The following is a 72,089-nucleotide window of genomic DNA, read 5'->3' as shown; positions in this document are numbered from 1 at the left end:
TACTGGGTCTCCCCCTAGTCTGGAAAGAGAGTCCGCTTTCTTGTTTTCAGATCCAGGCCGAAAGGTGACAATGAAATTATATTCCGCGAAAAACAGCATCCACCTCATTTGTCGTTGAGATAAATGACGAGCGGTTTTCATAAACAACAAGTTCCTATGATCGGAGTACACCGTTATGGTGTGTTGTGACCCCCACAGGTAATGTCTCCACTCCTGGAAGGCTCTCTTTATGGCCAACAGCTCCTTTTCCGATATAGAGTAATTGCTTTCAGCAGAGTTTAGTTTCCTGGACAGAAAGGCAACTGGATGTAACTGGCCTGTCACTCTGTCTCTTTGCGATAGGACTGCTCCCACTGCCACATCAGAGGCATCTGCCTCCACGATGAAGGGTAGGTCCAGTTGTGGATGTTTCAGGATTGGGGCAGAGACAAACGCTTGCTTCAGCAACTCAAACGCCCTCATGGCTTCGGTATTCCACAGGAAGGGAACTCCTTTCCGTAACAGTTTAGTGATGGGGGAAGCCAACAAGGAAAACTGGGAAATGAAACGTCTGTAATAATTGGCAAAGCCAAGAAAACATTGTACTTCTTTCACGCTTTTTGGCACTGGCCATGCACTCACCGCATCAACCTTCCTTTCTGCCATGTGAAACCCTCTAGGTGTAAGTATAACGCCCAAAAACTCCACCTCCTCTACGTCAAACTCGCATTTACTGAGTTTACAGTAGAGTCAGTGTTCCAGTAGCTTCTGCAACACTAGGAGTACATGATTGGTGTGTTCGTTGCGTGAGTCAGAATAGACAAGGATGTCATCAATATATACGATGACGAACTGGTCCAGGTAATCCTTTAGTACATCATTAAGAAAGTACTGGAATGCCGCCGGGGCATTACAAAGCCCGAACGGCATTACCAGATACTCAAAAAGACCATATCTGGTCTTGAAGGCAGTCTTCCACTCATCACCACTACGGATTCTGACCAGATGATAGGCACCACGGAGGTCCAACCGTGTCTAAATCACTGCCTCCCTCACCTGGTCCAGAAGCACAGGGATGAGTGGAAGGGGGTACCGATTTCTAATAGTCTGTTTATTCAACTGGCGATAGTCAATGAGGGTACGTAACTCTCCATTGGCCTTCGTCGTGAAAAACAAAGGGGACGCTGCAGGTGATCGGGAAGGTCTAATGAAACCGATAGTACTGAAGTGTGTCAGGTATTCTTGTAGGTGTTTGGATTCAGGCTCTGACAAGGCATACACCCTGCAAGATGGAACAACAGCACCTTCAACCAGATCTATTCTGCAGTCGTACTCCCGATGGGGAGGGAGTACTTCAGCCTGGGCTTCGCTGAACACTTCACTATAATCACGGTATGCCATAGGTAAGACAGTTAACTTTTCCACAGCGGTGGCTATGTGTTGTATCTGAGCCAAGGCTATAGTATGTGATGATGGTGTACTCATACAAGCTTGCTGACACTCCTCTGACTGAAAGCTTACAGTTTTTTCCCTCCAATCGATGGAAGGATTGTGTTTTTCCAGCCATGGAATACCCAATATTAGCTCATATTGTGGAGCCTCAATGATGTTCAGCACAATACTCTCAACGTGTTTGACAATACTATTCTCCAAAACCAACACCACTTCTTCGGTACGTTCAATGATAGGACCGGATTTCAGGGGAGTACCATCCACTGCCAACACCGTTTCTGGGTTGTCCGTAGTCACTCTTCCCAACCCCAAACGACGCACCAGGCCTTCATCTACGAAATTCCCAGTGGCTCCTGAGTCTATCATGCTCCACACAACATGTTCTTTGCCCTGACTCTGTAACAGGGAAGATCGGGCAACGTGCGTCACAGGGGCTTTGCCCTCAACCGAAGCCAACGAAGTCAGTCTCCATTCTTTTGTCTCCGACCTGTCACTCAAGGAAGTGTTCTCAACACTGGTCTCGGGATCAACAGTGGTAAGAGCCACTTTCTTAGCAGAGTAAAAGGTTTTGGACCTTTTGGGTTTAGAGGGACACTCCTTAACGTAGTGCCCCTTCTTCCCACAATACATGCACAGCCCCTGCGAGCGACGACTCTCTCTTTCGGCCTTAGTAAGAGGGGACCGGATGGCCCCTACATCCATTGGTTCCGTAGTACTGTCTCCAGTCCGTGGAACCGGCGGAAGCACATGCCCCACCAAGTCAGAGGGCCTATCGTGTTTCCTTCGGTCTCCTCCCCGCTCTCCTAACCGATGGTCCAGGCGCAGTGTAAGATTAATTAAATCGATACATGTTGTGGGTTGGGGGTCAATCTGTACTATAATATCTTTTAGTTCATCGGACAGGCCCTGATAATACAAAGCCATTCTTTTATCTTCTGGCCAGCCTGTCTCAGCCACAAGACGATTAAAGGTAGTCATGTAGGACACTAGATCCTTCTTCCCTTGTCGGAGCCCCAACAATTCCCTGTCTGCACTAAGTGTTGTCGCTCTCCGATCAAACACGCGTTCGAACTCTCTGCGGAACGCTGTCCAATCGTTTAATATGGGGTCATCATTCCTAACAAAGGGAACCGCCCAATTCGCTGCATCCCCAGACAAATAAGAAATGGCGAATGCCACTCGGGACATATTATTGGGGAATGATGCCGGTCTACACGAGAAATGAAGGGTGATTTGGGTTAGAAATGCTTGTATTTTCTGAGGGTCACCTGAGTATCTCTCGGGACTGGCTAAAGGTATTGGCGGAGGTACCGTTACTTGAATATTGCGGCCTCCTGCGGCCGCATCAAAAGGATTGGTTTGTTGACGGTCTAACCTTTCTTTTAGGGCAGTGGTCTCTGCCTTAGATGCTGCCAGTTCCTGCTGTACTAACAGCAAGGCCTGAAGCACATCGTCCATGGATGCCATATTTGAACTTCCTTCTGACCAGGAGGAGAAGTAACGTGGGCTCGTGATTCTGTCACGGCTGCTGATCCTCAGGGTCAGAATGATGCTCAAATGGGGTCCACCTCCAGACGTCCCCGCACTCTAGCTAAAACCTTCAGAGTGCAAGGCAGTCAGGCGAGGGAAAAAATAGGTATAAAACAGGAACATCCAGGACAGGGACCTGAAATGATAAAAAAGAACACGTTAACCTACGGTTCCCTAATCTCCTATGTCGAATCTCTCGAGTACTAGTATGGCCCCTCACCTGATAATGCTCAGGATATGACCCATCCCTTGATTGTATACCTTCTCGGGCTAAAGATAAGAGAACAGAACAACAGTCAGGGCCCCCCTGTAACCCCCTATGTTTTATGTGTATGTCCCTTATTATATCACACACATACACTCACCAGATGCCATAAGAAGGGGAGAATTGTGGAGTGCACAAGCAGACAAAGGAAAGATCAGTCTCTTCCCCCGCTCTTAACCGATGGATGATAATTTCCAATGTTCCTGATAGAAATGAAAAATAAAGCCAAACTCAAATGTAGCCTACCGGCTTTCCGAACTTGATAATAAATGTTCCAAATGGAAACCATACATGAACCACAGGAGGGTGCAATCCCCGCGTCTCCTGTTTCAATTATCGCTACAAACACAGTCTCCACAGGAGGGTGCAATCCCCGCGTCTCCTGTTTCGTTACTCAATGCAAAACACAGTCTCGATGTGTATTGAAGGGGGAAATCCGAGCGTCTTCAATACACATCCCAAAAGTCACAAAAGAACAACATGAAAGCGCGGAGGGGGCAATCCTGCGTCTCGCGCGCTAAAGAAACAAACACCAGCCGGTGTTCGAAATGCGGTTGTTTGTTTGTGTTAGAGTGAGTAATTCGAAGGGGGCAATCCAGCGTCTTCGACCTCACTCACCACTCTAAACGCAGTGAAACCGCAAGAACGCTGAGGGAGCTTTCCGACGTCTCACGCGCCTCGCGTGTAATCACCGCTAGTACAGCACAGAAGGTTTTGGTCTTCACTCGGCTTCTCCAACTTGCTCCACAGCCGCAGAGCAAGGACGAACCACGCCTCCCCAGCAGAACCACGGGGACGAGGCGGTCGCCAACAACAGCAAACTATTGGACAAAATCACAAGCACCAGTTACAGGCTGCCACAGGTCTTTATGCTCTTCTGGAAGCAACCCAATATGCAAGGCATGCTGGTAATTGTAGTCTAACGTTTAGGCAGGCACACTTGTCAGACCCTGACAGTTCATGGGGACAGGCCATGTGGGTGGGGGCCATTTTGAGTGCTGCTACAGGCAGGCCCTGGCCATGTGCTGGGAGGCAGGGGGGCATTTTGAATGCAGGCAGTGTTCTTAGGTCTGCAACCATTTTGCCTAGCTTTCAACCTTTATGTCCCGGGGTAGTGAGTGGTGCATGGGCCTAGTCTTTCTGTGGGGTGTCTTGAATTTAAACATCATGGAGGGCTTGGGATTGTGCTGATTTTTCTGTGATTTTCGATTTTTTGGGGTGTATAACTGAACTGATGTTCCTCTGTCTTCCATTGCTTTTAGGTGCACAAGACTCAAGAGAACCACCAGTGCCAGGAAGAAGTCCTGCAGCGGTGTGTGTGTGCAGCATAACATCACGCGACGTCACATCTGGCCACAGACAACTCTGCAACTCGTGCAACTGCAGCCTGCTGTTCTGACCTGCTCTGAAGAAGATGGCCCCAAAAAAAGTTCCCTGTAGCTCCTCTAGCAAGAAAGTTGCCAGTAAGGATCAGAAGAAGCAAGTTACCAAGGAGACTGGTGTGCCGCCCGCCACAGATTTTGGGAGTAAAAAAAAAAGTACGCCTGCAGCAGCAGCAGGATCTGCTGGGGACCAAGCTGGGAGCAGCACCCCCGCTCCATTGGGCTCAGTGCCACCACCACCACCATGCCAACTTAAGTCCAAGCCCTTGAGTGCTGCAGAGGCACTTAGTCTAGTTGTTCAATCACCATCAACCAGTGATGTTGGCTCATCACAAGAAAGTAGCAGCAATGTCCCTCAATCAACACAGGTTGTTGTAACTCATCTGACGAGTGTTGAACAACCACAGCCGCAACAACAACCACATGTGCAAGTACAAGCCCAAGTACAAGTGGAAGGAGAGGCTGCGCAAGGAGAAGTGCAAGCAGAGGTGCATGGAGGGTCACAAGTGCCCACAATAGTTGTTCCTTTCCGAAGTAGGGGCACATCAGGAAATCGACAATCAAGGCGAGGTATCATTTGAGGAAGCCACTCCTCCTGACGATCATTCATTGTCTTCCACACCCCTAGCAAGGAAGAGATCAAGGGTGGTGTCTACATCTTCTTCAAGCACACCTCCTTCTGATGATATGGATCAAAATTGGGAACCAGCACCACTGCCGTCTGAGAGTGAGGCACACCATGATTTGACAAAGGTAGTTAAGTGTAAAAAGAAGCTCGTCCAAAGTCTCATACTTATGGAGTGTGATGAGGCTCAACAAGAAGTGGCGGATACTGCTGCTGATGAAGACTCTCAAGACGACGACCCAGTCATCATAAAGGTCACTGCAGCCCCAGCGGGCATGCAGCAAACAGACATTTTGACCCTAGCCCGAGAAGCTGCTGAGCGTGATGATGATGTTGTCGACGAGGAGGCAGTGGAAACACCACAATCATTGGAGTTAACTAGTACACCAACACGTACCGCTTCCATATTTCTTCCTCGCCAGAAGGGACCTCCATCCACCTCAACCTCAATTAGTGGTGGTGAAAGTGCACAACGTACTAAGGTTCGGCAATCCACATCCTCCACTTCATCTGGCATTAGCAGCATGACCACCACCACCAGTATCGCCGCCTCCTCCGGCCCCCACAGACAATTCAAGCCCTCAGTTTGGGACTTCTTTAGTGTTTGCCCAAAAAGGGAAAACTTCGCCATTTGTAGCATTTGTAAGCATGCAGTTAGTCGTGGTAAGTTTGGTACCAACTATGGTACCGGAGGCCAGAGAGGTCATCTTAGTAGACAGCACGCTGCCCAATGGTTTGCGCACCTAAAGGAGATCGAGGAAGCCCGAATTGCAAGTCAAGAAAACGTTGATGTTTCATCTGATGATGACGAGGAGGAAGAAGACGTGTCAAACACTTCACTTACACCCAGTACCCCTGTCAGCAGCACACCCCATGTGAGCCACACTAAGAGTGTGGGAGAGAGTGGGACACCAATGCGCAAAAAAGTTCATCAGTGAGCGTAACTGGGTCAAAGAAATCATCATCATCATCCCGTAAATGCTTGGTCCAGGGCAACATTAGAAACATGCTTTTTTCAGACTCGCCATATGAACGCGACCACCCACTGACGCGTCTGTATAACACTAAGCTGGCTAAAATGCTAGCTCTGGACCTTCTCCCTTTTTCTTTTGTAGAAGGGGTTGGTTTTCTAGAATTACTGGCAGCACTCTGCCCTAAATGGAAGGTTCCTAGCCGGTTCTATTTTGCCAGAGTTGCGGTTCCAGCACTACATGAAGATGTGCTGGAGGTGATTGGGGCAGCTTTGCAGAAGAGTGCTGTTCACACTATACATCTGACAACAGACATGTGGACCAGTGGCGCAGGTGCTGATTACATGTGCATCACTGCACACTGGGTCTCTTTTTCAGGGGTTAAAGCAAAGCTAAACGCAGGTGTTGACCCAGACCAAGTTTTTAAAGCTGCTCGGAAACATGCAACACTAGCCATGTTTGGCTTGGAGAAACGTTACACAGCAGAAAACCTTTTGAATGAGTTTAACAGAAAGGTCTTTCACTGGCTGTCCCCAAAAACACGCCAGATTGGGTATGTTTCCACGGATAATGGCGCCAATGTAGTTAAGGCCATGGAGCTGGGTCAGTATTTCAGAGTGCCGTGTTTGGCGCACTGTATAAACCTGGTTGTTAAAAAATTCTTGAGTGATGAAGACAGTCCAGCGTGCGAGTTAGTGGCCACCTGCCGAAGAATGTGCAACCATTTCAGCTATTCTTTTAAGGCCCGGAAGCATCTGAGGAGCCTGCTACATGAACGTCGAATGGCAGTGAAAGGACTCATCCAGGAGGTGGCAACACGTTGGAACTCAACCTTCTACATGCTTGAGCGTCTGTATGAGCAGTATACGGTACTCGATCACTATTTCTCAACAGTGGGTACAGCTCAGAAGGACCTGAGGCTAGATGCGGCGCAATGGAACCTAGTTAAAAGCCTGACAGACATGCTTCGTCCTTTTGAGGTCTTCACGCGTGCAGTCAGCAAGGAGGAATGTAATTTGGGAAAAGCTATCCCATTGTTGCGCATGCTGGAGCACCAACTGAAGGCGGTGTCTTCTATGTTTCAAAAAGATGAAGAAAAGAAAGACGCTTTTCTTTTGGCGGAGAAATTAAAAGAGCGCCTACATGGTGATGAACGTCTTAAAATGATCCACTCAGAACAGCATTACATTTGTGCTACTATTCTGGATCCACGCTACAAAAAGGCGCTGGCAGGCCAAGCATTCTTTCCTTTTGGTGATCAAGATGTTACAAAGTACAAACGATGGCTAGCCTTCTCAGCCAAGAGGTTTGAAAGAGAAAGGCAGCAAATTGAAGGAAAAGGCAGTACATCAGCATCAGCAGGCCATCCCAAGTCAAAAGAATCCACTTCTGCACCTGTGGCTGTGGCACAAGTGACCTCTCAGCCGTTAAAGACACCGGCAACCGGATCATCTGCACCAGACACAACAGTAACATTGGATGCAGAAGAGGATTGGCTAACTCGGCTTGGGTTTGGTTCTCAAAAGGTCACAGCAAAAAGTAAGCAAAGTGGAGGAACCTTGGAGGACCTTGAGTCGATGGTGCAGGACTATCTGAATGACTCAACAGAGGTCTATGTTAATGCTGACCCATTGGCGTATTGGCATGGGAAGAAAGAATTGTGGGCACAGCTCTCCAACCTGGCTATAAACTACTTGTCTTACCCACTCGCAAGTGTCTCTTCTGAACGTGTTTTCAGTGCTGCTGGTGGCATTGTAACTTCCAAACGGAGCCGCCTCTCGCCCAAAAATGTGGAGAGGTTAACAATGATCAAGATGAATCAGCACCTCATACCACCAGATTACAAAGTACGAGAAAGCATGCCGGATGAAGACGAGGTAGACAGCAACGTAGATGAGGGAATTTCTTCTCTGTTAAGTGACACTGACCTCACCCTGCCTGAATTCGCAGAGTATGATGACGAAGCCTTATTCTTATTCACTGACACCGAGCCCTGAAAATGAGACAGTGAATCAATAACTTTCTTTTTCGTCCTTATTCACTTTTATTCCTGTGTGTCTGTCTTTCTTTGTTGTGCACAGTTAATATAATTCAAACTTTAATCACCTAATCACAAAAACAAGCCCATCAGCAGAACTGTCTTCACTTGTTTGCCTATTGATATGAAGGTGCCGCAGTCTGCATTCCTCAGGTTCACAAGTTCACAAGAACATGCTCCTCTATCCTCCTCCTCCAGACTCCTATTTCCCTCAAAGCAGAGGGCTGGATTACGCCCAATGAAGAAAGACTCTGCACTTGTGGGGGTGTTCTACTTCTTTGCGGGTGAGTTGACGGCTCTGGGGCCATTGCTGGGAAGCTCTAATACCAGATAAAAGTGGTTTGGACCAAATCGGAGGCGAAATTGTTTTTGCGTTTTTGCTGACTTGCTTGCCTTTCAGGTGCTCTTTAGGGGGGTTCCGGGTGTTTGTGGGTGAGTTTTGGGGTCTGGGAGCACTGCTGGGACACTCTAATTTTGATTGCATTTGCTTTTCAGGAAATCCGTGGTGGAAAACGGGAGTTATGACCTAGCTGCACAGCGCGTTTGGACCGAAGGCCGAGAAATATTGTAAGTATGAGATTTTCCTTTTTGGCTGTTTGGGGTGTTGTGCTTTTTTGCGGGTGGGTTGGCGGGTCTTGGGGCATTGCTGGGAAGGTCTAATACCGGATAGAAGTGGTTTGGACAAAATCCATGCAGAATTTTTTTTGCTATTTCTGACATTTTGCTCAATGTAGCGTTTTCGGGGGCCTGTTTGGGGGGCTTCCTGGTGTTTGTGGGTGGGCTTCGGGGTCTGGGAGCACTGCTGGCTATGGATACTTTAGATTGCAAGAGGTTTGAAGCAAATCAATGATGGCAGAGGGGAGTTAGGGCCTAGCTGCAGAGCGCGCGCGGAGTGATTTTGGAAATTGCCAAGAAAATGACTAAGTCCCCATTTTTGTACTTTTGCTTTTTGGCTGTTTGGGGGTCTTCTACTAGTTTTCACCTGGGTTGACGGCTCTGGGGTCATTGCTGGGAAGCTCTAATACCGGATACAAGTGGTTTGGACCAAATCGGAGGCGAAATTCTTTTTGTGTTTTTGCTGACTTGCTTGCCTTTGAGGTGCTCTTTGGGGGGGTTCCGGGTGTTTGTGGGTGAGTTTTGGGGTCTGGGAGCACTGCTGGGACACTATAATTTTGATTGCATTTGCTTTTCAGGAAATCCGTGGTGGAAAACGGGAGTTATGACCTACCTGAACAGCGCGTTTGGACCGAAGGCCGAGAAATATTGTAAGTATGAGATTTTCCTTTTTGGCTGTTTGGGGGTGTTGTGCTTTTTTGCGGGTGGGTTGGCGGGTCTTGGGGCATTGCTGGGAAGGTCTAATACGGATAGAAGTGGTTTGGACAAAATCCATAAGGAAAAGCCTTTTGGCACTTTTTGTAACTTAGGGTTCATTAGGGTTAGCCCTAGCAGCAGGATTGCATGTGTTTCGGGGTGTTCTACATTTTTGCAACTGAGTTCTGGGGTCTTAGAGCACTCGTGGGAATGTGTAATTTTGGTTGCAAGTGATTTGAAGAAAATCCATGGTGGGAAAGGGGGGATTTGTCTTAACTTAGGGCTGGTTAGGGTTAGCAGTATTTGTATTGCATGTGTTTGGGTGGGGGGGTTTGCGAGTCTTGGAGCGATGCTGGGTATTACTTTTGCTTGCTTGCAAGTGGTTTGAATACAATCCACGGTGGGTAAGGGGGTATTTGGGCCTACTTTTACTTTCAAAGTACGTTTTGTCACCAGTTTTCTACTAGGCCTAGTTTTTTGAGATCTGATTGGGGGTCTTCTACATTTTTGCGACTGGCTTTAGTAAGGGTCTGTGTGGGAGCACTGCTGGGAAGGTCTAATTTTGTTCTAAAACACAGTTTACAGTACACCTAGCTTGAGGGGAAAGATCCGCTAAATTAATTCGCCCATACTTATTTATCCTTCAAAAGGAGACTCAGACAGAGTACGCACTTTCAAAAATATTGTACTGTCTATTAGGAAACTCAAAGTGTGACTTTTTGCACTACACAGCGTACATACCTTATATTTATTTATCAGTGGTGTTGTAATATCACTTCCTGTTTTTCGTTCAATAATTACAGGCCGGGTTTCAGTCTGTGCAATGGGGAAAAAAGGATGGAGTCAGGCTTCACATTAGCGAGCCGCAATTCAGCATCCGCCAGGCAGGCAGTGGACAGGGTGTCTTCTGGTCACCAACATTGATGAACGAAGCGTCAACTGGAATGGAAGAGTGCCGCTAATTAGAGGAATTGTTTGCTGCATGCAACTTACTTACCAAATTCAACAGGACAACTACAACAACATACAGATACAGTATCCATTGTTTTCTTCTATGAGTGTGACTGCATTTCTTGGATCTCTCTCTGCTTCTAAATTGATCCCTACAGCCATTCTATAGGTTTTACCTCGGCTATTTTTTAAACCTAATTTAATGTAAGAAGTGTTTCTCTGAGTGCAGAGATAGGCAAGTGAAAACGCTGCAGCCCTGTACTGTCGCATTCTGTCATTCACGGTTGTCGAAAGTACTACTTACTTTTCAGTAACAATGCATGCAGTAGTGCATGCACTTCCTTTATGTCACTTAAAAGATTTATGGTTAGCTTTGTACCCAAAGATTTCTTTATCTTCAATTATTGTTTGTCCATGCTGTGCTTTTTTTTTCTTCTCTCAACAAAACCTACCCAAAAAGAAACCCCCATTCCCATCCATTTTCCAAACCCTAACCCTCTTCCCCCGGGCTGTGTGGTTTTGATTGATGTGTGACTAAATGACATCAATAATTCCACACACTTGCTGGGGAGGATAAGGTCATAGCAACAGGCTGGCGAAGGAATCCGAGGATATATTCTAGACTTACTCAGCTTCAGTACTATTTCTTGTAGTAGTAGCCAATGTCAAAGAAATTCAACGCAAGTACTAGTTATACTTTCAATACTTTACCATTTGTTAGGCTACATTGTGGCACTGTTCTAGTGTACTGTCACCTGCTATATTCTCGATTGTACCGTTGTAATGCTACAGTAAGGACAAACCAGGTTTCATTTTCTTTTTTTCCATAGGCATGCAACTGCCACTGTGTCACACCACTAGTACCACCGCAATGAGGACATTTCATCCGCCCAGGATTGCCAACCTTAATCGCCATTTCCCGTGGAGCCAGCCCTGGGCCTAGCCCTACTTTCGCACACAAATTACAGGTAAGATAAGCGTTTGGTGGGAGGTAGTATAATGGAGTATTAGGAGAGACGAGAGATTGACGGTAGTACTACTAAAGTCCTAGGACTCTTGAAATCACTTACTCCGTGAGAGGCACTTAGTGTTGAAAACATTTAGCCATTTACACTTAAAGGAAGAAAATGACACAGACTTAAGTTTCAGGAACACAAACTTTCTGTTAAACCCCCACCCACCAGACTCAAAAGCAGTAAAAAACAGGTATGCTCAGATAAAAAAAAGTATCTTTTTGTAGCCCTAACAAAATAATCTCCCGCAAGACCCTCCCTAACCCCAACGAGTGTCCTTCAAAAGTCCCCCAAAAAACCCAACTCCCAATTCCCACCCCCCAAAAGTCTCTAAAAAAGGGGCAAGGGACACTACGGCAGGCTGCTGTTCACTTTTGCGGCCAGAGCATCATACTCCTTGCGGAGGGTGGCATGGTCGGAGCGGAGGCCCTCCACCAAGGTCTTATACGTTAGGACCTCCTGCTCCAGGTAGGAGACTCTGAGGCATAAGCGGTGCTGGCGTGCCTTGCAACTCCTGTGGGGGGCAGCTGCTGTCCTTGCTGCTCGGCGGTGGCGGTTGGCTTTGGTAGCCCGGCTCCGTACCGCTGGAGCACTGCGCTGGCTGGCAGCCCGTGGGGGCACGGAGGAGGATGCAGCTGTCCCAGTGGATGTTGTACCGGTAGACTGCGTGTCCTCCTCCTCCAGGGCCACCAGCCGCCGATATTCGGCGACAGTGGCATCCAGCCACCGTTGCCGGGCCATTCGAGCTAGCTCCTTCCTTGATGGTCTGTTTGATTTGGAAGGAGCAACTATATGAAGAAAGAAAGACATAGTCTGTAACCTTACGATTAACACAAAATGATTGAGCAGAAAGTTGTGTCACAGTACAAGTAGCAAATTGAAAGCACAGTACATAACTATTGAGGACAGTATCTATCTAACCTCCTACTTCTTCATCCTTGCTCTAACATTAGAGGGAGTTTAAGGGACAAATTCTAAGAGCACTATGGACTTCCATTACAGTCGAATATGACAGTACACCAGTCTTCTTCTTCTTCTTCTCTCTTGTTTAGGAAAATTGATACGTTATCTTATGCAAGCCTGCATAATGCCAGCGCAGTGAACTTGCACCCGAGAAAAACAGACGCACACCATGAGTGAGACAGACTTGCGTTACTGTACCGGTCCAGTACATGCAGGTGGTGAAGCTCTTACTTTTCTATTACGGGTGGCACTGAGAATACTCTGTTAAAAGGGCTACTGCTTAATTAATTTAGCTTTCACCCTACAGTGCAAATGAGTACTAGAAAAGGAAAATGAAGAAGCTAAATAATCTGATTATCTATCACTTCACATGGGATGTATTTGATTACATATGGGATGACTTTAGGTGCTTTGCTTATTATTGAGTGAACAGTGATACACCCACACATGAATGGCTTACTCCTACTAAACTAAAGTTATTAAGAGAGGTAGGGAGTGTCCACCGTAAGAACCGGATATATGCTGTGCTTGCAGTTGCAATACAAACTACTGCTACTATTCATGGTAGTATTTGGACAAAATTACAACTTCTTTTCCTTGCCTTTCATACACTGGAACGGACGTGCGGGTGCGGTGTTACATGCTCTTCAAAGTAACACTTAGTTCATCCAGTGACCGTCTACTCTCTCTAGATACACATATGCTATCTAAGAGTATATGCTATCTAAGAGTCAGATAGCACCATGATCCAGGAATCCATCCATTCAAAGTATATGCACACATACAGTTTCTGTTTCACCCACCCAGGCTGTTCTCCTTCCACCCATCCTTGCTTCATCATTCACCCAGCCATGCACCATACCATATTCTTTCCTTCCCAGCCACCTCGGGGACCAAGCAAACACATATCATTCTTCTTTGCCAGTCATCATTAAATTTCTCGTCCTTCCACACTTACTTACACCCTTCTTTCGCTTTTCGTTCATCCCATCCATCAAGTTCATCTCAGATCTGATTGGGATTCTTCTCGCCAAAAACTACACAGCTAAATCGAAGTACATTTAGAGGAGGCTACTACCTGGTTGATTTATAATACACCTGTGCAGATAGCCGGCGCAGGCTCCTTGCACTTGCTGGTGCGCCCCCTCCCCCTCCCAGAGCCCCAGATAGCACACTCTGCAGTCTTCAATATCAATAAGTAAGGAATATATAGCTTACCTCTGCCCGCCACCACTGTGTGAACCCTCACAGGCACACTGGTGTCGTCCGGCACTTGCACCGCATCCTCCCCAGAAGTGTTCCCCTCATCCACCACCACCACCTCCGCGCTGGCCCCGCCACCAGATGTTCCACCTACAAAGAACATTTAAGAATGTTAGAATACACCACTCACTACTATATAATATTTGGTCTAGGAATAAAGAAATGTTAAAAAAACAGCAAACAATGTAATAATTTGTGGCTGTCTACTCTAAAGTAAAAATGTCCCTTTTTCCAGGGAAGGCTGTTGTCTTGCTGCCTTTTTGGCACAACTGATGAATGCTTGCTTTTTATTTTTAACACGCACCACTTTTTCTCCTAACAGACAGAAGCTTGACTTCTAAGAACACGAGCAGATCAAGTTCAAACCAGGTGAGAGCTCGGCTCGACCACAAGAAATGTGTCCAATTAATCGTCAGCACTAAGCACTTTTCCATTTTCAGTTAAACGTTTACTTTTATGACAAACTTGATTTTAATAAATGTGTTTACTTTTAATAAAGCTTTTAAACTTAAATAGACTCTGTGGTTTTTGGTCCTCCAGAATAGAGTGGCTGAGCTAAAGGTTTTGGAATTTTTGCAAGCATGAGTCTGTGCCTCTGACACTTCTTGACTCTGACTCCGTACTCTTGTCCTGTGTTGGATAATCTAATCATCATTGGGGATCAATCATCGGTGACTTTGGGAGCTAAATGACTCTGCCACACTATCTAGTCAGTAAGGAGATTGGGGGTTCAACTGCAAAGTCTGTTATCACTGAGGTATGTGGAAAGTCTAACAGCGCCTATTATAATTGATAAGCTAAGCAATGCATTATTTAGTGTCCATAGATCTGTTTGTGCAGATTTGTCCCTGCAACAGTAGTAGAATGGATTGTCCTCCTATCCAAACCAAAAGTAAAGTAGTATCTTATTCTTTCTTGGTGGTCATTCACATTTTTATTGTTGGCAATTGTCAAAGCATAAACATTTAGAAGACTTGAAAAGACAGCATGGACAATCCCAGAGAACTGCACTCAGTGCATAGAGCTATTGCTGACTAGAATGGAAGTCCAATGGAATTGCCAAATGTGCAATCTTAGTTATCTACACAGACAGACTAAGAATAATAATCTAGTAATACCACAGGGAGTCATAGTCGAGGCAGGATAAGAATTTAGATCCAGTCTACAAGAAGATCAAAGACGATTTAGAAAAAATCGAATGAGGAACGCTAGGAAAAAATAGGTAATCTATATTAAAATTAAAACTTACCAGGGCCAGCAAAGGAGCCCTCGCCTGCCCGATCCTGGCCAGCATCCTGGCGAACAGCAGCCTTCTCCTCCTGTGTCCTCTTGCCCCTGGGGGGAGCTGATGTACAACATGAAAGAAAGAAAGACCAGAAAACATGGATGAGATTTGTCAACCAAATCAAACATTTCAAAAGAACAATAACGAAATATTTTGGCGAAATAGCAAATAGACAACTATTCCACGGGATATATTGACCGATCTCATGTGGTCTACTACGTTATTAGTATTGCTTGATTTGCGGACCGTCGACTTGGAAAGTTCTTATGTAACTCACTAAACAAAGTACTAAAAAGGTTTGCCTATGACTGGCAGGCAGCAGTCCGCAGCACGCGAAGTGACAGACAAAGTCCATCGTGATTGCAGATCCGCGACAACACTAAAGTTTCCTACTACATTAACCAGTCATTAAAATACTCAAACTATCAATCCACCAACACTATTTCTTCTTATCGCCATGTGTACAAAGGAAGGACTGGACTTGAGTCTGTAGGGGCTGATTTAGAAGCCCCTTGCGGCTCTTTTGCTCCATTGTTGCGTGACTTTTGTGACGCAGCGGCAGAACAAAAGAGGCGCCATGGTGCGGCATATATTAACAACGTGACGCATATGGGAGATGTATCACGTTGTAAAGCCCTGCGCCATCAGGAGGCGTTCCGGCGCAAGGGAGGGCGTTCCTGCGCAGGAACGCATCCTAAAAGTGGCTGAGGGAAATCTACAAGATTTCAATCAGTCACTTTGAGGACAATGATGCGTGACTTAAACCCTGCGCCTGCTTGAAGCAGACGTACGGCTTGACGCAGCATTGGGGAGATAGGGCACCCCAGAGCATTGCTGGAGCTGCGCCATCGTTGCGACGCAACTCCAGCAATGCGCCGCCTTTATGGCACAGATGCGTAACGCTTTGGTGACGTTTTGGGCCCATGGTGCGCCGCATTGTAAATACGGCGCACCATGGGTGGTGGTGGCGTGGTGCACAATTACTGGCGCATCCCTGCTACTTTGCAGGGATGCGCCGGTAATTAAAAATCTGACCCTTAGTGTCTAGCATTAGGCAGTTCTTTAAACTACACTCATGCATAATTTCACAGGCCAATGAAATGAGCACAAAATCGAAAACAAATAAGTATAGTAGCAGCGCTACTGAGAAGGAGAGCAGTGCACCTGAAATGCACAGAAGATTTTGAAATATAATTTACCTACAATGTAATCAGCAGCATTATTGCTCTTGGTAAAAAACAAAAATTTGCAAGATAATAACACACAGAGCAGGAGAAAACATAGTAAAGAAATAGCTACTACTACTCACTAAGCCCGGGGATCTCAAGGCCGAGCAGGTCGAGCAGATCGCGTTCCCGGTCCAGGACATCCGTCCAGCGGTGGGTGGCCTCGTTGTAGGTACGCCGGACCCGAGTGTGGTGGTACATGGCCCAGCACACCTTCTCCCACCGCTTCCGGCGCTCCTGGATCCCGTACCCGCTAGCGATCTTGCCGCCTGCCATGATGGTCCTGGGGAGGCGGCGCTGAACATAAAAAATTAGTGCGGCCACCTCCTCCGGGCTGAAGATCTCCCGGGGTGCGACCTGCTCCCCCCTCAAACGCCCGCACGGGAGCCGGGCACGGGGTGCGGGACCCTTCCCATTCTCGGGATGCTTCCCGGCTCCCTTTACCATGGTCTGGGCAGAAAGGAAGCTAAATAATAAAGAAAATAGAATAGGGAAGAGAAGAAAAGAAAAGAGTTTAAAAAAGTAGTTTAAAATTAACCAAAAGTAGCAGAAAACACAAAAATATAGAGCTAGAAAAATAGAGGGATAGATAATAAGTAAAATAGATCAGAAAAACTTCAAACAAGCAAAGGATGGCAGAGATTCAGAGAGGATAGAAAAAGCATGCCCAGAACCATAGCAATGAATGAGAAACAAGATGGCCACGCCCGTTCACAACCGCGTGGGTAAGTTCGCGCGAGATTTTCCTCACGAACACACGCGAAATAGTACTAGCGAGCCGCACACTTTGCGAGATTACACATCGCGCCCGGAAACGGAAATACGTCATGCAAACAAGATGGCCGCGCCCGTGAACGACCGGGAGGGTAACTTCGCGCCGTTGCGCTACAAGCGACTCGCTAAAACGCACAAAACCTTGCGAACTAACATGCCGCAAAAAAACAAATCGCATATTCGCACGAATTCGTGCCTTCCGAATTCGATCTCGCGCAAGTTCGCGCCCCGCGAATCCCGCGAAATTGCAGAAAAACGAGTTTTGCAAAACTGAAAGCACTCAGCAGGTGCAAAAGTTCAAACTCATCATTAGTAACCATTCCCTGTAGTGCTTCCTGACTGGGGCCCGTCCAGAGTTCAGTTGCTAGTTGCAACAATTGTATGACCCTGCTCTGACCCTCACAGCAGGCTCATAGAATAGCTACAAGTAGGCCACAAAGGTCCTGGAAAAAAAATGCACTGCAACAGAAAGCAAATTACTGATAAGGAAGCAGGTGCCAGACTGGAATTTTAAAACAGTGACACATTAATAAACCAACCCCAAATTAATTCATGTCAGTTGAAGCAGGGCAGGTGTGCTTGCTTTTCCCCCCATAATCTACAGTGATGATGAACCAGAGGGTGGCATTGATGTACCAGAGGGTGGCATGGGTGAAACAGAGGGTGGCAGTGGTGAAACCTAGGGTGCTGGGAACCTGTGATGATGAACCAGACGTAGAAACAACATAGTCGCGACCGTTGCGAGCCGACAAGTAAGTTCGCAATTGCGAACTGGTACCAAACCCTCGCGAACTGGCAGAAACCCTTGCGAACACAAAAAAAAATCCGCAAATTCGCGAGAATTCGCGGATTTTGCGAATTGCGAGTTTGCAAATACGCAAATTCGCGAACGCCAGATTCGCTAAATTCGCCCATGCTTACTGAAGAGCATCTCCCTTGTGGCCTAGGAGTGGCCACCCTGTGAACACAGGCACCATCCAGCAACTCGACATCTGCTTTGCCGCCGCCTCCTGCCGGAGCCCGAGCCCAGAGCCTGATGAGACCCAGACTCCCAGACTTTTCACTGCCCGATCCACAGTCCTTGCAAAGAAGGGACCAGTGGAGGCACCGAGAGACGTGGGACCGGACATCTCGGAAGACCCCCGAAAAGCTGACTGCGCAGCACCCGAGGCACCCTCAACGCTGTGCTTTGGGGATTGAGAAGCCCCATAACCGAGCAGCCCTTGCACTGAAGATCAGCCCCCCAGCATCTACACGATCTGCGTGGGGCCCTTTTGCATCGTGCCACTCGACACACCATCCCGGCCACTTGCCACGTGGTCAGCGGCCATCTTGGCAACGAAACCTACAATCTACACTACGGGTCTGGTTGCTCCAGATTTGCCCTCGCTCCTGTAAAAAGGAGCACCCGCTCTGACCTTGCTGGTCCAAGTGATAAGCCTTTTTCACTTCCTTCATGGCTTGCATTAGCCAAGGCCTGTTTGCTCTGATCAAGCTGCCGACACCGCCATCAGCTAGAGCCTTTGTGGAACAGCTCGTGATCGACTCCTGGACGTCCTTGAACTCTTCGTGTCCACGTGGCTGCAGACAGAAGCTACACCTCATCGCCTGTTTGCACCCGACATCGCCTGATTCCATCCCGGTTCCACGGTAGTCACTGGCTAGTGACTTTGAACATTGTCCACTCTGCTTTCAGGTCTTCACCACTTCAGATCCACCCTTGGATCCACCGGAACTCTTCACATTGAGCCGCCTGCAGCATCTTCAGCTCCAAGCACCATCGACCTGCGTGACGAAACCCGACACTACTTTGCACCTGTGCACCCGCTTCCTGTGGGTGAGGTAACTCAGCAACGCCGGTGTTCCCACACTAGTTCACACCTCTAGTGTCTGTGTCTAAAGTTTCACTCCTCTAGGTCACTCGGAAGGTTCCTTAATAACTAACTTTGTAACTTTTACGCACCATTGACTTAACATTGGTATATGCGTGCACTTTCCGCACTGCACCCGAGTCCCGCGGGCCTTTCCCAACTTCATCACTGTTAGTCCCGAACAGCTCCAGCGATTCCCAAGGCCCTAGGCCTACTTCCTTCTATTTTAGTATATGGTTTAAGTGGCCCCTAGGGCTCATCCATATTGTGCAACTTTTGTATATTTAAACTGTGTTTTGTTTTAACGCATGTGCTTCTGTGCTCATAAAGAGTATAGGGGATTTTTTAGTAAATAAATATATATATATTTTCAATATTTATCTGTGTGGTGTCCTTTCATTTGGTATTCAAGGGGATTGTGTATGGTAAAACAGCTTGCTTCACATGCCTTTACAGAGTTTAGCCTAAGTCTGCTTTGTCCACGCTACTAGGATAGCTGGTCTATAAGGTTGACTTACAACCAATCATCATAAGGGTTGCTTGGCATGGTACAAGGTGATCACTAGAACTAGTGAGCATCACATACCAGGCCAACTTCTCACAGGAACTAATTCCCCTAATCATGTCGACTATACCCTTGACCAGAGCACTAGTCTTTGGACTATCTTTCACGGAACGTTGGGGATAGACTCCATGAGCATAAATGAACATCGTCCTATATGCCCAAATTGAACCATTGTAGCTGAAAGGCAAAACCAGGTAAGGAATACCTTTATCGGTAGTATGGGGCATAAGGCCACAAACCCAACAATTTGTCGTGTTCATTACTAGCTGGTGTTGATGCAGGAGTTGAACAAAGGAATTATTAGCAAATTCCAATCTTCTAACAATTTCATGTTCGGGCAGAGGGTGAAAAGAATGAGAAGAAACAGTAGGAGGAGGTATAGGTTGCATAGTGGGCATGAACGTCACTTGAAAAGAAAATGTCACATATCCAATTAAAAACATCATTAAGCTAAGCAATATAAGCAAACACAATATTAAAAAACGTTTTCTGCTCATTAATTTACACATTTTGCTCTTAAAGCTTATTCTTTCAACAGGTTTCTCCATCTCGAAGAACTCCATCCTCTCTAATTGCTGCTCGCGGCGGTAGAGTGTCCTGTGCTAAGGAACGCTTCTGTCAGTCCAGGGCAACTCCCTTAGACCAACCAGAACCGTCGACCTAACGTCTTCGGCTTGCACTCCAAAGACTTGACACAGCGACCCTACAGCTGAACCCGGATGGCGGTTCGAAAAACAAAAATCAAAGTAGTTCCTCGGAGGAGAGCTAACCTTCAAAAATCAGAAAAAGAAAAACTTCACTTTTTTATTTGTCCAGCGACTCTCGGTCGCAAATTATAACGCTCTTTGCCAGACAATGTCTGTTCTCGGAATAGTAAGTCAGGTTCAACAGTGTTCAAACGGTTCAATGGAGGCACAGCTTCTTGAAGAAGATCGTCACTTTCTTGCTCAGTGTTCGTTCCAATCAAACGGGCATCGCTGAAAGGCACAAAACGAGGCACGGTCTCAGTTTCAGAACCAGGAAGTCCTTTCTGGATGCACCGGTCGTACGGCAGAGGCAAAGGGGCCCTCTTATAATGTACGCCGTGGATCCAGTTCTTTTTGCCGTGCACTCGAACTGCAGAATGGGTAGATAATAACTCCAAGTATGGTCCAGTCCAGCGGGGCTGCTCGTTCTTGGTCCGCTGAAAGTTTTTAACGAGCACCCACGTGCCAGGTTCAATGGCATGTCCTGGATCTTCAGAAGCCTGTGGCAATGTATCGTGAACCTGTTGATGCAAAACACGCAATTTAGCTGTCAATTCATACAGGGAGTCAAGCAACACAGGACGTTCTATTTTGCTACACTTTGTCGGCCGCGGCACTCCCCAAATGTTTGCGGGGCGACCAAAAACTACCTCGTACGGACTCAGACCTATTCGTGAATGCACAGTCATTCTAGTGGACAAAAGGGCTAGAGGCAAGGCATCTGGCCATTGTAAACCAGAGCTCGCTTGAATTTTGGCTAATTTCAGTTTAAGAGTGTCATTATAGCACTCGACTAGACCAGCTGATTGGGGGTGATTTGCAGCGTGGAACTTCTGCCTAATTCCTAATCCATCACATAATCTCTTCATCACTTGACCCACAAATTCACTCCCATTGTCACACTCCAGATCATTTCGGCAAACCATACCTAGGGAAGAATTCCTTAATAAGGGCTTTCGCTGTGGACAAGGCAGTGTTATCCTTCAAAGGGTAGGCTTCCACCCATCTCGAAAAAGAGCAAACAACCACTAACACATACTTTAGGTTGTTGCACCTCTCCATGTGGATGAAATCTAGCTGCAAAGCCTCAAACGGATACGTTGGAGGAGCAAAATGACGAGCTGGAGTTGGAATTCCCTTACCAGGATTGTACATCAAACACACCATACAATTCTTAACCAGATTCTCTGCACACTTAGGAATTCCAGCATTCTGCCATACTGGAGCTAACAACTTACAAATCCCTTTCACGCTGATATGAGCCAATCCATGAGCCATTGTAACCACTGGAAGCACATACGCATCGGGTAACAACCATCTCTGATGCTCTGACAAATCAATCCAACAACCATTCAAATCCAATTTACCCTTGCTCTCTCTCCATTCGTTCAACTCTTTCTCTGTAGCTTCAGCTTGGATGGATTTCACACTCTCAATCGTATCTTCACACATACTTCCATCTGGAACCCATCTCGCCGGACCCGCAACATACATTCGACTCATCACATTTCTCGCAGTTTCTTTCGCGACTTCATCTGCAAACGCATTACCACGACCAACATCATCCGTAACTTTCTTATGCGCACTGCATTTCACAATCGCAACTTGCAACGGCAAAGTAAGTGATTCAAGAAGTTCATTCACCAACTGACCATAATGTATCTTGGTTCCATGCGAAGTCAGGAACCCACGCTCTCTCCACAAACGTCCAAAACTATGAGCCACACCGAACGCACACTGGCTATCGGTATACACAGTCACTCGTTTTCCTTTCGACAACACACACGCTCTCGTTAATGCAATCAACTCTGCTGCTTGCGCTGAATTGTGTGGGATACGTGCAGCTTCAACAATCGTATGCAAAGCTGTAACAGCATATGCCGCAGTCGTATCACCATTCGGAAGCTTAAAGTACGAACCATCAACCCATAAGGTACCATCACACTCTGGAAGAGGAGTATCCCTACAATCTATCCTCCCTTTCGTTTCTTCCTCTGTCCTAAGGAAGCAATCATGCTGTTCAGTAACATCTGTCTCAGTTGAAATCGGCAACAGCGTAGCTGGATTTAACGTGTTGCATCTCTTTATATACACGTGACTCGCTAACAGTGTATTTGTATTTGTATTTGTATTTGTGGGTATTTATAAAGCGCAGCCTAACGCTCCGGAGGGAGCATCATGGCGCTAAGCGTGCGTGGATGGGATTAGATAATGAAAAATCTAAATAGCGGCCATCACATAAGTATCTGATTGCTGATAGACCCAGGTCTTCAGTTGTTTCCTAAAAAGGCTCTCAGTCTCGACCAGTCTAAGGTTTAAAGGCAAGTTGTTCCAGGCCCTTGCTGCTAGAACTGTGAAAGTTTTTCCGCCCCTGGTTTTGTATTTATACCTCGGGATCTTAGTAAGGTTACCACTGGAGGATCTCAAACATCGTACGGGGTCATAGTGAACAAAACGGTTGGCAAGGTATTTAGGACCTGTGTTTTTCAGGGCTTTGAAAACTGTTAGTAGGAGTTTGAAAAGGATCCTCTTGTGCAGTGGCAACCAGTGGAGACAATTTAATGCTGCTGAGGCTGAAGATTTCCTGGGAAGTTTTAACACTAATCTTGCAGCCGCGTGCTGTACATTTTGCAGCTTCTTCAGAGTGGACTTTTTCACTCCAGCCATCAACCCATTGCAGTAGTCGAGTCGAGAGAGTATTAATGCGACCACGACCGATTTCCTGGACGCAATGGGGAGGAAGTCAAATAATTTTTTTAGAGATTTGATGAGTCCGAAACAGCAACCGGCCGTGATCCTGACGTGATCATCAAAGGAGAGGGCTGCATCAAATTGCACGCCAAAGTTGCGCGCAGAGGTCACTGCACTGGGCGGGGCCTCTGAATCTTTGGGCCACCAATCCTTAGGGCAGAAAAGCAGATCTTTACCTAATGGTATGATTTCAGTTTTCCCACTGTTGCACTTCAAGTGGTTTTTATTCAACCACTGAAATACCTCCGTGAGACAATTCTGGAACCGCAGCTCTGTATCCGTGCAGTTTTTGTCGATAGAGACGACGAGTTGGGTGTCGTCAGCATAAGACGTGACTAGGATCCCATGAGACTCTATCACAGCTAGGAGGGGTGCCATATAGATGTTGAAAAGTAATGGACTTCATATGGACCCCTGCGGTACTCCCAATGTAATGGTTTTTTCGCTGGATAGATGGGGACCCAAAGACACAGATTGGGACCTATTAGTCAGGAAAGATGTTACCCATGCCAAAGCTGTGTCTGTCACGCCAATCTCACGCATCCTATCAATCAGGATGGCATGAGAGATTGTATCGAACGCTGCTGTGAGATCAAGCAGGATGAGGACGGCTTTCTTTCCCTCATCCTGCAGGAACTTGATGGAATCGGAGAGTTCTATCAGGGCCGTTTCGGTAGAGTGGCTGGGGCGAAAGCCAGATTGCTGGGGATGCAGAATGTTATGGTCCTCCACAAAGGCTTTTAGCTCCCAGTATACTATCTGCTCCGTGATCTTTCCTAGAGCAGGCAGGAGTGAGATAGGGCGCATCTTTGTCAGGTCCGTGGGGGATTTATTTTGCTTTTTCATCAAGGGTTTCACGATGGCCTTCTTCCATTCGTTGGGCACTACCCCAGAATCTAGGGAAGCATTAATGATAGCGTTGATGTTCGGATTGACTGCCTCAATTAAATGATGCAGTATGCGAGGGGGACAGGAGTCAGTTGGTGCTCCTGATTTGCAGGCCATGATCGCTTTGCGGGTCTGTTCGAGGGAGACAGGTTGGAACCTGCAAAGGGAATGATGGTTATCGACTACCTGCTTCTGGGGTCCTAGAATGGGAATGGTCAGGGGGGGCGGGAAATCCTTTTGAATGGTAGCAATTTTTTCCCCGAAGAAATCTGCAATTTTGTTGCACAAGGTTTCAGAGGGAGGGATTTCAGGCTGGAGAGCTTTGGGGTGGGTGAAGGATTTAACGATTGAAAAAACCGTTTTTTGCTTCTGGTGGGCGTCGTTGATAGCTTTTGTGTAGTACTCTTTTTTGGCAGATTTTATGCTCGAGAGGTATAGTTTCCTCTGCTGAACATAGAGGGCTCTGGATGCCTCGTCGTATGTTTTCCTCCACTTCCTTTCTTTTATCCTACAAAGTAGGTGGCTCTCAGTTAAGGCCTGGGTATACCATGGGGCGCTCAGTTTCCTTCTGAGACGCTTCACACGGTCGCCTTTGGGATTAGAGTTGTCCGAGATAATCTGATTTATCCAGACGTGAAAGTTACGTAAGTCAACCGACACGTCTCCCACCAACTTAGGTGCCTGTGCCAGTGGCTGGGAGTTCTGCTTAATACGGTCGGTCACCTTTCTCCAATTTACCGAGAAGGAGGGTTGAGAACGCTTTATAGTTAGTAAAGCTTGAACTTTTTGCTCAATGTCAAAGGGGATGAAGCTATGGTCGGTCCAAATTTGCGGAATGGGAGGGGACGTGGACATAGTACCTAGGTTGGAACAGATACCGTCCAACGTATGACCGGCTAGATGGGTAGGTGCGGTCACTAATTGGGCCAGTCCAAAGATATTGAGGGTATGTTGAAAGCAAATGGCATGTGGGTCGTCGCACGACTCCAGTTGCAAATTCATGTCTCCCATTAGAGTGAAGTGAGGGTAGCGTAACATGAGTGACCCCAGTATTTAGTCTAGGGAGTCCAAAAAGGAGGTGGCATTGCCTGGAGGGCGATAGATTAGGCCTCCCGTGAAAGAGATGGAGGCATTGAGCTTGATAGAAAAGCCGATACTCTTGCTTCCCTTAAGATGACCTAGGTCGAATGTGTGGCACGAGAAGGATTTTTTTACAATGAGTGCAACCCCACCTCCTCGCCCGATTGGTCTGTCCTGCCTGAAGATGGTAAATCAGGGGGAAGGGCAGTAACCAAATCGGGATTAGAGGAGTCGTTGAGCCATATTTCTGTTATGAAGAGAGCGTCAAGATCATGACACATGATTAAATCGTGTATATCTTGGCTGTGGCAACACAATGAGCGGGCATTGATGAGACCTCCCTTGAAGTTGTTGCTACTATGCTTAGGGGGAGCAGAGCTTTTGGGCATCTCTATAGATGTCCAGGAAGACGTCCATTTACAGTGTGAACATGAAAAGGGGCCCCACAGTTGGTCGGTGGGGATACAACCCTTACATGTATCACCTATCTTGGGTCGTAGTGCCAACAATTCCCTACTATCATACCTGGTGGTGGACGGATGTTGCCCAGCATGCCCTGCGCCAGGCGCGATCCTGGCGCGGACGGGCGCAGACGGGCTTGCCTTTGGCGCGCCGCCGGCGCGCCCGCTGTGCCGTCAGGGCCATATCCTCATTTTATTGGAGAAGAGGAGGGTGGGAGCAAGCGCGAGGCTAGTGTGCTGTCCCGGGCTCCTCCTAAGATGGCGGTCCCTCAAAGTGTAAATGCGATTCCCCTAACCCAGTGCTTCCCAATAAAAAGCAATTCCGAGCAAGAAATGGTTCAGAGGGTCTTGGAGTAAATGTGAGTGTGCCCTAATTTACAATGTCTACAAAATTCACAAGTTCTGAAAACACACAATAAAATATTCTTTAAAAATGCAATTAGTTACAAAATGTGTGTGGCAGCTTGAACCCCCGGCGAAGCCTGCGGGGCTGACAATCACAACAACGCGCAAACAAGGCACGCGAGAGGGAAGGAAGTTAAATATCCTGGAGGGCGGGAGCAAGCGCGAGGCTAGTGCGCTGTCCCGGGCTCCTCCTAAGATGGCGGTCCCTCAAAGTGTAAATGCGATTCCCCTAACCCAGTGCTTCCCAATAAAAAGCAATTCCGAGCAAGAAATGGTTCAGAGGGTCTTGGAGTAAATGTGAGTGTGCCCTAATTTACAATGTCTACAAAATTCACAAGTTCTGAAAACACACAATAAAATATTCTTTAAAAATGCAATTAGTTACAAAATGTGTGTGGCAGCTCAAACCCCCGGTGAAGCCTGCGGGGCTGTCAATCACAACAACGCGCAAACAAGGCGCGCGAGAGGGAAGGAAGTTAAATATCCTGGAGGGCGGGAGCAAGCGCGAGGCTAGTGCGCTGTCCCGGGCTCCTCCTAAGATGGCGGTCCCTCAAAGTGGAAATGCGATTCCCCTAACCCAGTGCTTCCCAATAAAAAGCAATTCCGAGCAAGAAATGGTTCAGAGGGTCTTGGAGTAAATGTGAGTGTGCCCTAATTTACAATGTCTACAAAATTCACAAGTTCTGAAAACACACGATAAAATATTCTTTAAAAATGCAATTAGTTACAAAATGTGTGTGGCAGCTCGAACCCCCGGTGAAGCAATTCGTAACCCGACAACCGAGCACTAGTTAAGTGCTGTGTCTTGGTACGATTCAACAAGGTATCCACTGCATGTGGAACCATCACAATCAGTGTATTGTCCATTACCAAACCAGCAGACTGTCGAATCGAAACAGCCGCTGCCGCTGTAGCTCTCAAACAACTCGGCAATACTCTAGCTACCGGATCCAAGGTCGACGAAAAATAAGCACATGGACGCTGCTTATCGCCAAACTGTTGAGTCAAAACTGACAATGCACATCCCTCTCTCTCGTGGACATACAATGTGAAAGGCTTACTGTAGTCGGGGGTACCCAACACAGGAGCCGAACACAACGCATTACGTAATTCTGAAAAGCTCTTCTGACATTCGTCAGTCCAAGGAATAGGATTTGGAGTATCCTTAACAGTAAGAGCTATCAAAGGCTTCACGAGCAACGAAAAATTAGGGATCCACTGTCTACAATACGATGTAATACCTAGGAAAGCACGTACTTCTCTCTGTGTCGTAGGCACACTCATTTTCGCAATCGCTTGAATTCTTTCTGGGGTCAGTTTCCTTCCCTCCTTCGATAAGAGGTGACCTAAGTAGGTTACTTCTTGTCGACAATATTGCAACTTCGAAAGAGAAACCTTATGATGGAAATCAGACAAATGACGTAACAATGACAAAGTAGCCTCTCTACAAATCTCTTCATTATCAGCAGCAACTAACAGATCGTCGACATACTGAATAAGAGCAGCACCATCAGGCAAAACCAACAAATCAAGTTGCGTCTTCAAAGCTTGACTGTAGATCGATGGACTCTCACAATAACCTTGAGGAGCGCGCCTAAATCGGAAACTTCGGCCTCCTAAAGAGAAGCCAACGATATCTCTACTTTCCAAGGCAATCGGGATGCTGAAGAAAGCATTCTTCAAGTCAATCACCGAAAACCACATGGCTGTAGACGGGATCAAAGTCAGTAAAGCGGTGATATCAGGCACAACAGGAAATTTCGGAACTACAATCTTATTCACCTCACGGAGATCGATCACAAACCTATAGACAGGAGGTTGTGAAGAATCAGTTCTTTTCAGAACAGGCAAAACAGGACTATTGCACACATTACCTCTCGTTTCCTCAATCACACCTTTCTCAATTAGATCATAGATGATCGCCAAAGGTGCTCTCTCACCATCACTGGAAATTCGATATTGCGGAATGCGTGGCAATCTAGTATTCGCTTTCAACGTCACAACATATGGCGGAATTTCTAAGAGACCCACATTGTTCGGACCAGTAGCCCAAAGAGAATCAGTCGATCCTTAGACAAATACATCGGAGAGATCACTCTCTTACCCAACGTAAGATGTACTCCCGAAGGAGAACAATAAAGTATCGCATACAATCTCTTCAACAAATCCAATCCCAACAAGTTCTCACCACAACCTGTCGTCAGAATGAGGGGTGCTTCAAATTCACATGGCCCAACAGAAATAGACAACGGACTAGAAATCGGATTCGTAACCGGGGCGCCAGAAAAACCTACTGAAACATTCGTTAAGCCAGACAAAGGTGCGCCAGGGAGTTTAGAGTGCATAATAGAACTCTTCGCAGCACCAGTATCCAACAGAAAAGGCTCTGACACACCTGATGCAATCACTTCAACATAAGGTCCACTCTGATCTACTGGAACTGAAACAACTCCCTCTCTTTGTCTATGGCTATCCTAGCAATCATTACCATCCACATTCTCACCTTCAACATAGTAATCATCCGCATAGTACTGTGCCGTCTTACCAGATGCACCATTCTGCTGATCAAAGCTATTCAAAGAGTTCTGTGGAGGCAAAGGACGCGCATTTTGGCCACGGCCTCTACCTCTAGGAGCTTGTTGAATACCTCGACCTCTCACACCAGAAGCACCATTCGTGCGCTGTAACAGAACCGGACAACTACTCTTGAAATGGCCCTCTTCTTTACAATATGCACACTGATTAGGACCTACGGGAAAACACTGTTGAGAAGACTCGAACCTTTGCGAGTTTCTCTGATATTGCTGAGGTTGCTGATAATCGCGCTGATTATTACGGGGCGGATAAGCTTGCTGTAGAAGAACTTTAGTCTTCAATTCCTTAGTCTTCCTATCTGCTTTCTCTATCTCATCCTTATTTCTATTCTCATAGTAATGGGCAGTGGCTAAAATCTGCGCGGACGTAGAAACAGCCCAAGCACTCTCAGAATCCTTCAACCTAGTGCATAATTCGGGAAGCAAATTATGAACAAATTTGTCACCAAACAACCGTTGACCACCTTCTGTAGTCATGTCCTGACCACTGTGGTCTACGAAAGTCTCTTCAAACCTTGTGAAAAAATTAGACACAGTCTCGTCTTTCTTCTGCTTGCATGCAGACAACTTGTCCCAATTGACACGCATAGCAGGCATCAAAGTCTTCATAAAATCAATAATCCTACCAGGGAGTTCAGCAATCACATCCTCAGGTTTAGCACCACCTACTTGTCTATCATCTGCAGCTCTAAGATTATTCCATGTATCACCTAATTCATGCGTATGATCCGTGTGACGAATCTTTCCCCATATAGGCTGTGGAACAACATTCCCAAACAACATGTCTATATCAGCTAGATTCATAATACATGAATCCGCAGTTTGAGATAGCTCCTCATAGTACCCTGCTGGATTTTTACGTGGATCAGGCAAAGTCTGCTTTAGGGCTAAGACTTCAGCACGCTTCCATGGAACATGTACCCAAACTCGCTGAAAGTGTGGCGGAATAATTGGAACAGCATTGGCATCACCAGGTCTCCAAACTGGGGGAACGTCACGCATCGGATATTGACGCGCCTTCCTCCTAACTGACGAATCAGGCTCAAACAGTCGCTGAGAAGGAGATTCATTCCTAAATGACAACAACGTCGCAACTGCTTTTTCAACCCCAAGACCCACAATAGTCCCTTTCGCAAACTCAGAACGTATGCGGTACAACTCAGACGGAGTCTGTCCTACTTCACCATCTTCCCATTATTTGCGAAGGAAAGAACACATCATATCAAAAACATATCTTTGCTTCGGTGCTTCCCATTGATGGAAAACATCCATAACACCCTCGAGATCATAAAGCGAAGGATACGTAACCCATTTACGCGCTAAGTGATCTAACACAGTCCGTTCATCAGGACTAGGCAACTGACTACGCAATTGCTTACGCTCGACAACAGGAGACATACCCAATGAACCCAAAAGAGGAGAAAAGAGACCAGCAACAGCATCGGTCATTCTCTGTCGAGCAGAAGGAGAAGTCGACAAAAGAACAGGAGACGGAGCAGAATGAGAAGAAACCAAAGTCGGAACAGTAACAGGAGGAGTAAACAGGACAGGCGTAGGAGTAGCAGACGAAGGAGGTAGCAAAGTCGGCGGCCCTTGAGAAGGCTGCGTCAAAGGAATAGGAGCCAACGGAAGAGGAGTCGGCTGTTGAGGAATCACAGGTGGCAAAGCAACCGGAGGTTGCGCAACTACAACTTGTGGAGGTGCCGTAGCACTCTGCACATAAGGGGGTGGCGAACTCAATAGGTGCGACATTAAAGGATCTTTCACAAGATCTTTATTTTCTTCTTGCTGTTGAGGGGGCAAAGCTGGATAGCACTTGTCTACCGCTAGTTTACGCTGCCTAAGCATCTGTTCGCTTTCTTGTTCTTCTTCATTATCCCTAAACTGTATAGCAGCTTGCACCATTGACATACCTCGTTCTCTTTTAGTTCGCTTCGCTAACTTAATTTCTTTCTGTTTGGCTTCCTTTCGCCATAAGCGGAAAGAGTCAAACATCGCCGGCCGGGCTTTCTTCTTGAACAGTTTAACTTCGAGATTGTCTAAAATCTCAGTTTCAAAGCTACCATAACGGGGCCACTGTAGGACGCCGTCTTTCCTGGTATATTGGATCCATACTTCATTATACGCGATGGGGCCCACTCCATGTTTTACGTAGAGCTCATAGGTCGGAGTTCCAATCGGAGGAACCGGACACGAATCCTCCAATCGGGAATCCCTAGTACAACCACAACTAAATATCTTTCCAAGTCTGCTAAGACCAGGCATCTTCGCTCACTAGTCTAGCTTCAAACTTCAAGGGGATATAAAAAACGATAGTCTCGTGAATACACGAGTCCCTCGGCTTTGGGGCCTGCAGGTACCGAATCAAAGCGATCCCAAAGGGATACCAAAACAAAACTAAGGACTGGGAGACGCTCCACTCATACTTAACTGAAATGTCAATGGCGTCACCAGAAGACCCGTCAATCGTCTCGCTCTACAAATCGTCTAATGGCTCTAAGACAGGGCGACAGTCATGGCAGCAGTCCTTCGTAGCCGTCGGAAAGCGGGGAACCTCGCAGCAAAGACTTTCGGACCACGACGACATACAGGGGTCGATGAAGTGGCAGGCCTTCCTCCAGAATTTTCACACGAAGCTCCTCACGATCTTCAGGCTTGGACCGGTGCCGCTGAAGTCGCTCCACGTTGGGCGCCAACTGAAGAACCAGGTTCTAGAACCCAGCGGCGCCAGGGATAATGCCCGATGTCTTCGGATTCCCCTGCCTTGTCAAACAGAGACACGGGACACTTCTTGATGACGTCAAAGACCAAAGTTTATTGGCTGCAACCAGGAACAGAGGTCTACGAAGCACAACACGGGTGGTTCGCTAGAGACTGCACAAATTCATAGAGCGGAGCATCGTCTTTTATGCTAAAAATCACATTCCTGGCTAGCATCAATTACATACAAACTGACCAATCGTAGGGTGACATTTCAAACATATCGCATGACGACAATCCCACTTTCCGTTGTCCAGCCCACCAGAAATGACCAAGCAAAATCCAACATTCCTGTTTGAACGGGCCGGACAAATCCATTGTAAAGACCTCAACCCAATCAATAATTAAGCCATAAAGGAAGGAACAGAAGCAGATGAGAAGCAAGATAGAAGGGTGTGTGCATGTACCATAAACTCAGCAATGTCCTGCTCTTTGATCTCTATCTGACCAGCTGCTTAACAAGGAACTGGCTCAACGAGGTCAGCCTCGGGCAAGGGAGTCAGTTCAGTCAGGTCACTCAAGAGTCAACTAAGGTGTACGTGTCCCAAAGACTCGTTCGGCCGTAGTCATCGGCCTATGTGAGGGCAACCACACAAAATGGCTGCCGTACACAAAATGGAACCCAAAGGTTTGAACGAAATCCATGAATACATAGTGTTCTCATTGATCGGTTATGACGAAAACACTCGTACATACCGCACTCGTCATTTGCGGTCCGCTGACACCAAAATCGTCCATATCCGACGACCTTTATTAAATGGGTTCAGAACTTACGGAACCTCAACGTCTCCCTCTCTATTCTGTAAATACGGGGCGTTTACAGCTTCCCAAAATGCGGTATTATCCCTTCTTTTGGAGGCTTCGGACAGGGCAGACCAGGCCTCTTTCCTCAGTAAGTTTTTCCTCATCTTAATAGCCGCTTGATAATGCTTTCTGGCTTGCCGGATCTCCGTGGGAGATCTAGGTGATGCGGGCAAGGCCCTTTTCAGGGTTGATGTGCTTTAGTGCAGCTTTTATCATACCAGCCATGAGGTTTATTTGAGTCTGATCGGTGATCCCTAGTTAATAACTTTTTCATCTCAGTTTGAATTTTTAAAAACGAGTTCACTACTTTTGATGGCTCCTCTTTAGATGACAGACAAATAAATAGGTCTTCGCGGGATACTAATGCTAAATTATTTAAGAAACCCACTGGCTCCACCTTGTCCCATTTGATTGAATATCCGTTTCTGGTTGCCAGATTAATTTCCTCTTTATATAAAGATTTATCATCTAAGGTCTGTTTATGCCCTCTCATTTTTAAAGTAAAAGAAATTGGATAGTGGTCACTAAAAGCGAACTCAAGGGTTTCCCATGAAGATACTAAACCCGCATGCATGGTTGATAGAAATGTAAAATCAATCGTTGAATTACATCCCCTCCCGTTAAAAGTCAGCTGGACCGGGATGATTGGGGTACATAATTCATTAACAAAGACCAAATTAAAATGGAATATCATATTATTCAGCAAATTACCAAGTTTAGAATGAATGAAGTGGGTGGGGGTGTCCTCCCTGTGTTCGGCAAGGCCGCAAATGCCAGTCGAACCGTGCGGACAGATAATGCAATTAAAATCCCCCACCCAGATCAGAACCATCTCCCCTCGTAGCTGATCCTTTAGAGTAGTTAAGCTACTCATTAGTTTATTAATTACATTTTCCATATTATTTTTGGGCACGTTATTATAAAAATTTACTAGGGTCATGTTCTTTACATGGCCCCCACCTAATTGTTAAAACCTGATAGAACTTTGTAGTCATAAACTTAAGAATTTTAATTCCCCCTGTAGTGGAGACGTATATGCAAGCCCCCCTTTGTTTCTTCCCTGGGTGCTTACTATTTCAGGTGTGTGCAGGGTCTGAAACCCGCTTATATGTAATTCGTCCACGGCCCAGGTTTCCTGGAGGCAGAGTATGTTATAGTTATTGACTAGGTCTAGCCAAGGTTGGTGGGAGATTTTGTTCATTAGTCCTGCGACGTTCCAGGATAAGATATTATGAGTGGGTCTTCGCCCCTGAAGGGGGGTACTATCAACGGTATCACTGACAGTTATAGCCCTTCGTAAGAGAGAGACTGACTCTATCTCGAATTCGGGTTTATTCCCAGGGTCCTTAGGGAGGTTATAAGCTTTGTGCTCATCCAAACGATGTGTGATCCCTACCACCCTATTTTCTTCCTCCCTGTTTTTAAACCCGTCCCTGCCTGAATATACTCTCCGTTGTGAACTAATTGCATCCAATGGTGAAGGAGAGACATTCTTTATTAATTTCTGCTCTCTATTATTCCTCGTGTGTCAATCAAGATCGTCCAGAACTGTTAATGCCTCATAGCGATTATCTAAGCAGATGGACCAATACGGGGTATATACGGCCTGCTGTACTCTCCCGCTTTGATATAAGGGGGGCCTATCTGCATGAGGTGGTAATAGGTGGAAGGCCCCCTGCCGACTGACAGTCATAGGAGTTTGAACTAGGGGGATACAGCTAAGACTCTTCCAAGTCTCACAGGCGGGTCTAGTGTTACCTAAGGTCACTAGGGATTGAGGGTAAAAATAACTAAGATCGCAAGTCGATATTCCGCCACCTCCTATCTCTACATACCAATCTACTATGTGGGTGACTAGTCTTCGGTCCCGGAAATTAATGATCAAAACATCCCCCTCAATATCCTTAGGCCTGTGCCCCACCCATGCTAATCTTCTAACAAACATAATTTCACTGTTTATGTTGGGGGCAGTGGTCTATTCTTCCTTAACCAAAAGACTGCTTTATTCTTTAGTTCTATGTAGCCTCCGTCTTCCCTGCAGCCAATTCTGGAATGCCAGTAAGAACTATAATGTATGGGGCCGCCTCTGGTGGCAGATCTATATGCTGTCCATTTACTTTTGTATTCTTATGCAATGAATGTTCCCTGACAGTATTAGTATTTGTCTGTTCTGACCCTTTTACTAGTCCTTCCATTTTTGCTTCTCGGATTATCTTGGGAACACTATCTTTTCCAGTGGGGACTAGGATGGAATCTTTGAATAATGGTAAGGTATCCCCTGTATTAGTCGCATCCGTGGGTTTCTGCCCGCAAGAGATGGTAACTTGTTTATGGGATGCCAATTCCTTAATTAATTTACCATTGAAGGCAGACGCTTCCGCTATGCTGCTCAATTGTTCAGACATCCTATTTACTCTTTCCGTAAGGGGTAAAAGTAAGGATTTTACTAGGTGTTCTATGCTTTCCATTAAGCCATGGATATCAGCAGGGACTGAGGATTGTAAATCATACGATGTCTTTTTTATTGACGTACCTTTAGCCTTTGAGGGGCTAGTATGAATGTTGGGTGTTTTGGCTCGTCTGCCCTGGTGGCAATCCCCCCCCCGCTTTCTCTTTAGTGTAGCAACCTGCCCTTGTAATTTGTGTTGTGTGTTATTCTTTTTGTTCCTGGGATTAGGATTAAAACCGGGAATCCTTAAGAGCTCCTCTAAAGTAGATTCTAAAGAGGTATCCAAAGTGTTAGTGTTGACTTGTGCCCCACTGTGTGGTTTCGGTGATGCTTTCGGTGATGCTCTGCGATCCTGTAAGAGTAGTGGGATGCTAGAATCACTTATAGGGTTCCTTCTGTAATTTGTGTGGGGGGGGAGATTACTGTGATAAGGGAACCCAGAGAAGAATTTTTGTTAGTAAGTTCTAAAGACAGGCGGCGTTCTGTGATCGCTATCTCCTGTTCTATTTTTGAGGCCGCCCTAGTTAGGAAGTGATCTAACGTCCCTCTGGTAGTTCCTCCCCCAAATGAGTTCCTGCCTTTACTTGGGCGTGTGATCATCTTTTCTGAGGGTCTGCGACACCAAACCTGTCTAACTATCAATACAGTCCTTAGAGGGAAGAAATTATTTCACCAATATCACAGACTAAATGTACACCAAGGCTCTTACTTCATGTCCAGTAATCGAAATCCAAGAGGGCGGCCCCGCCCCGGCCTCGTCTGGCCCCGGACGGCCACAGACGGCCCGCCCTTTGCCCGGGCTTAGCCCGGCGTGTCCCGCGCGCGTTCCCGCGACACGGGGAGTAAGCGCTATTTAAAGCGCCTCCGGGCGCGGGAGATGACGAGGGCGGCTTCTGGATTCTGCCGCTGTGCACCCTGGGAGGCGTAGTCCTCCTCTCTGCGGCCGCTGTCATTGGAAATGCGGTACAAAAAGGGGGTGGTGATAGACGGAGCATCTGAATCAATCAAACACTCACACCCAGTCAAAAGATCTGGGTTTTTTTGGGGGGAGGAGCTACGTCAGCAAGCAAGATGGCTGCTTAGGCTCTTGGCTCCGTCAACCCTCGTAACCCGCTGCGATATCCTGCAGGTTATCCTGATTTAACGCCTAGCCTCTGTGTGCATGAACTGTCCCGCACTCCGACGGTGAAATCCGGAAACTTTTATCGGCTGGTTTGACGGAGTTACATCGAGTTTAAGTTTGCGGCCTGCTCCAGCGGTGAAGCAGGGGTCTGGAGTACTTTCACAGCCGGGCTGTAGTGTAACAACATCGGCCAGGAGAATCGGGCTGGGCCCGGTCGACCGGAGTGGAGGCTTTGTTTCAGCCCGGATTTGGTGGCGATTGTTGTCATTGCTCAGTATCGATGGAGGAGTAAGTCTGCGTGCTGCTGGCTGCGGGTGGGGGCCCCCGTCCCGCGGACCCGGTTTGCTCCCTCCGGGGCTCGGTGGTTCGGGGTTACCGGCCTGCGGCCTTAATTGGGTTAACCGTGGCTGCGAACAAAGACTGGTCACCCTTCGCATCTGCACGTTCGAGATCCTGTCTGTCCCCCCCCTAGGATGCCGGAATCTCCCGGGGAGGTGATAGAGATTGATATCGAGCACGAAAATATGGACCGAACAGTGCATGAGCCATCACTGGGGTTAATACTGGCAGAACTTTTGACACTCCGCTCACATGTAGATACTTTGTTGAGCAAATTGGACACTCGCCTATCTGAAATGCTCCTGGTGGAACCGGGCCCGGCCTTATTGTTGAAACGGGATTCTGCAGCCATTCCAAACGCGGCCATTTTGACTCCGTGCGAGAACCCCGTTAGGGAACGAGTACTGGAACCATCGGATGGTGCCCTGGTGGACGGTGTTCCCGGGGATGTCATGATATTGCTGAACCTTCCACCACTACCGGCTTTGGAGATATCGTCAGGCGTTCCCCTCCCGGAGACTTTTGTTTGTGACTTTCTATCTAATTTGTGGTCATCCTCTCCCTTCCTGGTGACGCTACGACTCCTGTTCAAGACACACTGGGACTGTTCATCTCTGCGGGAGAGTTCGTCTGCATCTACAGTTCCTGAGGACTCACTGCCTGCTGGTAGCCATGGGCTGATTTCTGCTGACTCTTTTCTCCTTTATTGCCTCTTTGTGTGCCTTTGGGTCTCGCTGGAGGGGGTTCGTGTTTTTGTTCGGAAGGGCCAAGGTTAAGATCGGCTGGATCGGGATGGGTTGGCATGGCTTTTACAAGTGTTGGACCTGCAACTGTTTGCTCTAAGAGGCTGGGCGGTGTCTCACGGTACCCTCCAACTTCTCTACATTGCTGTCATAAGTTTGTCTGTTAGTGATAGGGGGTGGCTGTTACAGGCGGGGGGTCTAAAGGGGCTGGGAGCCCACATGGATATGCCCTCCTCCGTTTTCTTTTTTCCTACCTTTGCGGTTTTAGTTATTAGGGACGACAGGCACGCTGCTGGTGGGGTTAGGCTGTAGCCATTTGCAGGGGCGCAGGGTGGGGGGATGGAGTTTTTTTTTTTTATTTTGCCCTTTTTATTTTCTATGGCCTTTTCCTCTTTTTCTCTCTTTCTCGTAGGGTCAGTATAGCTACGAATCATTCGGATTCTTACCGTGTGCTTGTATTTCGTGCTTTTGCTTTTAGGACATCCTGATTTATGGGCGGGCAGGCCTCGAGTATTGGGGTAACATGGAAATGTATATTGTGTGCTCTTTTGTACCGACCTATATGCTCTGGCGCCAAATCCCCATTATAATGGTCATTACATGTATATCCTGCTTTTACCCTGTCCCTCGCATTCTCCTGTTCGACTGTATGGCACCTGATCCTCTCTCATATAATATAAAATGAAACCTCTGTCTTATCCTGCAATCCAGTTATGCATTCCAATACAAGTTTTATTCTGAATCGCTGCCGGACCTTTGGGTTGTCGGCTGATGAGCTGTGTCGTATTGTGGCATCAACGATTTAATTTGTCTAGACGGCCGGCCCCCGCGGTTGTAGGCCCATGCTTGTATTTCTATTGAATGCTAAAATAAAGGTTTTTAAAAAAAAAAGATCTGGGTTTAATCCATCACCGTTCTTTAGCCCACTCTGCCACCCCAGTTCAGACACGGCTATATGCAAATCAGGCTGACCCTGTGCCTCATGGGAACAGTCCAGCCCGAACTGCCAAGCCATGTCTTCCCTGGACCGGAAACAAGCTTCCGAGGACCGGTTTCTGGCATTCCAGCCGTCTTCAGCCCGGCATGCTTGAATCCAGTGGAAAAGTGAGCAAGGGACTCACGTCTGAGCATACCCTGCCACAATTATGGCGGCCAAAAGCGGTACAAAAAGGGGTGGTCCAGGGAAGACATGGCTTGGCAGTTCAGGCTGGACTGTTCCCATGAGGCACAGGGTCAGACTGATTTGCATAAATTCGGCCCCAAATCATCAGGGTTGGATTGGGATTAAAAATCGGCCCGGCAACGCATGAAAAAATCGGCCCACATTTGCATATGCCTTCCCTCAAATCACTGCTTCAGCGTAATTTTACAAAAAAGGGAGGGGGGGGTTTAAAAAAAAAACATGCACGCATCAGTTTACACTAGTGAAACACACCTGAAAACAAGAGAGGCCAGTTCTGCTCAGGGCCCCTGCCCCGCTCAGTATGCCTACATTAATGGGAGGCACAGCGAAAGAAAAGGGGTGACACCTCTACCTGTTGCTGCTATACGGGAGGTAATGAGTGCCCATCTCCCTCCAGAAAGGCCACTTAGACACCCACTGGGCCACTGGTGGGATAGTCGAACAACAGCAGCCCTCAGCTGGAACTCGGACCCCGGCCCCTCGGGCATTGCCCGAATGCCCCTGTTACCAATCCGATGCTGCAAATCGTCAATCCTCCCTGCCCCCCTCCCCTCCATCCCCGATCCAGATATCCCTCTATTGAGGCTGGCCTGCATCCTTCTGGGGCTCTAACGATGGCTCCTCTCACCTGGAGTGGCCTCCGGTCCGACCTTCCTTACTACCCATGGTTCCCGGGAGCTTTGGTGTTCTGGGCTGGGGTAGGTCAGTGATTGTCCACCATCCTGGCGACGTGACCGCTTGTGGCGTGGGGAGTTTGTGGTCAGGCCTCCAGTATCATGCCGGAGGCCGCGGGCAACTTTCAGCAAGGTGGTGAAGGGGCGTTGGAGCCCGCAGGCTGCCCGGTGCGGGCGAGGCTGCTACCGCCCCAGCATGCATGCTGCCTTCCGCCCTAGCCAGCATGGCTGGGGCAGCATGCAGATGGATGTCCTGCGAGTGCGCAGTCTGGAACTTGCTGTCCATATTGCTGTGCATGGGGTCGGAGCTGGTCCAGAGTCACGCAGTAATTTGAGGTGAGTTTTCTTCCCCAAGCTGCCACCACCACCCTCCCCCCTCAAAGGCCACACATGTGGCTGCCGCAAGAGGTTTGGGTTGGGGCACTGGAGGTATGGCGCCCTCTGTCAGGCTTGTGACCCCCTCCTACCCTCGGTACGGGCTCTCCTAGAGCGGGTGTGATCGTGTGCAGCCTCTGGTGGCTCGGTGGGCACCGGGGGCAGATCGCACTCATTCTGGACCCGGGTGGCCTGAAATAAACCTGCAGCAAAATTGAGGTCCCAGTCTGGCATGGCTTCCCCTCGGGCCGGGGTTCGGGGCACCGAGGGTTGGTACCCTCAACTTGGGTCTTGTGACTCCTTCTGCTCTCGGCCTGGCTCTCCCCTCAATGGAAGGGTGGCCTCCCACGGACCCGGCATCACCCATGGCTGGATCCCCTGGGTACATGTAAAGCACAGGGCCTCATATGGACAAGGGAGGGGCAGCGTTCCGTCCGTTGTTGCTGATTCGTCTGTAAGGCTCTGTGGCGCGCACTGCCTTTAAAGGCACCCGAGCTTGCACACGGAGCAGAGAGCCCCACCCGCAGTTCCCTGCCAGCAACTGGGAGCGGTGCTTGAGGGATACTTAAGGATGGGATCCACGTTCGTAACGCGCTTCTCGTTCCAGTTCGGATCCCACCAGGCCTCCCACCGCCCGCAACATTTTCCCAGCTTACCTGTCTTAGTCCTTGATCTCCGGCTCTCATTGTTGGTTGCTCGTGTTGCTGTTGGCTTCCTGAGTGCTCTTCCGCTTCCTGGGTCCTTGGGGGTTGTTCCGAGGCTGGTTGCTTGGCTGCTCTTCTACGGTCAGGTTACATTGTAGCTAGAGAGCTCCAGTCAGATTTTACCCTTGGCATCCTGGTTCTGCAAGAAATAGAATTAGGCAAAGGGTTTTAAAGCATCACAGTATTTTTGTTTCTTTTTGGATTATACCAGCTTTATTTGAGGATGGAGTAACAGTACTCTGTAGTGTAGTTTCTATATCCCTAATAGGCTCTGCACATTGGAATAATATACACTATAGTTTTGACATAGGACTGAGGTCAGTATGTCTCTATCGAGTACATTAAACTTAATTACTTGTGTGTGCCAGCTAACTCAGAGGTCACTAGAAACGTTCTCGAATGAACAAGAAGAGTTTAGTTTCTGACAAGTGAAATTCCCTTCAGAAAATCTAAATCGTCCACACAAGCTACTAAACCCAAGAAGTGGATCTGGGATACTAGAGGAATTAATATGGTAAACTTCGCTGCACGCTGCGAAACTGATCTGCAGCCACCCAAGAGCATGGTTGATGTCAATGACCTCACGCTGCATTATAACAAAACTATGTCTAGCATTATGGAGGACATAGCCCCACTAAAACTGAAAAGGTTCTCGGAGAAAGACAAAAATCCATGGTTCAATGGTGCCCTAAATGAAGAAAGAAGGTCAATGAGACTAGCAGAAAGTAAATGGCGACAACACCCTTCTTCACCCCATCTAACCTTTCTGAGACAATCCAGGAGAGCGTATAACAAAAGCGTCATTAATTCTAAAAAAGAATTCTTCAGGAAAGAATTGGATAGCGCAATAAATATACTTAGGAAACTCTTCGATCTTCTTAAAGAACAATCAAACAAGGCGGCCAAAATGGCTCCTGGCATTTCTAAAACTAACTTAAAAAGCAAAGGTTTCTCAGTCTTCTTCTCAGACAAAGCTAACTCACTGGAGAAGGAACTCAAAAAAGCAGCAAATGAAATAGAAATGGAAAAGGGCCTGGGAGATAAGGTGCTGGAGGTACTGGAAACAGCCAAACCTAAAAACAATGCCAGTTGGTCAGATTTTATACAGGTCAGTGAACTAGACATTTCAAAGATCATGGCGACCTTGAAACCAAACAATCACTATACCGAGCCTCTAACGGCGAAATGCTGGTCCTCCATAAATCATATGCTAATCCCGTCTTGGACTAAGGTCATCAATGCCTCACTTGTCACAAGGTCAAATACCGACCTGCTTAAAAACAGGACAAGTCATCCCGCTCCTAAAAAAAAACGATTGAGAACCCCTCAGATCCGAACAATTTCAGACCGGTAACAAACATTCCCATGTTGGCCAAAATTCTGGAAATATGTGTCCAACAACAACTGAGCACACACATCTCTGATTTCAATCTGCTAAACGATTGCCAATCCGGCTTCCGCCCAAACCACAGCACGGAAACTGCGATTCTACACATAGTTGATGACGCCTTACTGGCTCTTGACCAGAACGAAACATGCCTCTTAATCTTGCTAGACCTGTCATCAGCCTTCGACAAAGTGAACCATGCCTATATACTAGATCGACGACTGAAAAATAGGATGGGCTTTAAGGGTACAGTGCTAACCTGGTTTAGCTCCTTTCTGGAAAACAGATCGCAAAAAGTCATTGTCAACTAAACCCTTTCAAGCGCAACCAACAATGATATAGTAGTTCCGCAAGGCTCAACGCTATCTCCGGCACTTTTCAATCTGTATGTAGAACCTCTTAAGGAAATACTACAATAAGACAACATTGCTTTCCATATGTATGCTGATGACACTCAGCTGTACATCAAGGTCACGTCGACGGATGACATAAAAACAATGAATTTAGCTTTAACGAGAACCCTACTATGGCTAACCAAGAACCACCTAAAGCTACACCCTCAGAAAACTGAATTCCTACTGATCACTCCACAGAAATGTAAAATTATGATTGCGGAGTGGTCCAACCTCATCACTGCTCTAAATTGCACTCCGAAGATTGTTGAGTCAACCAAATCCCTGGGTATCATTCTGGACAAAAACCTTAACATGTCAGCACATATCAACGCAATGGCAAAAATCGCCAGGTTCCACTTAAGCTACTTACGAAAGCTAAAACCTGTTATAAATAAACCAGACCTCAAAACAGAAGTTCAGGCATTGGTCATTTCAAGGATTGAATATGGTTGCACAACTTTAGCAGGGCTCCATAAAATTTCTACAGCCCCATTGAAAGCATGTCTTAATGCAGCCACAAGACTTATAGTGGGTTCCAAAAAATTCAACCATATTTCTCCTCACTTAAAAGCTTTCAACTGGCTTCCGTTCGAAGCACGAATCCAGTTCAAACTGGCATGCATCACCCATAAAGCAATACATAACAAATCTCCAGTCTATCTCGCCCGGTATACTCACGCTGTCGGGAGGGTCTCGCTCCTCCAGGAGCAAAGCGGATATTCTACTGAAACCTGCATGTTTCCGTAAGAAAAAAACCTATGACAGAGCACTCTCAGGGGCCGCACCGAGAATTTGGAATGCCTTCCCCCCGGACATAAGAAGAATTCCTTCCATCACAACATTCAAAAAGGAAGCAAAACTGTTTTATATGAAGACATTACTTCCCTAATACCTTACAGTTGAACTATATATATGTCATGCTCCCTTGGTGTTCGAATGCTCACACAAGCCCATCACTGTTAATTACTGGACCTGTATAGTCAGGTTTCGTCTTATTACGTTAATTACTGGACCTTTATATTCATGTTTTGTCTTATTACGTTATTTACTGGACCTGTATATTCATGTTTTGTCATATTGTGTTGTACAGTGCTAGAGGCGTTATGGCAGGTCATCTGTTGAACATTACTTAGATAACTATGCCTTTCGTAATTGTAAATGTCATTAACGAGTAATGGATCTGATTATGTATGGATCGGGATGTTTTAAGGCCCTATAAAGCGCTCTGATACTCTGTACAGGGTCAATTTCACGCTATAGAAAACACCAAAAAATAAATAAATAAACATGACAACTTTGTTTCACTTAGAGTCGGAACAATATCTTTAGAGTCGTGGAAACAATAGATAACCGTTTCACTCAGTCAATCGTGAAATAGAGAGACAGGCGTTTCAATAAAAAGGGGTTATTGAACAGTCTTATTTCTCATGCAAGAGATATGAACTGCTACAATCGTAAGACAGAATGTGAAGTATAAAATGTACAGCATTAGAAGTAAGATAAAATAATACTGTAATAGCATGTCTTGTACCTATAACATATATTCATTAAAATACATACATAAATAACACAGGCTAAAATACTCATCTGATGCTTCTAAAATAATCCTAGCCCAGTGTACCTAACCTAAGTGCAGTACAAGGGAAGAAGTAGGTGCTGTCTTAGTCTGGTTTAGTTATGCCAAGAGTTTCTCTAGGTTCTAATCAGCTCCATACCTTAGAATGAGAGAGTTGGTATCTCTTTCCCGGGACTCGATCTTTAACACCCCGCAAGGGGAGTCAGAAACACTGGAGCAGGTTTCTCTGCGAGGAGGATGACAGCTTCTGGTCAGTGTGTCAGTTGGGGACTTGACTTCCTTTGGGACTTGCTGTGGCGAGCCGCGTTGTGCAAGTAGGTAGCCGAACTGCACCGTGCCTTGCCATAGCAAGCAAAAGCATATTTATACCTTGAAGGTGTTTAGGAATGCCAGTATTGATGTAAAAGTTGGGCATAAGAACATCATGAATGAACCCCTAAGGAACAGATGTTCATGCATAATAAATGAATTCTTGGAGAAATCAATATCCAGGCAAGGGGAAGTCTTAAAGGCTTTAGAGTCTGGTTGTCCAAGAACTCGTTGTGACGAAGAGGATCGGATGTAGTTGACCATGCCTGTTCTTGGTTAGCATGAGCAATGCCTAAATAAGGGCTGGATTTCTATGCCTAAATAGGGCAATGTGAATTGTACCTATATAAGTGCATGAATTGGGAAATCTAGATACAGTATCTAAATCAACACACAACACCCACTCCACTTTCGTACGTACAACGTTACTACATCCTAAACATGTAAACATATCTAAAACATAGCTACAAATGGATGGCTAAGAACATGTCTAAAAATATGTTGTAAAAAATGCATTGAAAACTGTTGCGATGCACAAAATGCAATTGTGCTGTACATATTAAAGCAATGTTTAATTCTAAGCCTAAGTTGGCAATGAATGCTAATTGAATGAATATATATATATATATATATATATATACCTTTATAAAATGGCTCATAAATACAGAAGAAAAAGGGCCAAAACCATTTAATTTCAGATTACATAATCATTTAGTTGTGGACAAGGTCATATATTGTCTCTGGAAGTATGCAAATAATTCTTGTTCTCTATGATTAGTTCTACTATAAGCAGATTTCTTGTGCCAAAAAATCAAAAATAAAAATTTGGAGAAAAAAAATTAATCATAGGAAAAAGTTCCAAAGTCAGTCCCTTGTTTTTAAAAAAAAATGAAGGTCAAATTAAAAGTCTCTCAGAACACTGTGTGCCAAAATCAAAAGTCAGTGTTAGGGCTTAGAGAAAACATGAAATCTTCCATGTCTGTAGACAAAAATGTGTCTATCATTGTAGGTGAAAGATGGATTACCTCGTTTAGAAGATTAACCGCACATAGATGTGAAGCATCGCTTTCAGCATTGGTTGCATCAGCAATGTTCATATCGGATGTTACCTGTGTGCCTGTTGTTTCCTCTCGTACCTCAGCAGTACCAATTTGCGTCTGTGAGATCTCAACGAATGCCGTCATCAGGATTGGTAGCCTCTGGGGACAACACAGAGCATGGGCCATTACCGGGTCCTGCTGAGTATCGTTTCTGTAGGCATGACTGATGGGAGTGTTAGACAGATGTCTAGCACGGATTCTTCACCGCAAAGCAGGCAGCGTAGAACAGGTAAGATGCAATCTTACCAGATTGGTCTGAATGACAGAAACCATGTGGTATTTAACTCTCTTAGACAAGGTAAACCTAGAATTTGGACGATGCGCTCACGACACTTCATCTCCAATAGAGCTCTCTCCATGGTGCTTGGAGTGGCGTTGGTGATTTGGCTTGCCATATCATAGCAGTAGGAGCAAAAATAGAATCCCTACAACGAGTCCACAAAGTAGTGTCAGTCTGCCAAACACAGAGTGCACGAAGTTGAGAAATATTCCGAGGCCTGCTTGAAAATGTGCTAACAGTCCTGAACCTAGGTTCTTAAATAGATGTACAATACCGCTCATATCAGACATGTTTAAGATACGTTCCAACATTTCTGAGAAATGTATAGGGCAGTTCGTATTCAAAAGGGCATGTATCTCGGCAGAAGTCCTTGCTACTTGTAGATCATAGGTTTCTTTGGCCGAGGTCAGTGGCACAGTTTTTTTTGTAAAAGAATGGCTTTCATTCTGCTTAGAGTATCAATTCGTATAGAAGAGATGTTCAGTGAAGGCCATAAAGGCGGCTCTGTACTGTCTTGGTTTGTGGAAACAATACTTGCATACAGCAAGTGACCCTGGATGACACAGTTACTAGATATGGGATACCTAGCAACATGCCACAGCAGCTGTGATCATTCAACATAAGGTAACTCCCGTTAGAGAGTAGTCCAAAAATTGGATTAATCACTACAGCTGGTGAGCCTTGTAGATGACAGGATAAGTTTGTAGTGGAACCATCGCAGGCCCGTGTAAATTTATACCCTGACAAAGGAGAGAACAGCTTAGTGCGTTTTCACAGTTAGAACCGCTGAGAAACACTTCACGGCCCCCACTCCAACATCTGTGTGTGTATGGTAAATCCAGGATGTCCTGATTTATTCTGTACCCAACCTTTCATATTTGCCTGCTGGTATGTGTTTTAGGCAATACTAAAAATGGAAAATTGTAACAGACAGAGTGATTTTACCATGTATGATCCACTCAGTGGCTGGCTTTTCTGCCACTGTGAATGGTAATCTTTCCAGTTTTTCAATGCTCAGCACTGTGTAGTCTTCTCCCCTCTGTGCCAGTTTGATCTTTTCATCAGTGAGATTGAATTCTAAAAACAGTGCGGTAGTGTTGATTAAATGCCAGGGCACACAGCCTGCACACAAGTATTGTAGCGTCCAGGCTAATAAAATGATAGAATGTAACTGAGACTGACCATGTTGCAACATGACCAAGTCTTGTTCCATGATGTCTATGGCAGAAGACACAATGCTGTCCAATGAATATATCCTGGACAACAGAGTTGTTAACCCATTGTCTACTACAGAGAGAGATTTCTCTAAATTAATATGATCAATTTCTCGTATTCGTTCCACAGTCTCTACTTGGGTAATCTTCCATAATTTGTTATATGCAGCATAAATACTGGCATATAGGAAACATTTTTGACGCAGTTTTCTTGGTCCTAGCAAGAATTCCCTAAGGTCTGCGCCATCTTTAAGTAAAGATAAGTGTTGTTTTACATCCTCAAGTGTAGATTTCTGTAGCCAATCAAGGCATAGTTTCCCTACACTGTATGTTGTTACTATCCCAGGATGCTGTCTTTGAACATATCATGGGTCTGGCCTATTGATAGTGAAACCCTGTGTTTTGTTCAGGAAACGATCTTGACAGTTGTTTGTGTTTGTGGGCCAAAGCAACCATTTTTTTCCATTCTGGATCTGATCTGTTGTGATGCAAAATATTATGTACCTCGACCTCCCCCGTGTAGTGCTATTATTTGCAGGTATAGGTATGGTCGGTGTGTTCATGTCTTTGATCTTGGCTAACCCAAGGCAAGACGTTTGTTGGACAGTGTCATTCAAAAACATAATTTTCTCAGGTATGATACAGGCTCTAAATAAAGCTTCTACCCCCTGCACTTGCCAATCTTTTGTACCCCAGACAGTTTTTGTCTCAATGTTGCCTTTCCAAAAGTCAAAACCCTGTCTAGACTGTTAGGCAATAAAGGCTGCTGCATAAATCTGTTTTGTATTGTTAACATATTTTTAGTTCCTGTCTTGTTCACGTTTTTAAAATAAAATGATTCAGCATTTAATAAATTGAACCCTGAAAAATATGGCAATTTCATTGCAAAAGTTTTGGAGCTACCCTTTGGAGGTGTAGGACAATGTTCCCATTGGTTATACATATATACATTTCTAGGTATTGCAGATTTGTGCAATAAATGATGACCATAATGGTTATAACAATACATTTGTTCATAGTCTGATGAACCCTCTAAATATTCATGAGTTGTGAATACTGCAGACATTTCTAGATCCGACATTATATTATTAACAGTCTCGAAGTCCCAATCATCAGAAAAGGTACTGGAGGTAATAAAGTCATTTAATGAAATCTTGAATAAGTGTGGAATCTTTAAAAGCTCAGACAGGCCAAAAATGTCATATTCAGTTCTGTCCCAAACTATACCATCCGGTATAAGAACAACTATGATGTTCACTGCTGACAAGTCTCTTTGTTCACGATGGGATGATTTGTGTGGCTGGAGAAGTAAGTTCACTTTTTTACTTGCTGTGTCCATTTGAATATATCTTCCATTTATCAGCATGCCCAGAGTTATTACCAGAGCTAACCAAAGTAGAAAGAAGAATATTCCCAAAACAATTCAATCCATGGTTGTTAGAACTGGGATTTCTGGTTGGCTAAGGCTTGTGCCAAAGGCAGGCAGAATCCACCACTCTAGTCAGATCAAGGGAGTTACATGCCAAAGATAACCCCTGCTCACCCCCTTAGTAGCTTGGCACGAGAAGACAGGCTTATCCCGGAGCCAATGTGTAAAGCATTTGCGCATGCACACAGCAACAACATCCCAGGCACACTACAAAAGGAACTCCATACAAGGTTATATAAAAATAACTTTTGTATTCTTAAAACACATCAGATAGTAATCACACAATATACATTGTGCCAACTGGCACAGGCAATATTCACAAGGGATTATTTACACAGGACAGGGCAACGTGGGCCACTGTCAGGATCAACACTTAACGGAAAAAGCACTTCTAGAACATTGAATAATTGTAGCACAAACTAACAATGGTAGAACACAACCAGTAACCACTGGTAACAGGTAGGTACACACTACGCAATACTAATCATAATAGGCATAGATCACGCAGGGACCCATAACCTCACTAGTATAAACTATACTGGGCAAAACAACCTCCTAAGCATGAAAACACAATTAGAGGTATCACAGGCATAAAGGCATTGCACATTACGCATAAATCACATTTGGCCTAACCAGTATAAATATAGTAAGTAAGTAAGTAAGTTTTTATTTATGTTTTGGAACTCGTGAGAGGTCCACATAAAATTTACATCTACCATAACAATCCAATATTACACACAAAAAACAGCAAACATATTAATACAGATTCAAAAAGCATTTAAAAAAGTTAAATATTTTAGAACAAAACATTTCATTGGGGGGCTTAACGATCGCTTCAGAAAAGGCACTGGCAGATAAAATACCAAGTTTTAGACAAATTGGTCTCACTCACTTACGACGAGAATTTGTCAAGGCCGGACATATGAATAAGACATGAGTGAGATCTTGAATCGAGTTGTTACACAAGGTGCACTTGTTAGAGGAACCATTCCACTTAGATAAAAGGTTATTCAATGGTAACATATCTTGCCTTAATAAAAACCAAAAACGACGAATGCCGTGAGGAAGATTCCAAGTAGCGTAGAGTTGCATGGTTTTGAGATCATAAGAATTGATCACCGGCAGATCACCTTTCTTTGTCCTTATCTGGTCCCTATCCAACGAGAAGCTTAACTCCCACGTTGCTAATTTTAAGGAAGCTTTTAACTGATATAGGAACAAAGAAAAAAGCAATACAGTAGGCAAACTCCTTACTAGTCTAAACACATTAGACCCTACCTCCTAAGTATAACTCACATTTAGGGGCGTAAATCACAGTGAAGTACAATCTCACTAACACAAACCTCCATAGGTAAAACCATCTCTAGAGATATCAACACAGGGTGCGTAAAACATACTAGATGCATTACATTTCCTAGCACCACATTTAAAGCACATATCAAACACATTAGGGCCTTGCGCCCTATACCTCTACCAGTCCCCCTGGCCAACTGGCCATCAAGAAGGGGCTCAATTGCCCTGTGTCCAGAATGTCAGGGCACGCTGCCAACGCAGCGCCAGGCAGGGATGCGCCACCGGCGCCAACCTAAACGTTGCAGCTGCCCACTACTTGCTGGGCAACTGAGAACAAGAACAGGGCCTAAACGCTGCAGCTGGCACTAAGTGCTGCGCAGCTGTGGAAGGCCAAGGTAGGGCGAAGGAGTGCGACTCACTCCTGAGTCCAAAAGAACATGTCCCCTAGAAATAAAAGCCTAAACGGTGCAGCTGCCCACTACTTGCTGGGCAGCTGGGAAATCAAAACTGCTACGTGGGCCCCCACTGCCCTTTGGAACAAAGACTGCACCCAACCCGTTGGAGCCATATGGCTCTGAAATCAACTGCGCACCTTGGAGCTCTCTAGGCTCTAGATCCAATGGACAGAGTGAGGGAGCCACACAAGGCTCTGAACAGAACATGCCCCTTGTTGGAGCCCTCTGGCTCTGAAACAACTAAGGCGCCAAACGTTGGAGCCCTCAGGCTCTGAAATAAATAATGTACCCCTGTGAGCCATCGGGAAATAAATGGGGGGCCCGACACTGCCCCATGGCCACTGTGGCCCTCTAAGTATAAAACAATGCCCAATTGTTGGAGCGCACTGGCTCTGGGGGAACACGGGACCCCGGGACCTCAACGGGGCCCTTGATACACCAGATGGGCAACGGAGGAGCGGCCCGCAACGGCATGTCCGCTCATACCAAACAAAAGAACTTGTGCCATGTTGGAGCGGCCCTCTAGCTAGAGGGGCCACTCAGGAGAACAACCATACTGGAATGGACACAGGGGGTGGGCCGACAATATGCCCTGACATCACCCCCCAACCACCTCTCCGCCATTGAGCCACACTCACCGGGCTCTCTTGCACGGCCGGTCTCCCTTCCTCACTGGTCTGCTCTCTCTCCCGTCAGGGGCGGCAGCACGTGGGGTAGCAGTGCCGCGCTTCACTCATATCTCGGAATGCGGCAGGCTGCGGCGCCTGAGGAGCTCCCTCGGTGCACAGGGGCCCCGTCCTCCCCACGCGCCATACTTCACCCGGTCCCCCATCTCGGAATCGGGGCTTAAGGGCGGAGCCAGCGAGGCTCCAGGCTGCTTCCTTCACCCGGGCCCCTCCTGGGGCCCGGGGCTTTACTGTGCACCAGCGGGGCTCTCTCCAGCACACGGGAGCCCTGCTGGGACAGGCGCGCCATGCTCCTTCTCTCCCCGCATGGGAGTTCAACCTGGCACGGCTTCGGGAAGCGGAAAAAACAAACACCGGCCCCGCCCACAACCAGGTGGGGCTCCTCCCGGGCTGCTGCGGCGATTCCTTTGGCAATGAGGGGTAGGCTCCCTCGATATCAAAAGCACACCACGGGGTGGGCACCCGTTCTATCAAAATATAAAGCACAAGGCCATAATGCAGGGTGGGCACCTGCTAGAAAATATCACTTAAAGCGGCAAATAAGTGGTGTGGGTACCCGCGCTGCACAAAGAGGGGGGAATCCCTAGACAGGGGGAATCCCTCCACACGCTGCAGCCCAGCGCTGCAGGGTTTAAAAATAAAGCACTCCCAAGCTGCCAAAGGTCCTGGGGCTGGGAGAAAAGGTGAAAGGGTGCCAGGAGATACTCCAGCAAGCAGAAGGGTCCAAAAGAAGTCCTCCAGCATCCAGGGCATCCAGGGGCTGGGCAGGGCTCAGGGATGCAAGCCTTCCCCTGGGCCCCAGCAGCAGCAGGCCCCTGGTCGATTTAAGTATCAGGACAAGAACATTTTACATGAGGTCACAGCCTCTTTTTATACACACAAATCCTTTGTTTCCAAAGGTGCAGGCAAGGGGGGAACCAGATGCAACTGGTTCTGGAGCACTTTGTTTTACTCAGCCCCTCTGCCTATTCACAGGATGGGTCAGGGACATCAGACACACCACAGAGGGTGGAGCCAGCATTGTGGAGGGAAGGCCCAGACCTATTCAGGTCCCAGGTGCACTCCTCCCTCCCATCAACATGCAGATCTCTCCATTCACCACCAGGGCAGACCCATCCTGACTCCTGGAGCCAGGCACACCAGCCAGCTCCAGCCAATCACAAGCCAGACAGTCAATTCACATTCACTGCACAGACATGCCAACTTCTAGAAGTGGCACTTCCACACTAGACACATGAAATCCGCGCACATCATCGCGCAGCATTTAATCCCACGAGTTCGCACATACCAAACTCGATCCTGCACTCCCCACACATCAAGAACTACCATGGACACACATATCCCCATGCATTCCTATGGGAGGGCAGGCCACTTTCACCACACATACACACAGAGCGCACACACTTTTCACTGGAACACAGTGAAAAAGTGCGCAGAGGCCTAAAATCACCAACACCAGGTTACAGAAACAGGCTAGGCAAATGCAAAACCTTTCGGGGTGAACCTGCCAAAAGGGCCATGTCCAACAATGGTGAAAACAAATATGTCATTTTCAGGTGATGGAAAAAGTCAGTTGCTTGTTCTTTGAATGTTCTTTGTGCTGGCATCATTTCAGGTTCCCTGGGATCCTCAGAAAACGTATCAAAGTTAATGAAATAGCCAGAGGCAGTTCTGTCAATGGTTGGAATTGCATTAGCATTCGTTGAAATTGATGGATCCACTTGATCACTTGTTACTACGTTGTAGAAAGCCGAATCAGTATGAACTGTTATTTGGGTCTCAAGGGGAACGAGTTCCATAGTTTTGTTGCTTAGTCCTTCTTTTCTCACTGTAGATTCTTCAAAGGTGATGAGTCTCTCAGTTTGAACCTCTTGGATTGTAGCCAGAGGAGTGCGTCTGCTACATTGGCAGAGTCCACTTGGCCTACTGCTTAGTATCGGCCACATAGTGTGGTCTGACCAGGTCAATAGACAGAAATCTTCACTCCTTTTTACCAGTAAGGGGCGGCAGTAGTACTGTCCTTGATCAATGGATTGCTAGGACAGGTACTGGTTGTCTGTAAGAAGGCTCAAAATCCTTCTTATCCACAATCTTTTCTCTGACTTTTCTCTGACTAGATCACTAAGCTTTGAGATCCAGACAGACCGTGTTGGGACGGTTGGTTTTTCCCCAGTGGTGGTTGGCTTCAGGAACACGTTGCTTTATTTCGATATTATTTCATTTAAGTCCTGTAAAACCGTCAAACGATCTTTGATATCAAATTTTTCATTTTCCACCACCGTTCCATGACAATCAAGGTCTGGAACAAACATTCTTGTCCCAAATAGGACCTCATATGGAGTGACACCCCCTAGAGAACTTCTTGGCAAATTGTTTAGACTATGTTGGACCCCATAAAGATGTTTGACCCACCTATCACCGAACCTAATACCCTAGCTGTTATAGACTGCTTTATGTCCCGTTTTTTTCTTTCCACAACAGAATTTCCCTCAGCATAGAATGGACTCGAATACCGCATTGCAATGCCCAAATTGGCCATGGCCTCCTTGTAAGCCTGAGAGCTAAACGCAGGACCCTGGTCAGAATGTAGTGTGCCGATTGCGTATGTGCGGATAAAGACTCGCAAATCTTTTATAACAGTTCGAGCGTCAGCCGAGCGCTGAGGCCACATCCAAATGAATCTTGAGCAGGAATCCACTGCGACCATGATATATTTATAGTTGCCAACCCTCTGTAAGGGACCACAGTGGTCCAGGTAAACACACACTAATGGTTTATCTGAAATTAAAAGGGGCCTCTGCGCAGGACATTTCACAGTAGAGACTTTCATCTTTTGGCAGATTGCACATTCCAAAACATAGTTTCTAGTCTGTTTCCTTATGCGCGGCCACCAGTATCTTTATGTTAGTAATGACACTGTGGTGGAAACGCCTGCGTGTGCAGAGGCGAGCCCTTCATGTGCTGCTAAGATTAGTCCTAATCTATGTTCCATGTATGGAATTACCCTATCCCCCACTCCAGGGATTCGAGCAAAAGGAACAGTATTTGCATCAGTTATATATGAGTATTTGAGTAGAAAGCCTTTTGGTAATGTTTTACCACTTTCTTTGATGGAAGCGGTGACAGCCTGCATTATTTTGCCGTCTATTTTCGTTTTTGAACGAGTGATTGCAGCTACGGAAGCCGTTTCCATAGCTGTCTTTGCGGCTTCATCAGCCAATGAATTCCCTGCAACGTGAACGCCATCACGCTGATGACTCAGTGTATGGCTCTCGTGAGTCTTTTGTAGTTCTTTCTGTAATTGAACTACTTGTTCCCAAAGCAACTTATGCTTGATTGTGCCACCTTTTGCATCTTTGAAACCGTTTTGAACCCAGTTCTGCAAGTATTCATTGTAAGATTGAACACAGTAATACGAATCACACACTATGAGTGTGGGGAATTCGCGATAAGTATTTTCAAGCGCCATCTTGAATGCCTGTAGTTCAGCTTGCTGAATTGTACAATCTCCTAGAGATTGAGTTTTTGTGACCATAGGTCGGAATTTACCTTCGCGCCAGCGACCTTTAACAATCGTGCACGCAGCACTATAAGCTTGTTTACCCCCAATTGCGGGCTGTGCTGATCCGTCTGTATAGAGTATACATTCGTACTTTTCCAGAGGCAGAATCTCAGTGGGCAGAGGACATTCTTGTTCGTATTCTTGTGTTTTCAAGTAGGGGTCAAAAACGTATTCAACGTCTGTTGCAGCAAGAGAGTTAACCCATTGTATCCATCTCGGATGTAAAGCCTTTGCATTTGGAATGCTTGCTTTTGTCACTGCCTCTAATGCAGGTACAGGAGTAACGACCATTATGCGTCTACCCTGTGCGAGTGCTCTCTCTTTTGCTACTGCAGTTTGAACCGCTGTCAGCATTTTTTCTGTTGAAGTGAATTTTATTTCAGCTTGTGTGTACAAGTATGATTTATAAGCTATGGGTACTTTTTCTCCTTCATTAAAGGTTAAGTACGTGAATCCGGATCTTCCTGGAATGATTCGGATCACAAGATTGCGTACGTTTACGTGTGTCTGTAAATGTGTTGTTGCTAACATCTCTGTTTGCACTGAGCGCAAAATTTCTGTGTGTTTTTGAGTCCAATTTGTTTATTTGAAATCAGGTTTGATTAATTCATAGAGAGGTTTTACCCTTTCTGCGTAATTTAGAATGTAAGTTCTTCCAAAATTCAGGAAACCTAGAATTGACTGTAGGTTTTTCAGTGTTTTTGTAGGTTGGAGCAGCGCACATTTCTCTAGAAAGTTTGCTGCCAGGCTTTTGCCTTCACTTGATAACTCATATCCTAAGAATAGGACGTTGAGGTGGGCAATTCTGGATTTTTTAAAGTTGAATTTGTACCCTTCAGAGGCGAACCCAAGTATTATGGTGTTCACTCTGTTCAAGTGCCTGTCCAAATAATCGTCTGTTTGATAGATGTCATCGACATAAGATGATGCCTCATCATCATACATTTGTAGTAACTCTGTTACTCTGGCTAAAAATAACCCTGGGGGAGACGACAGAAGTGATGCTATGTCCCCATAATTGAGAAAGCGGTCAAATACCTGCTTTCAGGTGCAATGTTTTGACAGAAGAAACCATTAGAAATATCTAATGTGGTTTTATATTTTTTACGCACAATGTTATTCATTAGTGCTGCACTGTGTGCATTTTGTGCTGCAAAAGTTCTGCAACAAGAGTTTAGATGTCTGCAATCCAAAACTGGACGATATGTATTGTCTGGTTTGGAGTCAGGAAACAAAGGATTGTTCTTTGACAAGGTGCATGTTTCAATCACCCCTTGGTATTCAAGTTGATCTAAGATCTCCCTGACCTGTTTTTTAGCTTCTTGCTTAACTGGACACTGCCTCTGAGCAGTTGGTTGATTTTTTAACTGGATCTTGTGGTAAGGAGAATCCTCATCCCATCCCACATGATTTTTATATAAGGCTGGAGCCTGGGCTAAAACCCATTTTCTGGCATAGGTGTATTTTAAGTGAATTGGAATATGATTGGAGAAGGCTGGCATAATGATGTCTTCGCCATGTGGGCACTCCCTGACAAATTCTGGTGGCCAATCTTTTTCAGTTGAATGTCATAACCCTTTGAGAGCTTCTCCCAAAAGAGTGCTCTTATTTTCCTAGTTATGTCCCCCTCTATCCGGAGTGTTATTTCATATAACTTATGGGGTACGCTAACCCTGGTGTCGGCAGTTTCAACATGAATGTACTCATTCAAGTCCACTGTCTCCAGATGATCCTTCAAGATCTTGCGAGCTATGGTGACTTCTGCTGCACTGTCCAGCATTGTCTGGCCCCATTCCCCGTTCTTGAGTTGTGTCCTCAAGATCCTCGGCATGTCTGATTTTTAGACCTGCTACCTTCTTTTTGGTGAATTGGGTTTTCTTATTTTTTGGAACGTGTTGATCGTCTTTGGACTTCCCACGTTCTTCCTTGTGTTCCGACCGTCCTCTTCTTTCCTATTTCTGTGAGGGAGTCTGAAAGGTACGAGAGGAACGTGTATCAGTATCTTGATATCTATCAGGTTTCTCAAATTATCCCTATTCCTGAGGTTATACCTCTTTTCAGAGGGCTTCTTTTGAGGAGACCTTCCTCGAAACTGAAAACGCTTCTCTTTAGAAGTTTCTTTAGTACTCTCCCACTTCTTTTTAGGAGTAGTGAGAGTATTTTTTATAAATACCTTTTCAGGACTCTCCGTTAGTTGGGGTTTAACTGGTTTCCCACCCAAACTATCTCTACCTAGTTCTTCATAGGATTTTTCGATTATTCTGGCTAGTTCATACGGTTGTTCAGTTACATCAAGTTCTCTTAACTTTTGGCGGATCGCCACGGATGCTGCCTCACCTTTAATATTAGCTAATATTATAGCTGAGACCTGTTTGAAATCTTTCTGTAATTTCATACCCAGATTTAAAGCAGGCTCTGCCCTGTATTAATTTTGAATCTGTTTCAGGACATCTGGTATTACTGCCATGGACGGAACACCATGTGTTTTTGTGTAGATTGCAGCAAAGACTGTACCCCAAGTGTCACAGTCTTCCTGGTGTGGTGCGATCTCTATTGGTAAACAGATTGTTAGAATCCTGCATTTTTGAGCTATCCAGAATGGAATTTGTTCCCTTTTTGCGGGCAATTTACCAATGACTGATTTTATAGTCTGTGGTGTTATTTTATTTGTGCTCCCCTGGTGAGGGGTTTGTTGTGGAATCCTTATAGGAGGTTGGACTGTTAGAGTCCGCATGACATATTGAACCAATTGTCTATGCATTTTGATTAGTTGTTTTAGTTGAACTAATAGTTCAGCACCTGACATTTCCTCAATGTCAGGATGTGGTGTATAGCTGGCTAATACCGGCCATGTTGCTCCTGGTCCACCTAGTGGACCGAGCCTGGTAATGTGATTTTGATGTTGTAGGGCGCCTTTAAACCAGAGCTGGTGCTCTTGGTATGTTAATGGAATTTCAACATCCTCGAAAGGAGTGTATTCTGCTGGAGTTTCCTCTACTTTGCAGAAGTGGAACACATGTGATATTGGATTTGCTTCAGGGAAGACAATCCATGAATAGAATACCTCTGCCTGCCGATATTCATGTGTCTCTATGACAAAAATTACCCTACCACCTCTTGATGATAGGCCATTTGCTATAAGCTTTATAGTGATGGTTTTCCTTAAATTTTCTGGGATGCTTATAGCATCTGGGTCAGTCTCTTGGAGACCTGTAATGTCAAAGGCTGCTGGATTTACTGCAGCCCCTCCATTCTCGCTTTTGGTCATTTTGTTGACTGAAAGTTTGCAGAGCAAGTTTCAAGGAAACAAAGATAAGGCGTACAATATTTTGGAACATTGTATCCTTCAAAGTTGAACAAACCAAAAACTAATACATAGGATTTTCGTCCTACTCAGTTATGGTGGATATTTTATCCTTTTACCCACTCCAGACGTCTATTGGAGTATTTTACGGGAAAAAGGGGTCTCTGTGAAAAGCATGACTGAGTTACTCTAGTATCTAGCGTTAAATTATTGCCTTACCAAACGTTGGGCGCCATGTAGTGTAGTTCCTATATTCCCAATAGGCTCTACGCATTGGAATAATATATCCTATAGATTTGACGTAAGACTTAGGTCGACTAGGTCTCTATCGAATATACTAGGCTTAATTGTGAGTGCCAGCTAGCTCAGAGGTCACTAGAAACTTTCTCGAATAAACAAGAAGGGATTAGTTCCTGACAACCGCATAAGCATGGCAACTTGTTTCCCAAGAATAAGAATTATCTCCAGAGTCCCGGAAACAATAGATAGATATTTTATTCAGTCAATCGTGCATGCTTCATTTCAACAGAGTTGCTGAGTAAAAGAGAGACGGGCATTTTAAATAAAAGTATTTATTGAACAGTCTTTTTTCTCATGCAAGGAAAGTCAACTGCCATAATCGTTATGCAGGTTGTAAAATATAATGCGTACAGCAAGAACAATATTATAAAGTAATACTGTAAAAGCATTGTATGGTTTCTAAACCGTAAATAAATACATACATAAATAGTAAAGACTAAAAGTACTCAACTGGTGCTTCTAAAATACGCCTACCCCAATGTACCTAACCTAAGTCTAGTACGAGGGAAGAAGTAAGTATGGTGTAGCATAGGTTTACTTTGTTTAAGCCAAGAATCTATCCAAGATTTCTCTTAGGTTCTAGTCAGCTCCGTACCTTGGTTTTAGAATGAAGGAGGTCTTGTATCTCTGTCTCTCTGACTCGATTTCCCAACACCCCGCAAGGGGAGCTTGGAAACACTGGAGCTGGATTCTCAGCGAGAGAAAGGCAGCCTCTCTGTCAGTGCGTCAGCTGGAGGGTCGGCTTCCTTCGGCACTTGCTGTAGCGAGCTGCGTCGGGCAAGTAGATAGTTGAGCTGCTCCTGAACCACTGTGTGTTTGCTAGGGCAAGTGTAGGCATATTTATACCTTGAAGGTGACTGGTTTCACGTAAAGTTGGACATAATAACGTCACCAAAGAACCCCAAGGGAATGGTCGTTCTTTGAAAACTCCATGATTTCTAGGACAAATCAATAATCAGGCAAGGGGAAGTCCCTGACTGCTGAAGCTGAGGGTTTCCAAGAAATCGTTGTGGCTTTTTGGAACTAGTGGAAGTAGCCATGCCTGTATTTTGACTGGATGGGTTATGTCTAAACATGGGCATGATTTCTATGCCTTTATAAGGGCAAGGTAGATTGTACCTATATAAGGGCATGAATCAGTAAAGTCGCTCGTCTTCTAAAATGCTACACAACAAGACATAGTTTCTGGTCTGTTTCCTGATGCCGGGCCACCAGTATTGTTGTTTTAATAATGATACTGTGGCGGAAACACCTGCATGAGCAGAGGCAAGCCCTTCATGTTCTGCTAGGATTAGTCCTAATCTATGTTCCATTTTTGGTATTACCCTATCCCCCACTCCAGGGATTCGAGCAAACGGAACATTGTTCGTATCAGTTATATATGAGTATTTGAGTGGAAACCCTTAAAGTAATGCTGCACCACTGCTTTTGCTTGAAACATTGACAGCCAGTATTATTTCACTGTTTATTTTTGTTTTTGAATGAGTCATTTGCACAGCCCCCTTCGTGGCTTCATCAGCCAATGAATTCCCTTCAACATGAACTCCATAAACATTGATGACTCAGCGTGTGTATCACATGATTGTTTTGTAGTCCATTTCGCAACTGAGCTACTTATTCCCAAAGAGTTTTATGCTTGATTGTGCCACCTTTTGCATCTTTGAAACCATTTTGAAGCCAATTCTGTAAATATTAATTCTAAGATTGTACACAGCAAAAAGAATCACACACTATGAGGGTGGGGAATTCGCAATGCGTATTTTCATGTGCCATTATCTCCTAGAGATTGCGTTTTCGTGACCATCGGTCTAAATTTGCCATCGCGCATACGACCTTTAATGATCGCGCATGCAGCACTATAAGCTTGCTTACCCTCCGTAGCGGGTTGTGTTGATCCGTCAGTATAAATTATACATTCATACTCTTCTAGAGGTTGAATTTCAGTAGGCAGAGGACATTCGTGTTCGTATTGCAGGAATGCTTGTGTTTTCAAATATGGATCAAAAACGTATTCAACATTAGTTGCAGCAAGAGAATTAACCCATTGTATCCATCTTGTATGTAAAGCTTTTGCATTTGGAATGCTAGCTTTTGTAACTGCCTCGAAGGCTCGTACAGGAGTTACGACCATAATGCGTTTGCCCTATGCTAGGGCTTTTTCTTTTGCTACAGCGGTTTGAACTGCTGTCAGAATTTTTTCTGTAGAAGTGAATTTCATTTCTGCTTGTGTGTACAAATGTGATTTGAATTCAATTGGTACTTTTTCACCTTCATTAAAAGTTAAGTAGGTGAATCCACATTGACCCAGAATGATTTGGATCACTAAGTTGCGTACGTTTACACGTGTTTGTAAATGTGTTGTTGCTAACATGTCTGTTTGTAGCGAACGCAAAATTTCTGTGTGTTCTTTAGTCTAATTTATTGTTTTAAAATCAGGTTTGATTAAGTCGTAGAGAGGTTTAACCCTTTCTGCGTAGTTTAGAATGTAAGTTCTTCCAAAATTCAGGAAACCTAGAATCGGCTGTAAGTTTTTCAGCATTTGCAGCGCACACTTTTCTAAAAAGTTGGCTGCCAGGCTTTTGCCTTCACTTGATAGTTCATATCCTAGGAAAAGGACACTGAGATGGGCCATTCTTGATTTTTTTTTAAATTGAATTTATAACCCTCAGAGGTGAAGCCCAGTATAATGGTGTTCACCCTGTTCAAGTGCCTGTTCAGGTCATCATCTGTCTGATAGATGTCATCGACATATGACAATGCCTTGTCATCATACGTTTGTAGTAACTCTGTTACTCTTGTTGAGAATAACCCCGGACTATTCGCGAATCCTTGAGAGAGACAACAGAATTGACGCTGGGTCCCCATTATTGAGAAAGCGGTAAAATACCTACTTTTATGTGCAATGTTTTGACAAAAGAAACCGTTAGAAATATCTAATGTGGTTTTATATTTTTTACGCACACTGTTATTCATTAATGCTGTACTGTGTGCATTTTGCACTGCAAATGTTTTACAACAAGAGTTTAGGTGTCTGTAATCCAAAACTAGACGATATGTATTGTCTGGTTTGGAAACAGGAAACAAAGGATTGTTCATTGATGAGGTGCAAGTTTCAATCACCCCTTGGTATTCAAGTTTTTTAGCTTCTAATTTGTACAAGAGGCGACAAAACACGTGTTGGCTTGGCTTGGAAAAATGTGAAACCCGAACTTCGGGAAGTCTGATTAACCTCTTCGCCGCTAATGACAAGGGTAACTCGTCATGAACTTTCCATTCATTTCAATGGAAAATTAATGTAAAATGACATCAGTGCCTTAGCAGTAAAGGGGTTAAAAGAGAAGAAAAGAACTGATACAGTCCATCAACTGTGTTGTGTCATTTATTAATTTCTGAAAAGACTGTATTTAATAATTACGTGTGCTAGGGTGTCCTATTTTGAATATACTATTTTAAGACGTTGTTGATGAAGTGTTGGAAAGCTGCCGGAGCGTTACATACCCATAGGGCATGACTTGGTATTCAAACAGCCCAAACTTTGTCCTAAAGGCTGTTTTCCATTCATCTCCTTCCTGTATTCAAACTAGGTGATATGCCCCTGGGAGATCCAATTTTGTGTAGATTCTTGAACCCTTCACTTGATCCAGAAGAACTGATATGAATGGCAAGGGTATCGATTTTTAACTGTGATTCGGTTTATAGCTCTCAATTCACCCTCTTTCTTTGGAATAAAAAAAAGTGGCGAAGAGACTGGAGACTGGGACGGTCGAATAAATCAATTTTCCAAATACTTCTGGAGGTAATCTTTCAGGTGTTGGTTTTCTTTTTCCGTTAGAGCGTAAATTCAGCTGCAAGGCAGATTTGCTCCTGGTTCCAGATCGATCTTACAATCGTAAGTACGATGAGGAGGAAGTTTCTCAGCCTCTTTCTCACTGAAAACATCCTGGTACTCTGCATACTCTTGAAGTAATTCCACTGTGTGTATTACACATACTGTCGCTCCTCCATTACACAGATGAGTAGCCGGAGTTTCCCTATGAGTCCAATGTGATTATTCTTGAACTCCAGTCAATGGTGAGGTTATGCTCCATGAGCCAAGACAATCCCAAAATTAATTGAATTTGCGGAGCATGTATTAGATTCAATTGTAACTTTTCACAATGCCCCTCTGCTGTTTCCAATTCAACTGGCTCGGTGTGACTCAAAATGGGTCCAGAAGAAATATTTGTGCCATCAACAGCCCGTACCACCTCACTTTTCCTCTTTTCTTAAGACCTTCACACCAATCCTCTCTGCAAACTTCAAGTCACAGACATTGACCGTGGCTCCCGAATCCACCATCACGGTGATTCCCTTCAGAATTCTTTCTCTGAACCTTAACGTCATGTGCATTACTAAGTGAGGAGCGGAGGACTGCAAGGTATTCACCAAAGTGTGATCCTTAGGAGTTGTATCCAAGTCCGCACCAATCAGTCCACCTCCTTCTACTGATGGTGCTGCCAGTTTTCCTTTGGCAACTGTTTTGGCTTCTTAGAATAGTTTCTGACAAAATGTCCTCCTACCCCACAATAAAGACACTGTTTGTTCACTCTTAATTTTTCTTTCTCTTCCTTAGAAATTGGACCACGAATAGTTCCAATTTGCATGGGTTCTGTGCCAAGCTTACCTTCATTTGCTCTGATTGCTATGGCTTTTGCTCGATCATACCGCAGTATACTGGGTCGAAACCCTTCTCTTTTCTCCTTTTCTCTCGCTTTGACGGAAATCTATTTCTAACACCAGGACAATGAGTGCTGAAATCTCTGTGGGTCGATTGGGTATTTGCGCCAGGGCGTCTTTCAGTTCTTCCCTTAAACCTTGATCAAATACTGCAGCTTATTTTCTGTCCAGTCTGTTTCAACTACCAGCTTGTTAAATTAGGCTAAATAAGCTATCAATTCACGATTTCCTAGCCTGAGTTCGAGCAACTCATTGTCTGTAGCTTGAGAGACTCGGAAATGATCAGATATTCTGTGGAACTATTTTTTTTAATTCCTCCAAGTCATAAAGTATGGGATCGTTTCTTGACACCAACGGCATGGACCACGAAGCAGCATCACCACTAAGGTAGGATAGTATGAAGACTACTCGTAATTGTGCGTCAAGGAAGACTGCTGGCATATAAAATGTAAGGTACATTGTGTCCAAAATATTTGTGACTTTTGAGGGTCTCCAGAAAATCTTTCTGGAGAAGCCAACGGAATTACTGGTGACAAAGAATGGATTACTTGAGTGGTAACCTTAGACTATTGACTAGTTGTGTCACTACCAGTTTCTATAGAGTGTGAAGGGAACTTAAAACTAGGTCCAGTCACTAGACTATTCATCTTTATGGCTAACTCGGAGGTCTCCCTTCTAGAATTCATGATATCTTGTTTTAAATCTCTATTCTCTTCCCTGACCGCCATTAATTCTTTTTGTATGCCTTCCAATACTTCTCCTAATTTTTTGAGGTCCAAACCTTCAGCCATTCTGCTCAGGTGCAAAAACTATGTGGGCACTTCACTTTGTAACATCAGTGTTCACCGGAATGCACAGGAGCAGAATGCTGCAAGATCCCAATTCCGTCTTCTAGCTTCTCAGCCCTTTACTGCTTTTAAAATACTGTGTGGCTGTAGAAACCCAAAAGAGGGAAAGGGGTAGGGGACTGAGAAGAGCCAGCTACGCCTTCTTCTGGTTCTTCTCTGTTAACGTTGTTCGTTTTCACCTGCAGAATTGTAATTAAGGAAAACCTGTAAACCTTTATGCCATACTTTTCACATTTGCAATTTAAATTAACAAATGTCAAAATTCAATTCCGGTCAGGAACACCTACCCAATTCTTGCGCAAGCTATAGCCTGTCTTCTGTATTGTTTTCTTGTTCAATAGAAGTATGGTTTTCTTGTGGTAATTCTCTATATTGTGTTCTTTTATTTTTCAGAAACCATATTGGGAGTTTCCGAAATCAGATAAACTACAGACACTGAGGTAAGTATTATGCTATTTACAGTAATGAAAACTCCTGTTCTATCTGTGAGGAAAAAGAACTTCAAACTCAAGCCACTACATTGTTGTGATTAACTCTGTGGCACGGAGCTACTCTTAATCACATATCAGATACTTTAACGTTGTCCAACTGGAGCTAGGATCATTCTAAGTGCCCAGCAAGGGTTAAAACCCAAAGTAACTACTACTAGTAACTTCTAAGATTGAGCGCTACTGAAGAGCACTATTCTGACAGGCACGCTATTCTCCAATAAAGGCAAGCGCGCAGGACAGCAAACAATGCCTGCGTCTTCAAAACATTAAATTCCTCAAGCGCGACCTCAGAAGTGCTGCCAATAGTCTCTAGTTAAAAACGTACTCAATAAACAGACACTAATCACATGGTTACTTCAGCGTTGACATGCACGGATTACAAAACACTACGCGTTCAGACATGCACTCTACAAAGCAAACTACTGCAACCCTATGAGACCTTACAGACGCTATCCTGACTGACTAGAGCGCCGCAAATCAGAATGCTGCCATTACTTCCAAGGAATCAGGTGAATTGCAAGGATTCTTGCTGCTCAGCTTCCAACGTTCTAAAGCTGCCTTCCTGCTTTTAGCAACACTAGAGCGCTGCACAAGCTTCTTCACTACTCCTCTAGCGGCCATCTTGGGATTTGCCTAGTGACCAAATCTAAGCCTGGCATCCCCATTTCTAATCTTACAGTATGCCTTATGTGTAATTAATTTATGGACCTTTGCCTTTCTGGGTCAGCTGGCATGGTGCTGACAAGAGGGTATCCCTATGCACCATTCAGCCTCTGGATCGCCCTGTAACTCCACCTGCAACACAAATTAACAAGTTATAATATTTATGCCCTTGCTACTCACACAACTGTTACAGTCCTATGTTTATTAACAGCTTAATCGTAAGATACATTCCCTCCCGTGACCTTCGCTCTAAACATCAAAACTTGCTGGTCAGCACAAAGTTTAAACGCAAACGGCACGACGGAAGCCGTTTTGGCTACCTGGCGCCACAACTTTGGAACTCACTCCCATGGGAGATCCGTTCTTGTCCCCATCTGCTGCAATTCAGAAAGCAGCTTAAGACATGGCTGTTTACACAGGCACACGAGTAATCCTATCCCACTGCTACCATTCAGAACTGGCTACTCAGTACAGTCTCAACAGCGCCATGAAACCTTGGTCTAAGTGCGCTTTACAAATTGGTTAAACATAAACAAACATAAACCATGCGACACGCCGGGTAGGCGGTAGGGAGGGAGACGGCGTGGCGCGATAATCCCAAAAGGCAGGCTAGGGGGAAGGGGCAGGTATAAGTACCATGCCCCCACCTGCTGCGCGCCGAAAATTACGCCTGCGACCTGCACTGGATTGTGGGGACCTCCAGGGTGTCCTGACACTAGACCGGGGCTGTGCCTATTGTGCACTAAGGTAGCCGCCCTCTTAAGTGGGCTCACGCGCCGCATGCAGCCTCATAGTGCCAATATAGGCAACTCACCTACCAACATGGAGACTTAGCATGCACAGCAATAAATAACCACATGAGACTTGTTTGTGGGCAAACATTTTGCTGCAGGTTTATTTCATACAAGAATTATGGCAACTTGGTGGGGTAACTTATGGGTGATCCAAGGGCAGGCAGCAGTGACTAACCTAAGCTGCACTGCCCGCCTGATGGACCAACTACACCATGGCCAACCCAATCAGTGCTACCTTTTACTGGGATTATCCCCCTTAAATACCATGGACCACCAGTCCATCCTTATACTCACGCCTTTTTAGGACCGGAGCGTGTCAAGGCAAGCCCCCGGTTGCTCAGGCTTACAGCTGCCCAAAGGACTAGCGGGGCACCGTTGTTTTCCTACAGGGTCCTCCCGTAAAGACGCCTGGGGTTGTTTGGCTTCTAAACCCCTATTATGCTCCTTAAGCGGTACCCCTATGTACCATTCAGCCTCCGGATCGCTCTGTAACGCCACCAAGCCCTGGATGTGGCCACCGTCATATCTTGGGTGCCCCCAACATGGCAGGCTCCATACTCTCCTGCAACCTGCAGATACCAGTCCTTCCAGCTGGACCAATTCACTTTCAACCTCTGGCAGGTGTGCCCCATCCCTATTGAGGTACCCTGTTGTGTTTGCAGTAACAAGGCAATGCCTAATATACCAAGCCCTTTTTATTTTATTTTATTTTGAATTCGGGTTGAACCAAGCCCTCCTGCCTGGTGGGCTTGTACTTGGCTTGATTTACCCTTCTGTAGGAAAGTTCAATGGCCTCCCCGGAAGTTGGGAACTACTCACCTCTTTAACCAGTTCCAAAATATGTCCCTCTGGTCTACAGAGCCTTCAGATTAGGGGTTGACTGGGCTTGTATTTACCCCTCACTGCCCAGGCCCAAGCTTCAGGATTCGCTGGTAAACATAGAGGTGTCTGCCTTCAAGGCCACAGTATGTTTGTTTAAACAAGTAAATGTTGTGGCCAACACCATCTTGATCCACTGACCTCCCTATGTTCAGGAGGACAGCACCGGCCAGGACTAGGACCACTTGGGGATATAAAGCAGCTTTCTTCATAACCAGAGATCTGCGTAATACAATCCATTGCGCACTGTGTGCAAATTTGTGCATTTTTATGGGGGGTTGGTTAAGCCCTTTGCCCATTGTTTGGATGATGCCAACTATAAGGGTTCAGGCTGATTACCAAATGCCGCGCCAGCAAGTGAACATATAGGCATCGATCGAATTTAAGCAGTGTCATGTCCTTACGAGGACGCCCGGTGAGTCTCCTCACCTAAGCCAAGAAAAAGGTGGATCTAACCACAGAAGGAAAAGCCTGAGGTCCTCTAATGCTACTCCCAATATTCTGCTACATTTTTTGTCCTTACTGCCTATGAAACCCATAGGTCTGACTGCGATCAGGGCTGCTGTGTCGCCTTGCTGGTGTCCCCCACCCCGGCATATGCAGCCCAACAACAACTTTTGCTAAAGGTATCCCAGAGTGTCAAAAAGGTTAGCCAATGCTTTTGAATTTGAGGACATGGAGTAAAATATATAAGCAAATATAACTGCACCTTCTTAACACTATGGCTGCTAAGGCAATTCCCCTCCTGTGCTGGGAATTGCCATTTTGCTGGTGTCATGACGAGCTCAGCTCGTCATGAGCACAGCTCCAGGCTACCTCATGACGAGCTGAGCTCGTCATGAGCATGGAAGGGGTTTAATATAAATGCAAATGTGTTCTGGTATTTGTTAGCATTTGTGCTCCAAACCCATATTTTTCAACACTATAGGAGTAACAACACCTCTTTTGAAATGACAAACGACCTCAGCCCACCTGGCTGACTGACGGCTTTAGCGTATGTAGCCCATAGCCTGACTTTTGCAGAGGTATCCCAGCGTGCCAAACAGATACCAATGCTTTTGGCTAGTGAGAACCTGGAGTAAAACATGCGAACAAATTTGACTGCACCGTCTTCACTAAATTGCAAATTTTGTTCTGGAGTTGTTGGCATATGTGCTCCAACCCCAACTTCTCAACCGATTGACCCCACAGCACACTTTAGGAATGATGAACTAGTGCAACCCACCTGGCTGAAGGGCTGCCGGGGTTAAGCTGAATTGCAGGAACCCTTTACCCACACTTATCTTTACAGTATTCTTCTTCATTTCATGTCATCATTGCCTGCAAGCCCCTCACCGTCCGACTGCGATCTTTAGATGCAGAGTCACCCTGCTGCTGTCCCCACCCTAGCATGAGAAGCCTAGTGCCGAGCATCTGCTAATGTGTACCAGAATGCAGAAAAGGGATAAAAAAAACGTTTGAAGGGAGTAAACAGGAGTAGATCAGTATTTACAGAATCCAACCCCAGTCTAACTGCTGACTTGTGATGGATGCGGAGCAGCCGTGCTGCTGCAACCACCCTGGCGTGGTTTTCCCAGCACCTGAATTCTGATATAGATATTGCCGGGATGTAACTTAAGCTCCAACCTTGCCTGGCCTCTCATAACTTATAGAATTGTGAATTTATTAATACACTTTGACAGACAATGTCCTCCACACAAGTGTTCCCCGCATCTTGAGCCCCTGCCCTCTTTCTAGGGCAACCACTCCTACACAACCTGGCAGTACCCGCCAAGGGGCAGTCTCTAACTTTAAGTGAAGCGTCATGTGGTGCACTCTGGTTTTGCTGAGAGCTCATTCCGGTTAAATGGCCACTAAGTTTTGCACCTCAACCGTTTTATTGCTGCAACTCCATTGAACCACTATAGTGTCATATCCAGTACCAGTGGGTAGTTGTGTTATTATGTGCCTCATCCAGTCAGTCCCTTGATTAGTTTGACCGAATTAAATTCTTGTGGTTTCTATACCCTTTCTTTTCCTTCTCAGACTGCACCATGGAAGGAGTAGTGGCCCCAGTCCCAGTGTTAAGATAAACTGAAATTAAAGCAGTATTTGTCTGGGCATGTCCTCCCATTCGAACTCTCCAGCTGGGGTACCTAACTTGATCTGCTACCTGTGATGCCTAAATTGCTCCTTCTCAGTGGTAATTTGTAGTAAATCCCCGATATTGTCAACAGCTAGGACCGCGCTACAAGAAAACCCATCATGTGGCCCATGGTTCCATCTTGTGACACCTCTGCTAGCTGGGCTAACCCCTCTGTTCCTGTTCAGTTTACAGTCCTATTAAAGGGCTGTGTATATGCGGCCCAGGCTGAACTTAAACAATCGGCTTGGAGTGGATGGGTTGTCAACGTTGCCCGGCTGTAGTGCATTACCTTTGCCAAAGCAACTCCTGTCAAGGTGTGCGGGTGCAGGAAAAAGTAGGAGTTATATCCAGTCCACCTTACTTTCCTCTCATCAGTTATCTGTGTATAAAGTTGTTGGAGCATAACATAACTTGTGAAGTGCAATTGCTCCCGTAGGCATGTGGGCGCTGAATAAGATATTTGCTACCCAGCTCACTGATACTCATTTTAACAACCTCAGGAGGATGAAGGTTGATTGAACCCAATGGGGTTAGCTCCTTTGACCATGGGGTCGAACGCACCATCCAATTTCCTTTGCCATTGCCATGACCCCTCCTGTGCCCTTTAAACTCCCCCTTTAACTTGCAAGTGGCCATTTGGCTGACTCCTCAGCTGGACCTGGCAGTACTATTTAAACTTCGTATCCTTGAAGCATAGCATCACTCACCGTTGCAGATGCTTTGTTGCATGAGTCTCCTCTGGTTGCACTAGTTAATACAGTGATTAGTTAACTTAATTTAACACAGTGGATATGAATCAAACTATGCACAGGCAATCGAAAATTTTACACGTTAATAAACGTGACACATTTTAGATATGTCCGTCAAAATTAAGCTAGTAGCCTTAGGTCAATTTGTGTGAGCAGAGCAAGTGCCTCAAACTTCTGACTGGACTTTTTTGAGTTGCACCATCACCTTATAATTTTTCTGAATTCCGCAAGTCGTGAAGACTGCTTCATTTCACAATAGGAACTCTTCTGACATAGGCATTCGCAGGCTTCTCACCTGTATGAAACAAGAGCTGTCAACTGCGGCGCTCTTCAATATCGTTCAACAATGATGGTACTTGGAATTTGAATAGGGGTCTGAAAACCAGTCCTTTCGCCTGTCCCGATCACAAATCATAACCCCAACTGCAAGAAAGGGGCATTCCGTCTCGCCAGGCCCTCCTTGTCAGAGCAGATCAACATTTTGCTCCATCTGTACAGTGGCAGCATTCCTCCCATACAGTATATAAAGAAAAAGTGTGATCACCCGTAGTAGCACAATCATCGAAGAGTCCGGTCACCAGGATAAAATAAACCACACTCCCCCTCTACCAGCAGTATGCCCACATGACATGCAGCCTGAAGATTGGCTGAGACAAGGAGAGCATTCAGGGGCAGCTTAAGGAATTTGGTGGCCATGGGCCAAACATAAATTTGGGGGCCCCTGTTCAGAACAGCTTTGAATTTATGATCCAGTTTCAGCTTCTTCATGCCCTCTTTGGCCAGGTCACTGATAGTGCACATACACACTTGCCCAAATTATAGGTGTTTTTGCTTCTATAATTTAGTGGTAGTGACATGTTTTCAGTATTGTAACACAGCAGCAGCACCCCAATATTACTGCAATTCATCTCTTTGAGCCTGGCTATTTCGCACATGACATCCTATTTTGATCTAATGGATGCTGCATGAAACAAACACAGTATTTCTCTGCCAAATCTCTAATCTGTAATAGACTCTCACATATCACCCACATTAAAATTAAATTAAAGGAACCGATATTTAAAGCAATCTGGTTAAGAATGATTCAAGGTCATTGGTGTAAGACTCTCTGCAGGACAGAGCTGAACCCCCGACTTTAATGCCTTGGACAATGCAGCTGTGTCGCTCTTCCACATGTCACGCATGTAAATGTGCCTGTTTTATACTCTCATCTGGAAGCAACATGATCAAAACCTGTGTGCGCTGTCCTGCTAGGAGAAGTATGGCATTATTGATCAGATACCTGATTCTTCCCTACTCCATCGGGCTGGAATAATGGAATTCTCCCACCCTTTGGCCTGTCACAGACCCCAGACTTAATTCCAACAGCTTCCAGTACTAAAAGGTGACGTGACCACGTGTCTGAGCCACCTGCAAGTCGCGAATGTGTATTGCCAAAAGTAAGATGGATTAGTTAATACTGGTGAGCCCAGGCATGGTCAGCGCCCTTTGTTTCCCCACTTGTGACCACCAGTTGCATAACCCAAGGACGCATACCCTTCGCCTGATGCTGCCTCCCAGCTCAGGGCACCATGCAACATGACAGCGGGGGAACAGAGAGGTGGGCAGTGGGTTGCAGTGAATGGCTGTTCAGCCACCTTCTATCAATACATGGAAGTCCAGTCTCCCACTGTGCCACCAGAAGCTGCGAAAAGGGCGAGGAGATGACCAGAGAAATGTGTAGGCCATTCCAACACACGGTGCGGTGCTACCAGGCCACTATCCCTGGTCGAAAAAGATCATCCAAGAGCCATTCTGAAGTCATTCAATGACTTCAGCTGAGCTATTCCTGTAATTATCTGGGGACGTCATCCCAAACCATCCTGAAGTATGCCTATAGGGGAAAATATTTAAATAGGATGACTCTTACTGTAATCACAAAAACTACTCTAGGATGGTTTTCTGATGACTTCTACTGGCAGGGAGTGATTACCTTTTACAACTCCACGAATACTAATTGACAATTTTTGGATGAGTGTGAATTACTCCAGGATGGGCTCCAGATAATTTAAGGATGATTGTGGATTATTCCTGGATGATCCTATCACCACTTTAGGATGGAAGTTGATTACTCTGGAATGATCCCATTATAATTTCAGGATGAGTGTGGATTACTCCAGGATGATTTAATGATAACTCAAAAAATAGCATAGATTATTTAGGATATTAGGACAAACACACAATGAGCGTGGATTACTAGACAATGACTACATAAGGTCCTTAAGATGGTTATGAAATACTCTTGCAGGATGTTATGCCAACAGCAGGCCAAGTGTAGATAGCTCCCAGGTGATTTAATGAATAAATTAGAGTGGCTGTGGATCACTAATACATCATTACGGGCTGGATTACACCTTAAAAATTCCATGTTACAAGCACATTAGCCGACTGCCAGTATTCCCTTGCAGGGTCCTACTATTAGTTTAGGAATATGGATTTGCTAGTAGGGAAATATTTAGAGGATCACCTCCTCAATGAACCTTCCTGTCAAAAACAGGCCTCATGGATGCAATATGCCTTCTTTATACAATACCATGAATTATTTGTAATGCCATGAGTTCTAAAGTAAGACCTCGATTTACAAAAGTGTCACTTAATGCAGCAACACCCAAATTTGCTGTGTTGCATCACAGGGTGAGAGCAGGAAAGTGCCATGTCTACCCCTCTCCCTTGCACCACTAGGCAGTCGAGCACCATGCACACACATTTGCACTATGGTGCAAAGGTGTCTGCGAGAGTTTAGCTCTGGTTTTGTACTGGAAGGGCCCCCTTGCAGTACAAAAAATACTATGCCTAGAAAAACCAAAACGTTTTTCCCATTGTGGATGAGTGTTGTAACAAATAATAATTTGCTCTGGTTTGTAAATCTCATAGTTCTGTTGTCCAGTGATGGCCAGCCTTCATCTCTGCACACAGACTTCATAGAGTCTGGAGGAAAAAGAAATTGACATACATCAGTATCATGTTAACACCACTATTTTAGGTTTTTAATACGACTGGGCTGCCTTTAAAATGTTCCAATCCTTTTATTTCATACAGTGTGCCCGATGAGATATGGTTACAGCGTTCATAAGTTTATTATTACGGTTACTTGGTCAAAGAGGTAATGGTGAGAGCAAGGCATTGATGAAGAGGTAAGCAGGAGGTAAAGAAGACTCACCTGTCCAAGTGAAGAAACCTCCGCTGTTTACCAGACGCTGTCATGCTTCCTCTGCAAACAGAAAGCAATCAGTACCAGATTTGATTTACAAAACCATCATGAAGTCAGCCATGTTGAGCCTGAACTCTACTTACAGTATTCTTATTTGGAAAACAGTCTACAAAATTACCATACTGGCCAGAAATCCAAATAGGAGCTTACAACCAAATGCTAGGAACAGGGCAACTGATCTAATTATTGGGAGAGCTGAAATTAAATCCCAACTCAAGGCTATGCGCCAGATTTGCATGCCATTTGTAGCGCAAATTCTCAATGAGTTACGACCCCTCCTCCATTGCTCTTTTGCAGCCGGCTGTTAGTTAAGTGTGAAGGAATCTCAATGCACAGCAACGGTTGCAGTGGCTTTCAATGGCCATGGGATTGTGTAGGTCAGAAATAGAAGTCTAAGACGTCTAAGACATCCAGAGACAGGAGAGAGATATCCTGTGTGTTCTTTTCCAGCTTGGGGAAGTGACAAGTTCGGCATTTAACAGTTGACTGATTCAATGTTGTCCCTTTACAGTTGCATGACTGTGGCACCAAGCCCTTCACCACTCACTCAAACAAATATGCCTCTGGTAATACTATTAGGGCAGAGTGATAGCTTTCCATGATACCAGTGATCTATCTGTTCCATAACTATCAAAGCATTTCAAATTCGTTGAACAAGGATCCATTCTACATTCTCCTTTCAGCATCTAAAACAGATAATACTGAAGATGGCCATATTCTATGACACAAAAGCTGGTTCAC

The sequence above is a fragment of the Lissotriton vulgaris genome, chromosome 5, assembly GCF_964263255.1.
Source record: "Lissotriton vulgaris chromosome 5, aLisVul1.2, whole genome shotgun sequence".
In the NCBI taxonomy this organism is placed as follows: domain Eukaryota; kingdom Metazoa; phylum Chordata; class Amphibia; order Caudata; family Salamandridae; genus Lissotriton; species Lissotriton vulgaris.
The sequence above is the reverse complement of the archived record's forward strand: the minus strand, read 5'-3'. Positions refer to the sequence as shown.